Here is a 72,089-nt window from a genome sequence, read left to right on the forward strand (position 1 = left end):
AACAGTGGTCAGAGAAAGCTCTAAGGTCAACAGAGACCAGGCTGAAGACCTGGGAGTTGACTGGACAGAAAGCATAAAGGAATTACACAGGGCTCTAGTACCTTAAGAAGAGGAGGAAATAGGTAGAGCCCAAGAATGGCAGCACCTCAAAATGGCATGTGTGAGGAGTACAGAGCAGATATGTGGCCATGCTAGCTATGGAAATAAGGTACATACAGAAAGCTGGTGGTGGAATGCAGAAGTCTAGGAAGTCCTCAAAAGAAAGACAGAGTGCAGGAAAGAGTGTGAGGCAGGAAAGACAGACCAGGCTAGGAAGGAATACTGAGTGGCTAACAAAGAGTCTAAGAGAACAGTTGCAATAGCAGAGAACATAGCATAAGAGGCACTCTATCAGCTCTGGAAAGTAAGTCAGTATGTGGCACAAAGAAACTATATCAGGTTGCAAGGCGAAGACAGTAAGATTAAGAAGATATTCAGACACCCTTCATAAGAGATGCCTGCAACAACCTGCTCATCAGTCCACATGACATCTAAAGGACATAGGAGTACTTCCAGCAGCTTCCAAATGAAGAAAACCCCCACAGAAGCTGTACTTCCCCAAACACAGCCTACAATGAGAGAAAAGGAGGAGCCCACCACAGAAAAATTAAGAGCACTAAAGGAAATTAAATCAGTGAAAGCAGCAGGCTCAGATGAGGACACAGCAGATATGATAAATATGCTGGGTAAGATAGGGGAGAAATGGTTCCTGAGGGTACAGCAGTGTGGAGAGAAAGGCTATCCCAGATGACTGGAGAATAAGCATACTTGTGCCTGTGTACAAGAACAGAGAGGACATTCACAACTGTGGGCACTTCAGAGGTAACAAAACTCCTTAACATTGCATGAAAGTTATTGAAAGGGTGATAAACAAATATGTAGAGTAGTAGAAAGTAAGATGAGAGATGAGCAGCTCAGATTCAGATCAGGGTGCAGAAAACTGACCCAATATTTGCAGTGAGACAGACAGTTGAGAAGAAGCTGGAGATGAGAAGGAGTCCAACTGTGTATTCTTAGATTTGGAGAAAGCATATGACAAGCTCCCAATAAACCTGATTTGGAAAGTCCTGCAGTGGTTCAAAGCCCTAGAAAAAATGGTAGAATTACAACAGTCTATGTACAAGGGCCCAATGACTCAAGTATGAAAAGTGTTTGGTCTCACAGAGGGGTTCCCAGTGGGAGTGGGTGTGCACCAGGATTCAGCTGTGAGCCCACCGCTATTCATACTGGTGATGGGTACATGTTTTTTCCAAAAGGGGATAACTATAAATTTCTTGGCATTGAGCTTGAGCCCATGGCTCTGGCACCAAGCATCTGTTTCTGTAAGGCCCTTTTGTAGAATATCCACATCATTTGGGGATTCAATAATGGCTCCCAGTTTGCAGTCATCTGCAAACTGTGTTAGCCAGAGTCACTTAGTGTTGGCCTGTACTTCAGAGAAGTAGATGCTAAACAAGAGCGATCCCAGGACTGAACCCTGAGGTACTCCACTTGTCACTTGTCTGGAGCTGGATTTGGAGTCGGCTACTTTTACAGTGTGGGTTCTGTCAGTAAGCCAGTTGGCAACCTATCGAATGACGTATGGATTAGTGCCCAGCTTAGTAAGTTTATTTATGATTCCAGAGTGGGGGATGGTGTCAAAGGCCTTGGTGAGGTCCAGATAGGCTGTGTGAATCACCTTACCCTTGTCCACGTCTCTGGAGATTGATTCAAAGAAGTCAATCAGGTTCAGGAGACAAGATCGGCCCTTCCCGAACCCAAACTGCATGGGGTCTAGTGTTTGAAGGTTGCCAATGTCTTTGTTTATAAGTTCCATGATAATACATTCCATGGCCTTGCAGAGTAGGCTCATCAGACTGATGGGGCAGTAGTTCCCGGGATCCAAGGTGGATCTCCCCTTTTGGAGTGGGATAACTGTAACTGTGCACCACTCAGTGGGCACGAAGCCTGAGGTGAGGCTATAATTAAAAATGACACTTAGGTGAGATGCCAGTTCATTTTGTATTTCATGTAGTACACCGCCTGGGATGATGTCTGGTCCCATGGATGCTGTATTCTTAGCTTTGGAGAGTGCATTTTTATCTGTGTGGCTGTTATTACCATAGTTTGACAATCTTTCGGTATTGAGATGGGCCCTTTAGGGGGTGAGAGGGGGGTGAAGTTTGCACTGAATCGATCTATCAGGATATTGGCAATATCCTTGGGATCAGTATATTTAATGCCATTCTGTTGTAGCTCAGAGCAGATCTGAGCATTGCCATTTAGATTCTTGACATAGCTATAGAATGCCTTCTGGTTATCTTTGGAATCTTTGGCAATTTTATGTAGTGAACCCATATATATATATATATATATATATATATAGATATATATATATAGATATATAGATATATATATATATATATAGATATAGATGTATACAAACACATACATATATATATATATATATATATATATATATATATATATATATATATATGTATGTATGTATGTGCACGTCTATCATAATGCAGATAGTTTAAATGGCTTGATTTTTGGCAGGTGGCTCTCTCGCTCCTAAGAGAATATTGCAATGGCATCTAGGTAGGCTGCTGCATATTTAATGTAGGATATATGGATTTTATTAGCCTCCGGTATTTGCAGGTGTGGAAAATGCCTCTTTTTTCCTTAGCATCTTTGACTAGTGGGATTTGCCGATAGCCTTGGAGTAAGCCCAAAGTGAACAGAAACCTATTCTTTTTTAATTTTTCAAATAGTTCATCCACTACTAAGGGACACTCTGCAAGTTAATTCTACCATGTCACATAGCACAAGGAGTCGGACAGCCATGGATGCTAAGCCCGTATGGCAGGCATCTACTCAACCAAACATTCTAGTTATAGGTAACTCCATTGTAAGATGTACATATGTATATCCTACCAAGGAGAGTGACAGTTAGTTGCTTGTCTGGCAGCAAGATCCATCAGATCTCACATGCTCACAAATCCTTGAACAACAAGTACCAATATGACTCTGTCATAGTACATATGGGTGTCAATGACTTCAGATGTACCTCCATGACATATATGGAGAGAAACGTGATAGAACTCTATGAGCTTAGCACTGTGCAACATTCTACCTTCGCCATGGATGATGCTATAGTATGAGAAAAAATAATTTAACTCAATAATTGGATACATTTTTTCTGTCATTTGAAGGGGGTTCAGTATTTGTCAGCCTAAAAGGATATGATCTACATATCATGGTGATTCACCATGGATGGTCTGTATCTGTCCCCTCTAAAGTTTTGATTATTGACAAAGATATTGTCCGCTACCATAGAGCCTTTTTTAGGCAATGTAGACCTGATTAACTTACCAACATGATGAAGCAAGCAAAGGAAAATACAAAGATGTTGCTGATCAATGCTAGGAGCCTGAACAAGAAACTGCTGCAAGCCCTACTCACTGTGGAGGATGTAGAAATCTATGTAGTGACTAACACATGGTTTAAATAGCAGAATGCACCCCAGCTGTGCGTGGCTATAATGCTTTCCACACATTATGACTAGCTGCTGTGCAGGAGGGGAAAAAAAGTGAAGATGTCGCAATCTTCATTCAGAAGAGACTCATATAAAGGCCGGTAAAGCAGCATGATGTATTAGGGCTTCTTCATATCCAAAAGACCATCAGAAATGTCCCATGTCACATATCAGCTATCTATAGAACTCCCTCTATGACCCAAGAAAGCCACAGCACCTATCTACATGAACTGAAATCACTCAGTATTACTCACAATACCATTTTCCTTGGTGATCTAAACTATCCAATTATACACTGGGAAACTTACACCAGCACAGAGACTACTTGAATTAATCAATACAAATGTCCGGGAACAATTAGTCAGAGCACCCACTAGGGGAACAACATCTTGGGTCTTGTCCTTATTAATATGGGGGCATCATGCACCATCTCTTGCATAACTTTGTCACATGCTGGTCATTTCAGAAAGCAGTCTCCTTTGAAATAAAATTGAAAAGAGACCCTGCCCATTCAAGGTTCCTTTAGAAATTTCTCTAAGCTGAAGCACCTACTAATAAGCAATACATTGGAAAGCTTCAAATCTCTACCAAACACAGTAATTCTAGTGAATATGCAGAAACGTGCAATATCACACTATACCAGTATGTAGACAGCTGCATAGATACAGCTGTACCCTGTATGAGTAACAGCAAGGCAAACCCCAGAAAAAAACCCTTGATGCAATTTTTCCAACCTCTTATCACAATAATTCTGATCAAAGCCTAAAATAATAGAAAGACAAAGGCCCAAAAATAGAGGCAGATTTTAAATATAACTCTTACAAACTTAGAAAGTTGATAAAATAACATACTTTGTGTTAATGTACATTTTCTGAAGGATATGAAGTCTGAAAATCAACAAAATAATCAAGAAGGTACGGAATGCACTATGAGTGGAAGAAAAAATTTATTAAGAGCTTTTGTCTGTCAGTACAAAATGACTTCATCAGAATAACTTAAAATAATTGCAAGCACATTATATAGCCTCACTTTGCTGTTAACAGAGCATTCCAATTAATCAATCGAGTAATAAACTCCTAAAATTTAGAGACATTCACTATATGAATCCAAAGCATATAAAACCAGGGAAGTGTAATATGTTTTGAATAACAACATCTCAATGAAGCATCATGTCTACGAACAACACATTTTTTTTAAATAAAACCATATACTAAGTATTTACATTTAAAATTACAGTCCAGCAAAATTACAGATAGTAAATGAATAAAAGTCACAATTTCAGGGAAAAATACAAAATGCAAAAATTTTAGTACAAGAGTTTAGACAAATTATAGTAACTAGCCTAGAGAGAACGTATGAATAAAAAAGGTTATATAAATATGCAAAATCCTAGGAAGTACAAAAGGTAATGGGAGTAAGAAACTTGACATAGTAAGACAAGACCTATGTTGAGAAACTGGATCCATAGTAGTTGGAAAGTGCAATGATGGGGAGTTGTATCAAGTTATGCATGGGCAGATCCAAGTTTCCAGAAAGTGTGGTTTAAGTAGTTTTTTGAATTGTGTAATATTTGTAGTAGAGATAATGGGGGAAGGGAGGTTATTCCAGGCCTTAGCAATGGTATAAGAGTACAGAGATTTTCCTGCAGTGTTGTTAGCCCTAATGGTACTGAGGAGAGATGTAGTGGTAGAGTGTAGGGGGCGAGTGGTAGAGTAATGGGTGAGCAGATGTTGTAAGGCAGGAGTTTTCTCAGGGTTGGTCAGGATGTTAAATGCAGTGGTTAGCTGTCGGAAAGTGAGTAATTGGGGTGATTCTAGCCATTTAAGGTGTCTTGGTACTTGGTAGTGGTGGGTTCTGAAAGTAGAGTTATTGGTAAATTTAGTAATTTTGTTGTAACATGATTCCATTTTATCAAGATCAGCTTTTCTAATGTGGGTTAAAATTGGGGCTGCATATGTAAGAGTGGACAGAAGGTGAGTTTGAGCTAAGGTGATTCTTGACTTATCAGTGAGAAAGTGTTTGTACCTATAGAGAGTACCCATTTTCTTATGAACCTTTTGGACAGTTTGAGCTATGTGAACATTGAAGTAGAGATTGTTGTCTATTTCTACCCCAAGGAGTTTGGTGTGAGTTGAAGGAGTGATTAGTGTACCATTTTTGGATGAGATAGAGAAGGATGGGGAAATGGACTTGGATTTATTTGGAGTGAATAAAAGTAATTTGGTTTTGTTGGGGTTAAGGATGAGTTGAATATCATTGATCCATTTTTCAATAGCAGAGAAAGCTTGTTGAGCAAGTTGCTGTAGGGTAGAGAGAGATGGGGCTGCACAGATGAGTGTTGAGTCATCAGCGTACTGTATAAGAGTGCCTTGGTTTATGGCAATGTGCAGGTTGTTTGTAAAGATGGAAAAGAGAAGTGGACCCAGTATTGATCCTTGTGGTGTTCCAATGGAATTAGGAAGTAGGGGAGATGGGACATCTTGCCATTGGACAGCCTGTTGTCTTTCGCAGAGATAACGTTTGAACCAGAATATAGTAGAGGTAGCAAAGGATAAGGATATGAGGGCATCTAATAGCTTTGGGTGTGACAATATGTTGAATGCCTTGGAAAGGTCCAGGAAGGTAGCAGAAACAAAATTGTTATTGTTCTTATGGTAGTTAATTTGATTTGTGAATGAAATAAGTGCAGTAGTTGTACTGTGATGTGGACGAACGCCATGTTGGGTGTGGGAAAAAAGGTTGTGTGTGTTCAGGTATTGCATGACTTGAAAATTAATATACTTTTCAAGGAGCTTAGATAATGGAGGAAGTATGGCTATTGGGCAGTAGTTCGAGTAGTCATAGGAGTGGCCAACTTTATGTAGGAGAATGATGAAGGAAATCTTCCAGAGTTGAGGGACATATGCTTCCTGAATGGACCGGTTAATAAGGATTGAGACTGGATAGGCCAGTGAGTCAGCTGCCATTTTTAGAAAGGTAGCAGGTATACCATCTGCGGCTAAAATGGTAGGTTTTAAGTTAAGGAGTTTTTTAATTTTGGTTGTAGGAACAGGTGAGAGAATGAAGGGGGATAAGTCAATTGTTGTAGTAGTACTGTTTCTTGGTGATTTTGCATTTTTAGTTATGGTAGTGGAATTGTTTTTGGATAATTGGGTGGACAGGGTCTGTATTGAGTTTATGAAGTGTTGGTTAAATTGGGTGGTGATGCCATAATTATTGTTAATTGGAGATGTGGGGGTAGGAGTTATTGTTTTACCGGGTTTTAATAGGGAGTTAATAGAATGCCAGAATTTAGGAGGGTTTTTTGAATATTTTTTTGGAGATTTAAAAAGTAGTTTTGCTTATCTAGTTTGGTTTGTTTGTTTACTAGATTCCTTAGATGTCTATAGTTTTGCATGGCCTGGTTAGAACTATCTTTTTTCCATATCTTCCAGGCCTTGTTTCTAGCTTTAAGTAGGGCTCTAGTATCTCTATGTAGCCCTGGGGCATAATTTGCTTTGACTTTTGTTTTTCTAATGGGAGCAATAGAATTGAGAACATTGATAAACACATTGTTGAAATAGTCAACTGCTTTGTCTAGCTCTAGGGCTAGAAGGGGTTTCCAGTTGCATTTTTTTAAGATGTCATTTAGGTTGACCTTGTGTACATCCCTAATCTGTCTGTAAATGATAGGGTTTGAGTTAGTAGTATGTTTCCTTAGAAGGAAATTGGGGTGATGGTCACTTAGGCCATTTGGAAGGCATCCTATCTGGTAGATTTGTCTGGGGTTGTTCACTAGTGTCCAATCAATTATGGATTGTTTGTGAGATTTGTTATCTATTTGAGTGGGTTCATGAATAAGTTGAGTAAATCCATAAAGGTTGATCTGATTAGAGGGGTTAGAGGAGCTACATGCTTGCCAGTCTGTGTTCAGGTCCCCCAATATAAAAGTTTCTTGTGGCAGGTTATGGTTAAACCATCGAAGCATTTCTTCTATGGTGGAAATGTTTTTACTTGGAGGGTAAAGAATATTTATATTTTTTCACTGTTTAGGGCCAGGACAGATCCTATGGTCTCAACATTTTGAAATAAGGGTATAGGGTTAAGGAGGGGGTTAAGGTTAAATGTGTTCTTAAATAAAATAGCGACACCACTTCCTTTCCTACCAGATCTGTCTAATTTTAGAATATTATAACAGTGTGGGAGGATTTCTTCACTGGGGATGGTGGGTTTTAACCAGGTCTCAGTTATGGTTATTATGTCAGGAGAGTTTTGACTAATAAAGGCATGCAAGTCAGGGAGTTTGCTGGAGATACTTCTGGTGTTTATGTTTATGATGAGTAGATCAAATTTTCCTTTGCTAATAAATATATTGTGAAATGGACCTGGATTAGGATGTATATTACCTGAGGCCAGAAGTGTTGTTGTGATATGTAAAATGTGTTTAATTATATGTGATAGATTGTAGATAAATGTGATGTCTTACGAGTATGAGGAGGAGGTATTAGGGTTTTATATGTGTGTGGCAAAATGTTATCCTTAAGAAACTGCTACATAAACTAAAACCCTGCTCTACCTCAGCTGATAATCTTCCACCACACATTCTCACAATCGCCTACCCAATCAGTATCCTTATAAATAAGTCTTTATCTGAATCAGAAGTACCTACCATATGGAAACAATCTCACATCACCCTCATCCACAAAGGAGGCAACTCTTTTGATCTATCCAATTTCCGTCCTATATCCATCTTATCACCCATATCCAAAATTCTCAAAAGGGGTATCCATCAGCAGGTAATGCAATATCCATTGCAAAACAATCTTTTAACCAAAACCCAACATGGCTTCTGACCTATCCACAGCACAGCTACAGCCATGTTTTCTTTTACAGACACCATAAACAAGGCCAGAGATGCAGGATGCTATACAGCCGAAGTGTTCCTTGATTTCTCCAAGACCTTTGACACAGTGTCTCACCCCTTACTATTAAACACATTGTCTAACTTGGGCTTTTCACATAACACAGTAAAATGGTTTCAGAGCTACCTCAAGGATTGTAAACAATTAGTGAAATGGTCCAATGAACTCTCACCCTTTCTCCACAACCCTATTGGAGTCCCTCAAGGCTCCATTCTAGGACCCTTACTATTCAACATTTTCACAAACAACCTTCACACTGTCTGTCACACTGGCTCCCTCATTCAATACGCTGATGATTCCACCATAATCTGTATTGTTCAATCACTACCAGAACTACTTTCAAAAACTCAGAAGTCCTTTACTGCAGTCAAATCCTGGCTAAGAAATGCCCAACTCTTTCTTAATCCAAAGAAGACAAAACTAGTATTTCATCCCAAGAACCCCTCCTCTGTCACTGATCATTTTAACATCCTTGCATCTGACAACACTGTCATAGAAATAGTGCAGAAAGCCAAACTTCTAGGAGTTATCATTGATAGTAAACTTTCATTCGACCCCCATATACAGCAAAATATAAAGAAAACTTCCCTCCCTTCTTTATGATGCCCTATCCTAACTAACTTACAAACTTCTATCATAAGCAAGATGGAGCAGTGCTACAACAAAGTTGCAAAGTTTGCCACAAACTCTAAATATCACACACACCACTGTAAACCACTCCTAGAATTAAACTAGCTTGATCTCCCCAACCAAATTGCCTTTATTCAGTTATCCATCGTACACAACCTTATTTTCAAGCCTACTGCCTGCCCTGCACTAGCTAATCTAGTCACACCTTACACGCCACATTGATCCCTAAGATCAAAAGACAAAAATCTCTTAGTTATCTCAAAACCAACAAGAAAACCAGGTCACGCTCTGTATTCATACTCTGCCTCTTTATACTTTGGAATTCACTACCTCTAGCTACCAGGTCTATACCTGGCCTAACCCATTTCAAAGCCTCTTTAAAAAGTCATCTCAAAAAGACATGGCTCTGCTCCTGCATAAAGCCTGCCTGATGCTCAGAACTTCCTCTTCTTCCACACTAGCCTCATCCACCTCTTCTGTCACATTTCAATCCTTCACAGTCTGCAAGATCCTAAGTCTCTTCTAACACCTTCTCTGTTTCTATGCCATATCCTTAAGCTACTGCTCAGGCTGTATTGCTACTATTCTTAACTCTCTCACTGTCTTACTGCATCACTAATTTTCTGGCTATTATTTTCCTAACTGAAACTATCATTTTATTTATTTTTTCATGTAGTACAGCAGTCAGTGTCACAGACTGCGCAACCTACGTACAATTTTTGGACACTACATCATGTGTAGTGAGAGTGACTATTATTGTCAATAATGTTTAACTCTATAGAATAATCTAGATGTGTAGTATACATTGTAACATCTTGTAACATAGTTTGTTCTTTCAACTTATTTTGTATAGTATTTCTAGTGTGATCTGTACTGTATTGGATTTTACTGTATTTTTATTGTACTGTATATGGAGCTTTTCTCCCGGGCCTCTGCTGAAAATGGGTTCTGTAGACCCAGTTAGATCACCCCAGTAAACAAATGTCAAATAAATAACTAAATAAATAAATAATAAAATAAATTATAAGCCCTCTGTACTCAACCCTCATCAGACCACTAATAGAGTACAATGCTCCCTTTTTAATGTACCTCACCAGACACCTGAAACAGCTGGAGAGACCACAAAGGTTTCTCACTAAGATTCAGGGCCTACATGAAAAGACCTAAAGCCCTGTCACTGTACTCTGTATATTATAGGCTGCTGAGATGCAACTTGTGCCTGGTCTGTGGATCAGTCTGTGACCCTGCCCTAATGGAAATGCTGCAGTCTCTGACCCTGCCCTAATGGAAATGCTCTGCAGTCTCTGACCCTGCACTAATGGAAATGCTGTACATCCACAAATCAAATGGGACAAAAGTCACTCGCTCCAGGGATCTCAACCAAGCCTGTGCATTAACAGAACATACTGGAGAGACAGATATTATCTCCCAGCGATTGACGGTCCTCTGGAATAAACTCCCGATTCATGTAAAACAGAGCTCCTCAATGACCCTATTCAAGCACAACCTAGACAACTGGATGGCAGACTGCAAATTCACTTCGGGGGTGGCACCTATGTCCCTCATGGACAGGGGTAGTCAGTGCTGATCACAGACTTGCTATGCAAATAACGACCATCTAACCAAGCTCAATTAGGTAACATGGGTGTAACATGGCTAGGCTTGTAAAGGCCCTACAGCCATTAGCCTAGCAACCTCCTATGAACCATAGCACATAAAGCACCAAAAGTTATGGATTTAAGGTGGTGATTACCTACTAAGTGGTGCATGTGAATAGCTGAGAAAAGGGCAGAGGTGAGCTAAGGCAAGAGTAGGGACTGTAGTCTTTTAGATGCTGTGACCGTTAAATTCATTAGACTCCTGTGTTTCTCCACATGGGTAGTAAACTCCATTTTAGTGAAGTTAGATGACAAATTAATCAATTACCAAGAGCGTGTCTGGTACAAGGAACAGCAGAAAAGTTGGGTTCAACACTGCCTGTTATGGAAATGAGAGTTATTCTGAATTTTAGAGTAGACAGTAAGTAGTTTCTTTATCAGTACAGTTTGTCGTAGATTCGCTGTAATGTCAGTGGGTAACCAGCCAGTGTTTTGCAGAAAGAAATAAGAGGCTTCCCCTCCATTTGTTGAGACAAAACTCACTGAAGCTTCAGTTGGCTGAATCAGTTAATCCTTCAGCTAGGCTAAATGAAAAAGAAAAAGTATTTGGGTGGGGGCATTCCTGCACCAACCCCCCCCCCCAATTCTCTTTCTTGTATATAGTAACTCCATTCGTGCTTAGCCACAGAGGGGAGAAAAATGTTGAATCCCTGTCAGAGCAAAGCTGGAAACCACAACAGCAGCGATTTCTGTCCACATGTACAGAATCCAGTTACATTATTGTTAAATAAGAGCTCTAGTGCCATTACTTTTATGTGGCTTTTCTATGACTTTGCCCTTTGCCATAATTCTGTCAGTTTTACAGTTATTTCTGTATGATTTTCAGGGTCCATGTTCCATACCTTGTGCTGCTTTAACTTTGTCACAAAGGTCTTAGCACATTACATGTCATTATTCTTTTCATCACATTCTACTACCATCTCTACCTTTGCCACTTTGTCACCTAATTAATATCTTACCTCTTTTAACTAGTTTCTCTTCACTGTAAAAATGCTTCAACTGCTGACACTGCATCTTCAATCAAGTAATAAAAATGTTACTATTATCACTGCCTCTTGCATCACAGAGCCCCCCCCCCCCTTCCTCATGCATATCCCTACTAACCCACAGTAGTTAGCAAAGGCACCATCTGCCAACAAAGGAAGGCTCTGTCTCTAGCTTCTCATTCTGTCACCCTCCCTGTCTGTCTCCCCCACCCTAATGCTTTGAACGGAAGAAACATAGGGCCAGATTCAGGAAGGCTTACACGGAGTTCAAGAGTAGTGTAAGCCTCCCGATTCAGGTACAGCCCAAACCTCCATGTAAGAGACAGCTAACACGTCTCTTACACGGACTGGGCGTGGAAATGCTCAATACCTCATTTGCAGCTCAAAGATATGCAAATGAGGTATTTGAGCGATCCACGAAACTGAAACCAGTCCATGTAACGGACGTGTTAGCTGCAGAAATGTACTCAGCTGACAACTGAGTACATTTCTGCAAAATCTAAAATGGAGCTGTGTCAGCTCTAAATAAAGGGTGCATATGTTTCATTAAGCATGCCAATGGCCAAATATGTGGCCATTGGCATGAAAAAGTGTTGCAAAAATATGTTATATAACTTTTTTTTTTCGTGGGATTATGATGTGTAACTGCAGCGCACACCCGCGCAAACGGGGTGCGCTACCTAAAACTGAAAACCGAAGCTTATAAGCCCACAATTGTGGGATTTATGTATTACATGGAATGTCAATGGAGGGACTTGCAGATCAAAAACAATATGGCCTCCGTTTAGTGGTTGGCAAGGGGGGGAAGCTCCGTGTAAGACATGTAACTAAGCATTACTAGGCAATCCTATGTAAATGAGGGTTACAATACTGAATCACACTGCCACATAGGTAATGAGCACTTTCTGAGTAGTGTAAGAGTTAGAGAAGGGGAGGAACAGAGTAAGAGGTAGGTGACATCACAGGGGAAGGATAGAAACAAATGTACCAGATTGGAGGGCAATGTAAGGTGACAGATGACAGACAGACATCAGGGAGGGAGGTGTGTCCCAACAGAACACTAGGAAAGTCAAGAAATTGAAGGTTTACGCTATCCCTACACTCAAAGTTTCTTGATATACGTGCATGTGCGCGTGTGCGCGCATGTAAGGCAGGTTCAACATGTGGGAGCGTGTTGCAAACTGTTTACAACGGTTTGCGCGGGCGTGCACGTGTTTAAGGCAGTGTGCGCGCGTGTTAACATGAATCAGCCAAGTTCACACCGTGTAAGGATGTGTGCGCTCATTTAACACCGTGTAAGGATGTGTGCGCGCGTTTAAGTAACTGTGAGCATGCTTAAGTTGGTGTGCACATTGCTCCCCCTGAGGAAACAGAGAGGAAACAGGAAACAACCAAAATGCAGGGAAACTGCCAGAGGATACTGCTGGAGTTAATTGCTGGAAACAATTGGAAGCAGGCAATTACACAGGCAGACTAGAAGCCCAACCCAGCACTTAAAACACTGCAAAGAACAGTGCAGGCTGTTTCTCAGAAGAGATACTGCAAGAAAGTAAGCTATCAGAATTGAAAACTGAAAAAAGCTGAACTCAGAGCAGAAATGCTAGGGGCTGCCATAGCTGTTATAATCAGGCATAGGCGAATTGCTGAGGGTGGTGACAATGCAGATGCTGACAGACAACCCAGAGTGAGGAGAAGGAGAAGAGTATACAGGCCCAGGGTCACCTATCATGGGTTACATGAGCTGGAGATAGAGCGCTACAGAGTGGACAGAGACCTTCTGCAGCAGATTGTTGAGCTGTGCAGGCCACATCTCACACACAGAACCAACAGAGGGAACCCATCCCAGTGGAAACCAAGGTATGTGTTGGCCTAAGAATACTAGCAACAGGTACCTTCCAGAGACCAACTGATGATATGATGGGGATATCACAGGCATCAGCCTCCAGGGTACTGCACCAGTTCCTGGATGCCATGTCAGCACATGTCGGTGATCATATATATGTCCCTAATGACCGTGAGGTTGTGGCCAGCAATATGCGTCTCTTCCAGCAAATAGCGGGATACCCTGAGGTGCTGGGTGCAATAGACTGCACGCACGTATGCATCAAAGCACCAGCTGGTGAGCGGAGTAGAGCCTACATTAACCACAAGGGATACCCCTCCATCAACTGCCAGGTCGTGTGTGATGCCCAGGGCATAATAATGAATGTGTGTGCTGGCTGCCCTGGGAGCTACCACGATTCCCACATCTGGCATCTGACGCAGCTGTACCAATCATTTGCCAGTGGGGACTTCCCACACGGACACCTAGTGGGGGATGCAGGTTATGCACTTGAGCCGTGGCTGATGACACCCATCAGAAATGCACACACACCTGAACAGGAACGCCATAATGAGGCACACGCACAAACACGTAATGTCATAGAGCGTGTGTTTGGGCTGCTCAAGTCACGGTTCCGGTGTCTGGACACATCTGGTGGAGCCTTGCAGTACACACCAACTACATGTACCCAAATGGTCATGATATGTGCTATGCTACATAATATGATCCCGCGGAAACAGCTGCAGCAGGACCAGCACAGGGCTGGGCCTAACATCTCCCCACCACTGCCAGGGCCACCACAGGCAGAGGGTGACTCGGAGGAGGAACAACCTGACCTTGTCCCAGTAGGCAGAAGGAGGCGTGCCCAGTATGCCCTGGCCTTGGCAAAGAGGCAACGCATAGCACATACACTTGGTCAGTAGGAACACTGGGACTGATACCCGCTCTGACTCACTCATATAGTAACAGGGATGCCTAACATGACACAACCTGCTTCCAAACATGTACAGGGAGTGTAGTATGTGCATCCGACAGAGGCAGCCCTGCAGCACCACCTGAGGCATGAATGCCATGTGTTAAGTAATGTAATACCATGTACCATATGCACACCTGAGGACCCAACTAACATCCACCCTCACCAATCATAAACCACAAAACACAAACCTACCTCATACGCACCACAAGGGATAGGAACCTAGATGTAATGCTACCCAATGCCAGAAGTATAAATGCTGCAGTGTAAACGCACACAGTATAGAGAATGTAGATGTCAGTGCTGTAATAGAAAACAGGGTCAAAGCCCACATCAGCACCCTGACACTACCAGGTCACACCTCATACAGTGATGTACATGTGCAAAAACATGGAACAAGCTACAAAATGAGGGTGACTAGCAATAAATGGCATGGCTAACCACACACCCATGTTGGTACCACAACAAGAAGCAACATGGATTACCCATGGTCAAATACCAATGGCTAAAACTGACTACTACTATATAGCCTGCTGCAGACCACTGTCCTAATAGCAGGAACTGCCCCAGGCCTACTCTGGCAACGTGAGTGTCAAACAAATTATTACTGTCAACCCGGGTGCCCAGGTCCCTGATAACCTCTTCTGTGCTTAGAGGATTGCCACCTAGATGGGAACTAGGGGTAACCCTGTTGTTCCCAAAGGGTATGACTATGCATTGTTTAGTGTTTAACGTAAGGCCATTGCTCTGGCACCAGTTATCCGTGTCTATGAGACCCTTCTGAAGGATGTCTGTATCAGATGGGTTTCCAACTATGGTTCCCAGTTTGCAGTCATCTTCAAACTTTGTCAGCCGTAATCCTCCTGTGTTTGCTTGTACTTCTGAAAAGTAGATGCTGAACAAAAGTGGGCCCAGGACTGAGCCCTGTGGGACACCACTTGTGACAGTTTTGGAGTGTGACATGGCACCAGCAACTTTGACCCTGTGTGTTCTGTCACTTAGCCAGTTTGCAACCCATCCTGTGATGTATGGGTTCACATTTAAGCTGGTGATGTTTTCAATGATACCCGAGTAGGGTATTGTGTCGAAAGCCTTTGCCAGGTCAAGGTAGGCTGTGTGGACTGCCTTGCCCACGTCAATGGCCTGGGTGACTGTCTTGAAAAAGTCAACCAAGTTTAAAAGGCATGATCTGCCCGTGACAAAGCCAAACTGGGTTGGATCCAACGTCTGCAAGTCCCCTATGTCTTCATTTATTATTCCCATTATGATCCTCTCCATAGCTTAGCAGACCAGGCTTGTCAAGCTGATGGGATGGTAGTTTCGGGTTGGTGGAGGCACCTCCTTTGTGAAGTGGGTCCACCATTGCTGTATGCCACTCCTTGGGCACATATCCTGAGGTGAGGCTAAGATTAAAAAGCTGCCCTAACTGCGGGTTTAATTCCTCATTGAGTTCATGGAGCACACAACCGGGGACACCATCTGGTCCCATGGATAAAGTGTTTTTCGCCTTGGATAGAGCAGTTCTCACCCCAGCATTTGAGATGTTTGGGGGGCTACAATCCTCTGGTATAGATACCCCTCCAGTTGGGGGGGGGAATCCGCACTGAACCTGTCAGCCAGTATGTTGGCAATGTCTGTAGGTTCAGTGATATTTACATCATTCCAAACTAATTCTGAGCATATCTGGGAGTTCCTTCCCAGGTGTCAAACATAGGTAAAAAAGGCCTCATGATTGTCCCTTGAGTCCTGAGTGGGTTTACTCTCAAAATTTGCCTTGGATGATTGTATGGGGGAACCCAGTGTTTTACTCATAATGAGCAGGGGTGTCTTCCCTTCTACGGATTTCGCTCTATCTTGTAGTAGCTCCTTCCTTTTGTTGTAGAGCTTGTTTATGGCTGGGGTCCACCAGACTGGATGCTTGCCTCTGGTACAAAGAGTCTTTGTTTTGTTTGGGATTGCCTGATCCATGCAGTCCTGGAGGTGCTGGTAGAAGGCATTTGTAAGTGATACAGCGGCTTGGGTAATGGTGTCCGCTGGCTTGGGGGCCTTGAAAGAGACCACACCAGTCTTTAGAAGTGTGAAGTCGGCTTTTGAGAAGGTCTTCACTGTTTGTTTTTCTATCTGGGGTGGGGCTGGGATGTGGACTCCCACTGAGATTAGTTCATGATCTGATCTCACCAATGATGGGTATACTTCTGGTGTTGAACAGTGTGACCCCATGTTCGTGATGATGAGTTCTAGTATGTTGTCTCCACTTGTGGGGATGGTGACTAGTTGTTCCATGGCATTTGAGTGTATGAACTCTTGGAACCTTTGGGTTAGAGTGTTGTGGCTTGAGTAGTGATCCCAGTCTATATTTGGATAGTTGGAATCACCCAGTATGATGGTGTTCGGAGATACATTTATCCCCTCCAGTATTTTCAGGACAGCTGTGTGAGGTACCTGAGTTTGAGAGGGTGGCATGTAACATGCTACAAACTGCAGAGCAGTCTTGCCTACGGTTACTTGCACCTGGATGGTCTCCGATGCATTGTGTGTTGCCACCAACCTTGAGGTGAGGGTGTCCTTGATGAATATGGACACCCACCCTCCTTTCTTGGTGTTGTCCGGATTTTGGGGCCCGAACGCATGATATGAGGTAACACCCGATAGTGCCGGGGTGCTGTCAGAAGCCGTGAACCAGGTTGCAGGCACAGCACAGACATCAATGTTCTACATACTGAGAAGGGTGTCGAGTGTGTGCAGCTTGAGGTTGAGACTTCTGGCATTGAGCAGCATTACCCTTAGTGTTTTTCCTTTTCTGTGTTCTAGGGTGGTAGGTGTAGAATCTGATTCTTGCATAAAAAAGGCACAATGGGGGTGGCAAGAGCCTCAGCCAAAATCCGGAAGCCCAGGGGTGACAGGTGCAAGCCGTCCCTTGCAAATCAGTGTGGCCTGTCCAGCATGTCATCCCAGGCAGACAGACGTTGGACCCCCTTTGAATGACACCATAGCTTAAGCAAATTATTACAGCTGATCATCTTGTCTCTGTTTATGTGGCATCATACTTGGTGAAGGTAGGATACTGCTCAAGGTCAGGGTCATACCTGCCTGGCCTACATAATCAGAGAGATCCTCTATGTCTCTTTTCATGTAGTCCAGGGAGGTACATCTCAGGTCGTTCACACCAGCATGGATAATGACTGAGTCAGACTTGTACTTGCAGTTGAGTGACCTGAGTGCTTGCATTATGTGGTGGATTCCAGTGCCCGATAGGCAGCTTACTGTGACCTCCTCCATACTCGATCTGGTGAGCGGGACGTCAGTGTGTCTGACTATGGAGTCACCTAGGACAAGTGTGTCTGGCATTGTGTTTGGCCTTAAGGGCTGTGACTGTTTGGCACTCTGACTCTGTGGTCTATGTGTTGCATGTGCTGTGCCCTGTGGAGGCAGTTGTGTGGGTGTCTGCTGTGGTGGCCCCTGCTGTTTTGGTAGAATTCTGATCAGAGCCTCCGAGTATGTCTTTGTGTGTCTATGTGTATGATTTTAAGTTGTGATAGTGCTATGTGAGACTGGGTTTGTGGTGTGTGTGGTTACCTTCACCTTCTCTCTGGTCTTGCTAGTCCTATGTTGAGAGAGCTCAGCCTCCACTTTGGCTATATAGTTGCATCTCTCACATGTATGTGTGTTTTATGGGAGAAGGAGAGGGTTGTCAGTGTACATGAGGCAATTGTAACATTGCCTCAATATTCCCAGGTTCACCAGCTGAGCAGGAGAGGACACTAGCAACTGATCCCTAGACATGCTAGAAGGAATAGACAAAACAATGTTGGAATACAGGGAGATATCAAGCCCCCAAACCACATCATAGTGCTTGACTGACAATACCTACACATACACCATAGTTTCATAGTGTCATAGTTTACTACTAGGCTATCTGCCCTAGTGCATGTATAAGCCTAGCCATAGTGATGTGGCTATTGCCACCCCTTATAGTGGTAATAAGTGTACAGAATAGATTCGAATATTGTGCCTCTGACTTAGTAGTGACACATTATGACCCCCTTACGTATTTGAATAACATGACTGTGCCTCTGTCTAGTCTGTGCCTCTGTCTCATATGCAGTTGTCCAGATGTCTCTTGAAGAGAGTCAGTGAGGGACTCTGTCTAACATGAACTGGGATACTCTGCTAGAGTGTGAGATGCCTCTGAGTTATGACTCTGTCCCTCCAGCATGTCCTATACATGTATGTGCTGAGATTCAAATCTTCAGCTCTCATGGTTCTGGTGGATTTGGATTGCTTGCAGTGGAGCATGTCCACCAAATCCTGATTGAACATGGTCTTGTATGTCAGGCATAGGTCACCTGTAAGTATGCGGTATGACACTGAATAAAGCTGGATTTCCTCTATTCTGGAAGCATATGACATGTGTTGTAGACCCCTGATCTTCATGGTAAGGTACTTTTGGGGTCTCTCCACCTGTTGCAAGTGCTGGGTGAGGTACATACCAAATGGGGCTTTGTATTCAATCATGGGCCTGATAAGGGAGAAGTATAGTGGTACAATGACCTCCTATGATCTGGATGGAAAACCCTCCATGATAAGGTGGGCAAGATAAAAAGTCTTTCTAACCACTTTGGCAACATGGGTGTCAAACGAGATGTCACTATCTACATGTGTCCCCAAGTGTCTGATTTGTTTTCTGTGCTCAGTAGGTTGCTGTCTATGTATTGATCTGTGGGTACTTTGTTCCTCCCAAAGGGGATGACTACACATCAGTTGCATTCAGTTTCAGGCCATGAGTCTGGCACCAGCTATCCGTCTTTGTGACGGCATTCTGTAGGATGTGTGTGCCGGCTGATGTATTCACTATGGTGCCTAGGTTGCAGTCATCTGCAAACTTTGTCAGCCACAACCCTTCTATGTTTGCTTTCACATCTGAAAAGTAAATACCAATTAAGAGGGGTCCCAGGACACATCCTTGTGGGACACCACCTGTGACTGGCTTTGAATCTGACAAGGCACCTGCAATGTTGACTTTATGGGTTCTGTTTCTTAGCCATTTTGCAACCTATCCTGTGACATATGGTGTTATATGTCAGCTGTTGAGCTTGTCTATGATGCCTGAGTGAGGTATTGTGTCAAAGGCCTTAGCCAAGTGCAGGTAGGCTGTGTGGACTGTGTAGCCCTCATCAATGGCCCTACTGACAGTTTCATACTAGTCAACTAGGTGCAAAAGGCAGGATCTGCCCTGTACAAAGCTGAACTGGGTGGGATCAAGGGTCTGTAGGTCAGCAATGTCTCTGTGTAAGAGCTCCATAATGACTCTTCCCATAGCTTTGCAGACAAGGCTGGTTAAGCTTGTGTGGTGGTAGTTGCCATGGTCTGTGGAGGCATCTCCTTTGTGGAGTGGGACCACTGTTGCCGTATGCCAGTGTTCAGGTACATATCCTGTAGCAAGGCTAAGGTTAAATAGCATTTGTATATATGGGTCCAGCTCCTTCTGGAGTTCACATAGCATGCAACCGGGATACCATCAGGTCCCATTGATGCTGTGTACTTGTCTTTGCTGAGTGCGGCTCTCACATGGACATCCAAGATGACAGTGAGGTTACATACAGCTGTGATAACTATCTTCTTTTGGGGTTGAGGGAGGGGGTAAATTGCACTGAAGCTGTCTGCCGGAATGTTGCCAATATCTGTCAGGTCACTGGAATATATGTTGTTGTGTACCAACTCTGAGCATATCTGAGGGTTCCCAACCAGGTGTCTGACATAACTGAAGAAAGTAGTGTGGTTACCTTCATTGTCTTTGGTGATTTATGTCCCCAAGTTGACCTTGCATGTCTTTATGAGATAATGTAGCTTTCTACTAGTGCTGATCACAGCTGTCTTCCCTTTTGGAGATGTAGCTCTGTCTTGCATTAGTATCCCTCATCTGTTATACAGTTTGTTTATGGCTGGGGTCCACCAGACAGGCCACTTTCCCTTTGTGGAGAGGGTCTTGTTTTATTTGTGATTGCATGGTCCATGCTTTCTGACATCTAGCTAAGGGGAGGTCATTGTGGTTCTGCAGTTATCTTTCATCAGCATTAGAAATGACCACAACAGCCCCTGTGGGTGTACCTCAGCAGACACATCCAGCAACTGTAAAGTCCACAACAGTACCTCACCAGGAGTATGAAAGAGCTGGAACACATGTAATGTGTCGCCTGATTAAACAGAGTGCAGCTCCACACACTGCCATGCTGTCCACCCAGACGCAAGCTGTGCCTGATGTAGAAAGCCATGTCCAAGCTGGAATCAATGCACATGCTGCACCTTGTACAATCTGAATGGCAGGGAGCTATGCACATGAGGGACCTGAACCCCAGCACTGACATACATAGGACAAGCTGTACTGCATTATCCATAACACAGAAGCCACCCCACGCATGAGTAAACTACCAGTACAGGTTATCCATAGAGTCACTGCTCGTTGATTCCCCTCAACAGGAATCCTAATGAGTGGATGGGAGATGGTAGGTTTACCCTGGGTATCAATGTTATGTCACAGGTAGACAGAGGCACAGTATACTAAACAAGACATATGTCATGGCAAACTACACTTACAATGTGTTGATGGACAAACACACTCTCCGACTAGCATTACAAATGGCCTAGGGCACATCGGTAGTGTTTGCCAATGTACACCCATGTTGTGGAATACACTACTGATGTTGGATGAGGCTGTTGTAAGTAGTTCACATCTGAACATAATGCAACATGGTCAGATAGGTGCATAGGTTTATACTAGGCTATCTTCCCTAAGGCAGGTATAAGCCTAGCCCAGAGTTTGTTGGCGTACACCACCCCTTATATGGAAACAGTACTGTGCCCATTATTTTGTCGTGCTTCTCTCCAGCAGTGACACAGTGATGATCCCCAGGGTAAATGTATGACCTCCCATCCACAGGTCAAGATACCTCTTGAACAGAGCCAGCAAGGTGCTCTGCCTCACATGGACCGGGATTGTATTCCACAGCATAGGGAGTCTCCGAGTGATAACTCCATCCCTCCAACATGTCCAACGTACATCCATGCTAAGGTGTAAGTCACTTGCACTAGTGGTTCAGGTGGATCTGCCGATTCTGAGGTGGAGCATGTCCATTTATTCCTGTTTGGACATGCCCTTGCATGTCAGGCACATGTCACCTCTAAGCAGACGGTATGTGACTGAATAGAGTGGGAGTGTCTTCAATCTGGCAGCATATGACAGATGTTGGGGTTCCTTTATCCTCTTGGTGGGGGACATTCAGGGTCTCTCCAATTGCTGCAGATGTTGGGTGAGATACATCCAGAATAGGGCATTGTACTCAATCACCGGTCTGATAAGTGAAGAGTACAGGGGAACAATGACCCACTAAATCTGGATGTGAATCCCTTCCTGATCAGGTGGGCAATGTAGAAGGTCTTTCTAGCCACTTTAGCAACGTGAGTGTCAGAAGAACGGCGACTGTCAACCTGTGTCCCCAGGTCCATGATAACCTCCTCTGTGCTTAGAGGATTGCCACCTATATGGTAGCATGGGGTTACCTTGCTTTTCCCGAAGGGTATGTCTACACATGTTGTGCAATTTGACTTCAGGCCATGGCTGTGGCACCAGCTATCAGTTTCCGTGAGTCCCTTCTGAAGGATATCCATGTCTGATGCACTGTCCACTATGGCGCCCAGTGTGCAGTCATCTGCAAACTTTGTCAGCCAAAGTCCTCCCATGTTGGTCTGTACTTCTGAGAAGTACATGACAAACAATAGGGGGCCAAGGACTGAGCCCTGTGTGACACCACTTGTGACCATCCTGGAGTCTAACATAGTGCCAGCAACTCTAACCCTGTGGGTCCCATCCTTAAGCCAGTTTGCAACCCATCTTGTGACATATGGGTTTACATTTTAGTTGGTAGGGTTTTCTACAATACCTGAGTGGGGTATTGTGTTGAAAGTGTTTGCAAGGCCAAGGTAGGCTGTATGGACTGCCTTTCCCTCAACAATGGCCTAAGTGACCGTTTTGAAGATGTCAACCGAGTACAAAAGGCATGATCTGCCCTTGACCAAGCCAAACTGGGACGGGTGCAATGTCTGCATGTCCCCTATATCTTTGTTTATGAGCTCAATTATGATCCTCTCCATAGCTTTGCAGACTAGACTTGTTAAGCTTATGGGGCAGTAATTACCAGGGTCCGGAGAGGCACCGCCTTTGTGCATATGTGCACAACTGGACCCTAACCAGGCTGTTGTGCACACTATGGAAATGTAAAGCAGTGATAGGACTACAGCCCAGGATACTGACCACCACAGTGAAAGTACTGAACCACTACACTATACAGTACTACAGTGTTAGGTCAGTATGAACGGATGTTGACAATTGTGTGCAAAGTATCCCATGCAAAACCTGCAGGCACAGTATACTCCCTGTTGTGTTCACATAAAAAGCATTTGGACAGTAACTACACAACATGGCACAGAACACACAACTATAAACTGGAGGTATTTGTTGAAGGTCACACTCATCCACAAATGTGATGGGCTGCAGAGTTCAACACATGGAAAGCCCACACTGGGCATGCTCACACACTTAGATAAATGAGACATCTTTCACACAACATGCCATGGGAAGGCTGAACTGGGCATGCTCACACACTTAGTCCAAATGTTACTCCTAGCAACTATGAAAACACACCAGAGGATGCTCATTCCCCTTTCTAGACACTGATGATGTCAGCACCCTATAAGTATATCAGGGGAAAGGAAATCTCCCAGTAATGTGAATAGTGCACTGTGCTATTGTGTCCATCTCTAGTGTCATAACATAGTTAGGTAGGGGTTTGAATCCAGCAAGAGGCAAGTGTGTGTGAAAGAGGAGTAAGTGTGTATGAAAGGAACATCCCTTTTGGCAACTGGGAAAACACACCACAGGATGCTCATTCCACTTTCTAAACTCTGATGATGTCAGCACCCTATAAGTATATCAGGGGAAAGGAAACCTCCCAGTAATGCGAATAGCGCACTGTGCTAATGTGTCCATCTCTAGTGTCATAACATAGTTAGGTAGGGGTTTGAATCCAGCAAGAGGCAAGTGTGTATGAAGGAGGGATAAATGAGTGTGTATAATAAAAACATCCCTTTTGGCAACTGGGAAAACCAGGCAAGTGTGTATGAAGGAGGGATAAATGAGTGTGTATAATAGAAACATCCCTTTTGGCAACTGGGAAAACACACCACAGGATGCTCATTCCACTTTCTAAACTCTGATGATGTCAGCACCCTATAAGTATATCAGGGGAAAGAAAATCTCTCAGTAATGCAAATAGCGCGCTCCGCTAATGCGTCCGTCTTTAGTGTCACAACTTAAGTTAGGTAGGGGTTTGAATCCAGCAAGTGGTAAGTGTATGTGAAGGGGGGTAAGTGTGTATGAAAGGAACATCCCTTTTGGCAACTGGGAAAACACACCACAGGATGCTCATTCCACTTTCTAAACTCTGATGATGTCAGCACCCTATAAGTATATCAGGGGAAAGGAAATCTCTCAGTGATGCGAATAGCGCGCTGCGCTAATGCGTCCGTCTCTAGTGTCATAACATAGTTAGGTAGGGGTTTGAATTCAGCAAGTGGCAAGTGTGGGTGAAGGGGGCTAAGTGTGTGTGTGTATGAAAAGAACATCCGTTTTGGCAACTGGGAAAACACAGCACAGGATGCTCATTCCACTTTCTAAACTCTGATGATGTCAGCACCCTATAAGTATATCAGGGGAAAAAAAATCTCCCCGGAATGCAAATAGCGCGCTGTGCTAATGCGTCTGTCTCTAGTGTCATAACATAGTTAGGTAGGGGTTTGAATCCAGCAAGTGTGTGTGAAGGGGGGGTAAGTGTGTATGATTGAAATATCCCTTTTGGCAACTGGGAAAACACACTACAGGATGCACATACCCCTTTCTAAACGATATCACAATTATTTATGGCTTTTGATTACAGACATGCCACGTGTGTTTTGCCCACACAGAATGCCCATGTGCGGGTTGTCCCTCACAATAATGCATGACATTGATTAAACCAGTTATGGCAATGCACACATGATGTATGTGTGTGCCAAATACACATATGTACCTGTGACCTTCAATAGTTACCATGTGTGATGCCTGCCACATGTGAATACATGGTATTTGCACAGGGTAACATTATGACTGTGGTCTTCTGTGCAGGTGCTGCATGTGGGATGTGTATATACAGTGTGAGATGTAGATGCTATCAGCCTAGTAGTGAGGGATACACACCTGGTCTGGGGCATATAGTCTACCTGTTGTTGATGAACAGGTGCTGCATGTTTTCACCTGTTGTGGGAGTGGTAAGACGTTACTCCATAGCAATGCAGTGACCGCATGCTAAGAACCGTTCAGCTAGGGTGTTGTAGCTACAGTAATTCATTAACATTCAGTAATATGTCAGAATCCCTGGTGAGGGTCTGATGCCAACCAAGGTCAGGGTTCTACCAGCCTGTGTCACTTGCTCAGCGATCCCTTCCATGTTCCCTATCATGTATCCCAGTGAGGGACATCCCACATCAGCTGTGGTGGCATGGACAATGACTGAGTCACATGTGTCCATGCATCTGACTGACCTGTATGCTTGTGTTATGTGGTGGACCACAGTGCCCCATGAGCATATCACTGTGACCTACACCTTGTCCAGCCTGGTGAGCATGTTCTCACTGTACTGGACAATAAAAGTACCTAACACAACTGCGGCAGTAGTGTTGTATAGCTGTACAGACTGTGCTTGTTTGGCACACAGGATTTGTGTGCTATGTGTTATGCGTGCTGTGTGCAGGCCTAATGTATGCCTGTGTGCCAGCTGCAGAGATGTCTGCCAGTCATGCAAGATGCTATCCTTAGGCTCCACAACTGGCCCGGTGTGTTTCCATGCTTGTATTGCTGTCAGTGTAGGTCCACATCAGATTGGTATTGCTGTCACTGTAGTATTTCATGCCACCCAACAGGTTATGCCAGTACTGGGTTTAAAGTGCTTAGTTCACAGTTTGGCCATGTGTTTCCATCTCATACATGTGTTGTACATCCATGGGTAGGGGATAGGGTTGACTGTGTACATGTGGCAGCTGTGACATTACTACATGACACACATATTCCACAACTGTACCATAGAGGTGACTGACAACTGACCTTTGCACATGCTACCATAGTATTGAGATTGCATTGGTGATTAACAGCACATAGGGCCAATGGTGAACAAGATACATAGGTCCATAGGTTCATACAGGGATGTCTACCCAAGGCATGTATCCACCTAGCCAGAATGTGTGTGGCTTTCAACATGCATTGTAAATCTGTCTTGCTATGCCCTTTTCCAAGGTTAGTATACTGTGCCTCTGTCTCACAGTGACACATAAGTGATACCCAGGGTAACCCTACAATGTCACATCCAGTCATTAATATCACTCTTGAAGATAGTCACTGAGTCACTCTGCCTAACCTCTATTGGGATAAAATTCCAGAATGAAGGGAGCCTCTGAGTTATGAATGTGCCCTCCAGCATGTCCTATGTATATCACTCCTGAGGTTCAAGTCTTTCCAGCGTGTATCCTGATGGGATCTGGATATTCTGAGGTGCAGCATGGCCATTAAGTGAGGGTTTGACATGGCTTTATATGTCAGGCACAAATTGCCTATGAAGAGGCAGTATGCCACTGAGTAGAGCTGCTGTTTCTTTAACCAGTCAGTATGTGGCATCTGTTTGAGCCCTTTGATCCTCTTGTCGAGGTACGTATGTGGTCTTTCCAGTTGCTGCAGGTGTCTGGTAAGGTGCATGCCGACAGGTTCATCATAGTCAATTATGGGCATGATGAGGGATGAGTAAAGGGGCACAATGTCCTCCCCTGATCTACATGTGGATCCCATCATGATGATGTGGCCCATATAACATGTTTTCCTAACCACTTTGTCCATGTTGTTGTCAAATGGTAGAATGCTATCAACCTGTGTACCCCAAGGTCCATAATTCCTTCGTCTGCACTTAATGGATTAACACATATGTGGTACTTTGTGGTCACTTTGTGTTTGACAAAGGGGATGACTATATGCTTTTTGTCATTCACCTTGAGGCCATGGCTGTGGCACAAGTCGTGTGTTTGCAAGAGGCCCTTTTGGAAGATGCGTGTGTTAGCTGGAGAGTTGATTATGGCGTCCGGTTTGCAGTCACCTGCGACTTGCTCAGCCACAGTACTTCCATGTTGGCCTGTACCTATGATAAATATATAATGAACATGACAGCTCCCAGGGCTGAGCCTTGTGGGACACCACTTGTACCTGGTTGGAGGCTGACATGGCTCCAGCAATTCTAGCCATGTGTGTTCTGCCCTTGAGCCACTGTGCAATATCCATAGTGACATAGGGTTAATATGTACACTGGTGAGCTTCCCTAGAATGCACAAGTGGGGTATTGTATCAAAGGCTTATGCAAGGTCCAGGTAGGCTGTGTAGACCTCCTTCCCCTTGACAGTGGCCTTGGTGACTGTTTCAAAGAAATCAAACTGGTTTGAGAGGCAGGATCTGCCATTAACAAAGCCAAACTGTGTATGGTGACATGTCTGTAGGTCCACAATATCTAGATATGTGAGGTTCATGATGATCCTTGCCATAGCTTTGCAGACCAAGCTAGTCAGACATATGGGGCGAATAGTGTCCAGGATCCGTGAAGGCACCACCTGAATGTAGAGGGACCACTGTTGCTGTACGCCACTCTTTGGCCACATATCGTGTAGTAAGGCTGGGATTGAACAGTAGTGTTATGTCTGGGCGTAGCTCTTCTTGTGGTTCATGTAGGACACAGCCTGGGACACTGTCTGGTCCCACTGATGCAGTGTTTATTGCTTTGGGAAGGGCATCTCTTACCTGAGCATCTGTGATGTCGGGGGGGGCAGCACTCTGCTGCGAGACACATTTGCCCTTTTGGTGTGGTGGGGGGGAGAAGGCAGCAGTGAACCTGTCCACTAGGATGATGGCAATGTCTGTGTGTTTTGTATTTCGTGTGACATCTTGGATTACCTCTGAGCATATCTGGGTAGTACCACCCAGGTTCCTAACATAACTACAGAAAGCCTTGTGATTATCCTCAGTGGTTTGTGGAATCTTCTCTCAAAGATGGCCTTAGACAATCGTATGGGTGCCTGTAGTTGTCTTCCAATACTCATCAATGATGCCTTCACATTTTGGGAGTTTGTTGTATCATGTAGTGGCTTCATCCTTCTATTGTATAGTTTGTTTATGGCTGGTGTCCGGCACACAGGACGTCTGCCTTTGGAGGATTGGGTCATGCTTTCATATGTGGTTTCATGATCCATGCATTCCTGAATGTGTCCATAGAATGCGTTTATACAGGTATCTGCAGTCTGGTCCATATTTTCAACAGGCCTGGGGCCTTTGAAGGTTTCCACATCATTTATGAGGGGTGTGAACTTGCTTGACATGAGCTGTTGACTGATGTGCCGCCCTCCAGACTGAGCAAGGTGAGGGTCACAGTTAGCTACCTGTCGGGTGATAGAATGTGCCACATAACACAGGCACCCAGGTCACTCCACAGCAAGTACAACTATGAGGCAGTCATTGTCCATGCTGGTGCAAACAACCTGAGACGTACCTCCCTGGACCACATGGAAAGAGACACAGAGGAGCTCTTACAGCACCCTCTCAAACTCAGGACTCCCACACAGCCTTCATGCTCACACAGGAGAGTATAGATTTCTCTGCAAACACCATCATACTGGGTGACGTCAGCTACCCAAACATAGACTGTGAACATTACACAAGCCACAATACCCAAGCTCTAGGGTTCCCATAGATCAGACATTCTTTAGCTATGGAACAGGTAATCATCCTTCCCACAAGAGGGGCAGATATACTAGACCTGATCATCACAAACATGAGTACAAAATGCTCACCACTGGAAGTATATCCCTCATCAAACCATATACTAATCACACTGGAGTACTGGATCCCCCACATATGCAAACCTCAAACACATCGATGTTTGTGTGGGAAATGCCCCTATTAGCAACTGTGACAGTACAGTACAGGATGCAGATCCCCCTTTTGAAACACTGATGATGTCAGGACTCTATAACTATATTACCTGTATTAAAGTCCTCCAGTAATTCGTATAGCGCACTCTGCTAATGTGTCTTTCTCCAGTGTCATAACATCGTTAGGTAGGGGTTTGAATCCTGCAAAGGGAATGTATGTGTGTTAATATGAGTGGGGTTTATGTGCGTGCATTATGCTGGGAGGGATAAGTGCCTTTTGCCAACTGGGAGAACACACTACAGGGTGCACATCCCTCCTCCTACACACAGATGATGTCAGCACCCTCTAAGTACAGCATTAGAAAGGATTTCGTTAACTAATGCAAATAGCACACTCTGCTAATGTGTCTGCTTCTACTGTCATAACACAGTTAGATATGGGTTTGAATCTTGCAAATGGAAAGTATGTGTTTTACTGTGCGTGGGGTTAGTGTGTGTGCACAATGATGGGGGTGGGATGTGGCTTTTGCCAAATGGGGCTATGCACTGCAGGGTGCACATTACCCTTAACAAGCAGTGATGTTGACAGCACCCTATACGAACAAAACTACAAAAGAGAAGGTGGTGGTACCAATAACACATGTAAGGTAACACTTCTTCAAGTATTGTCCACAAAACGAAGTAGGATAATCGAACAATTCTTTTACTCTATACAAACAACATGACAACAGACAACTGCCAGTACTCAGTATAGTGTTACATGCTACTGTAACACGCACATGTACCAGAATATACCTAGATAGTGTTTTGAAGCCTGAATGTCGCAAGTGTGTGGATGTGGGATGTGTCTGTGTGTGCATTTCTGTATGGGAAACATGTTTGATGTGGCAATCAGGGTACCACAGTACCTGATGCACATTACACCTTTGAACTGATGAGGTTGCCTGCACCCTGTGAGTACAGGTAGAGAAGAGGAAGTTGGTAGTAAACAACATAGTGCACTTCTCAAATGTGTACCTGTCATGTATCAACAGCTACTCATGTAGGGTAATAAATAATGGGAATGGCAGGTGAGCATGTGCATGTGTGGGGGTAGCAGGGTGTGTATAAATGCATGTGTGACAAAACAGATACATATAGCTGAATCTACATAACAGCACATGATGCATTCCCATAGTCAATGTTAGCATGTGATGGTGTGCAGCTGGTACACTTTGGTAAGTAGTATGGGTGCAGATAACAATTGAGGACATTCATACAGTTACTGCAGCAGGACTGCTGGGATATACACACAATCATAGTGGAACAGTGAACAGTTACCAACATGTTACTACTTATACACATCTATGTAGTCACCCTGTGCATCAGCAACGTGTTTACCTTTTCCTGCACCAATGTTGTAGTATGCAGGAGGTGGCACAGTGTCATCATATGCACAGGGTGTGGGTTAGGTATGCCCAAGCCAGCCACTGGTAACACCAATTGACATGTGTGTGTAAGTGTGTTTGTGAGGGGCAGCAGTACAGGGTGGACCAGTGTTGGTGCAGTGTGTGTGTGTATGTGTTTGCCCTAGGTGTTAGGTTTCTGCATGTGTGTAAGCATGCACACAGTCCCACATAATGGCTGCCATGTACAGGGTTTTGTGGACAGCCACAGACTGCACCTGTCAGGTCATCCAGATCAGTGTCTGTGGGCACGGACACGGTACCTGTGCCTGGCAGGGGTGCTACGGGTCAGATCCGTACTAACCCAGACTGGGTACTGTCATCGGAAGCAGGGGTGTGTTGACTGGACACAGTTCCCTGTTGGGACTGTCCAGCTCCATGTGCACGTGGTCTCCTGGGGCATCTTGATGACAGCACAGACCCAGCATTGCTGGGGCTGGTGCTGGCACTTGAAGTGCGTGAGTGGGCCTGTTGTCGTCCGCGGCCACTGCCAGCTGGTGTTGTTGCTGGCATACGGCCACGTCGACGTCGCAAATGCTCACCATTGCCCTGGCCCATGGACATCTGGTTGTGGAGCAGCTGTTGTATGTCCCCACAACGTCTGTCAACGACATCTGTGAAGTTACGGATAGCATTCACAACGTTACGCATGCTGTCTGAGATGGCTGTGCGACATGCTCTCAGCTCCCTCAGACCCTGTCTGGTGTACCTTTCCATACGTGCCTGTGCCTGCATAACAGTTCAAAACATAGTGGAGGTTGACATACCTCCTTGGGCACGTCGGCCAGAGGCAGTACGGCCACGGATGCCCCCACGAGAACCCATGGGCGACTGTCTGTGTGGTACCATTGGAGGACCCTGCTCATGGCCTGCCTTGTGGGGATGCATGTACCACAGGTACCACATTACCCTGATCTATGCCCACTGCATACTGTCCATCACCTAGGGACAATGGTGACAAAGGCTGTAACGGCAGGATGACTGTGCGCATTGACGGGGTTGACAGCTGTGTACTGTAAATTGGCTGACCAATGGTGGACCCAGACACACCTTCCTGCACCATTACAGACATTTCATCATCATCAGTACCTGGGGCACAAGATTCAGGTTCCCTGCTGCAGGTCACCAGAGCAGCACCAGAACCTACGGGAGGAAAACAGGGAACACAGATTACAGTCTCAACACATATTTGACAGAGATGCACTTCAATACTAATGCACACATTCAGAAATGGACACATGCACTCATGGACACTAACACACATGCACACATGGGCACAGGCACACTCAGCACATGCACACCCCACAGTAAACACACACATCAGTACTGTGTTACACTACTCTTAATATTGTTAAACTGGGTATTGCAGGTATTATTAAACACACTCACCAGCATGTATACTACAGAGTTACACTACTCTTACTAGTATTATAAATTGTTTTTCAGGTAATGTTAAACACACTCACCAGCATGTATGGCCTGCCTCGTTGCTAGATGGGAGGGACCTGGAAGTATGAAGAGAGTAATGTCAGTGGGCACAACTGTGCCATTTGTTTTGCACATGATACAGTACAGTAGTACACTAGTTCCCTTATACACATCAGCTGCTCAATGTCTGTATCACACATGCACAATTACATATCATGATGACAGATACATACCACATGCACACCTTATGCGTGCATGAAGTAACAGTGTACAGAACAGTCATATGTACATACCAGGGGTTAACTCTAATCTCACCCTTACCTCTCTTCAAACGACAACTCAAACTGTACTTCCAAAACCATTGGCTTTGTTCTTGTAGCACTCCAGGCTAACGTCCCTCTCCCCACCCTCTCTTTACCTTTAACCCCTCATTGTGCATAAAAACTAGCTTCTACCCTGTTTCTTTACCTTGATGTCCTTCTATGCTCTGACCTACCTCTCCCATCCCTCCCACCTCCTCTTGACTGTCTTCCTTCTTTTCCTCACTTCCCTTCTTGACTCCTGCCTCTTCCCTATTATTTTATCTTTCATACTCCTTCTACTTCTCTACCCTTCTGAGCTTTAACTATTATCTATATGGCCTTTGCCTTATTGCATAATCGTTATGTTTTAGGTAGAATTGCTTTGAAACTGACAGTACATTGTGTATGACTTTAAACTGTTTGAGTTCCTTAAATGTATGTTGATTTAATGAACAAGCTGGTGTATATTTCTATTATGTTGGCTGTCTGTATTAACAACTTGTCTGTCTGCCTTTATTATGTTATGTGTGGAGCTTTTCTCCCCAGGCCTCTACTGAAAATGGACATATATATCCAGCTAGACTATCTTGGTCAACAAATGTAAAAGTAATAACAATAAATACATATGGCATCTTACCTGCACGCTCGGTGTCTTGCTGCTGTGTGGATCCAACCTCCATCATGATGCATGACTGTTGCTGTTGTTGTTCTGGGGCTGGATCCACAACACTTAGCAGTAGCCCTCCTGTCTGGTGAGGGGGATGTGGCCACCCCCACCTGTGGCAACCTGTTGCTCATGGATATCTGCAGCACGCTGGCGGACATTTCTAATCAAATCACTGCAGTGATGTCTCACCTGCTCATATGTCCTATCATGCATGCCAACATCATTTATCCTGCTAACTAGATTTTGCCACAGTGCAGACCTCTCCTGCTGATTCTGGGTGGTGCGTGAGAACAGGATGGCATAGTCACGCACCAGGCTTTGGTGGATCACTTCATCCTCTGCAGCAGAATATGCGGGTTCCTTTTGGAGCCATGTTCCCTGGAAAGGTACACAAACAGGTTATCAGCATAGTATCTCAGCAATACATGGTACACATTCTATACAGGGAGTATTAAATTGTACTTATTACTGCTTGGTTGTAACTTGATTAAAGTGTAGCTATCATTCTAAGTCATTTGAACTAAGCACTTGGCCTTCAGACCAGTTGTTTTACATTAGGGAGGTTTGTGGCAAGCACTGTGGTGGCAGGACACATATCTTTCATCTGTTGAAGTTGGGAACTGCTGATTGAGAGCCCAGTGTCCAAGTGTATTAGTTCTGGTATAGGCAGTTGGCCTTCAGGCCAGTTATTTAACATTAACAAGGTTTGTGGTCTGCACTCTTGTGTGACAATAGGCTGTACTCTGCCATTCATAGCTGGGGACATCTGGTTTCAGGTTTATAGTGCCTGCATATTTGAGCTGTATCTTACTGACATTGGTACACCTTGTTTGTTGTAGCAAACACTACATCCAGGCCTCCTGAATCTAGCTTTGTTTATATGCTTGTTATTTGTTAGCTTGTTATTTCACTGGTACGCTACTTCCACATAATACACAGCTTCTCAACACTTCTGTGACTCACTACTGATATCTGCATTGCTTACTGTACGTATTTCCATGTTACACATGACAGCAAGTGACTGCTTGTCATTGTTGCATTTACTTAATTGTGACACATTGCACTTAGGTTACCTGGCACTTGCTCACTGAAGCTATTATATCAGTCAGCAGTAGTAGGTAATATCAGTACACCCTCACTCCCCACTGGACCTTGTTTTCAATTATTACGGAATTCACAATAGTAGTCTAGCATGTCCAAAGGTCAGTTGTCAGTCTCCTCCCCAGTCCAGCTGGTGAGTGTGGTAATCCAGAGACAATGTTAGAACAGCTGCATGTACCTGTCAGGCACTACGGCCCGCCACATAACACAAACACTCAAGTAACCCCAAGGCAAGTACAGGTATGACTCAGTCAATGTCCATGCTGGTGTGAATGACCTGACACATACCTCCCTGGACTACATGACATGAGACAGTACGGAGCTCTCTGAGCACGTAGCCCAAGACAGTTTGACCCTGACCTTGAGTAGCATCTTACCCTCACCAAGAACGATGCCACAATATCAAGGCACGATGATCCCTTCCAACAATTGACTGACATACTGGTGTCATTCACAGGTGTGCCAATGCCTGTCATCTTGGGGTGGTATGCTTTGCTAGGGACAGCTTGCACCTGTCACCCCTGGCCTATTGGATTTTGGGAGGCTCTTGTTACACCCATAGTGCCTGTATTAGGCAAGGCTCATAAGGCAAACCCACATCCATTTGTATCACAAAGGATGAGGAAGTAAGAGTGATGCTACTCAACACCGGAAGTCTAGACCTCAGGATACACGCACTCAAAACCCTACTTAGCATTATGGACATCGATATCTGTGCAGTAACATAAACCTGTTTCAGGTTTCACAGGAGCACACCAGCACTACCAAGTTATAGCTGTTACCATTCTTGTCGGCCCCAACACTTGAACAAGGGAGGGGGAGTATCAATATTCAACGCAGATTCCCACACCTCCAAACTGATGGCAAAGTACAACATAGGTGTTAGGCCATTGAGTACAGAAGACGTAATTGGGGACCTGGGGAAGAAACATGATAGCAGTCTGTCATTTGTCAACCACATGGCCAACGTGGATTGAAAGACATGTTATATAGCCCAGCTAATCATGAGGGATTCACATGTATGACAGGGGAGGTCATTGTGCCTCTTTACTCATCCATCATCAGGCCTATAATTGCGTACAATGCACCTTTTGGGATGTACCTAACCAGACACCTACAGCAACTGGTACAGGACAACAGTACCTCATCAAGAGGATGAAATGTCTCAAACAGATGTCAGATGCTGCCCAGTTAAAGGAAATCCAGCTGGACTCAGTGGCATACTGCCTGTTCAGAGGCAATCTGTGCATGCCATATACAGCCATGTCCTACCCAGCAGTAATGAACATGCTGCACCTCAGGAAATCAGAGTCCCATACAGCCACATGCTCAGGAGACCTGAACCTCAGCACTGACATAAATGGACATGCTGGAGGGGCATATTCCTAACCAAGAGGCTCCCTTCACTCTGTAATGAACTCACACTACAGGTTAGGCAGAGTCCCTCATTGACTCTCTTCCATAGGAATCTGGATGAGTGGATGGAGATCATAGTTGTACCCCAGGTATCACTTCTATGTCACTGTTAGACAGAGGCACAGTATACTAACGTCAGACAAGGGCATAGCAGCATAACTTGTAATTGGGTGGCGAAAGACAAACACATTCTACTAGGCTTATCAATGCCCTAGGGCAAATAGCCTAGTATGAACCTATGAACCTGTGTGTACTGCTATAGTACTTCTGCCATATGTTGCATGTATGTGTGTTGTAGGGGATGCACAGGTAATGGCCAGATATTTCTGCACAGGCGACACGTCTGAAACACTCTGGGTGTTCATCCCTACATACTGGATGTGTGTTGCCATCCAACCCTGTGCTGTGGACACACATTACTCAGCCTGGATATACATATCCCAACAACACCACAAGCACAGTACACTACCTTGCTATGTATGCATGTAATTACACAGTTATTCACTAGTTATGACTGTGATGCTATCCATGCAGCCCATTGGGCCAGTGGACGCCACAACACACACTGCCGGCCCCTTTGCATATGCTTACCACAGACATCTCACATACTGCATGTACTGTGCACACACATATCTAACCCAGAACATCTGCGCACCACTTATTAATCCTGTCCAGTGGACTACAGATACAGGCATATTGTATAACAATAACAGGAGGCTACTGCAGCACAGGGCAGATTCACATGAAGGCAAGGCATCTGTGGTCATCAGTGTTAAGATGCTTCACATTCACCAAATGCACAGATATTGGCAACATTGTTGCAGACAGTTTAGGTGCAGGTACCCCCCCCCATTCTCCTACACATGCGGTATTAGTTATCACAGATGACTGTAACCTTCCTATCCTCTCACATGTCCAGGTGAGGGCCACCCTCAACATTGCAGAACACATAGCATCACTGTTATGAAATGGTATCCCTGGATGTGTGCTACGTTCACCCCTGGAGGACATAGCACCACATGACAGTCTGATATTAATCCCTGGCCATACTACAGGATATGTACCTGAACAGTGCCATACATACACAGTGGTCCCACACCAATGAGGAGTAACCTCTACTGACCCTGGTAACTACTGCATCATATGCACAACTGGCCTTGTGTTCTAAGCTATGGAAGTTTTAAGTATGGGCAACATGTACAGCTATATTACATATGTATATATTTCAGGACTATGTACACACAAACTATCTCATGGACATACCTATAGATAGTGAACTATGATACATTTGGAGGTGTCACAGTAAACACAGTATTAACCTGCTACTTTGCATTACCTGTGTTTGTGGCAGCTGTTGCTGTGTCAGTGGTGCTGCTTGCTGCTTGCTGTTTGCTGCTGCTGCTGCTGGTTTTGCTGCTGGCTGTCTGTATATTTTTGTATTTCTCTCTCTGTCTCTCTCTCTTTCTCATTAGGTTTGTGCAATGACTGTATTGCATGTGTGGAGTGTGGGTACTGAATGCTTTTGTAGGTTTCTGCATAGGTCCATGTGATGGCCTCTGCACCAATTGTAAGGCAGCATTGGCTAATTGCATACAACCAGTTGTGTACTGATTGCATGTCTCACTGTGATTTCAGGACAGTGCTATAAAAAGGTATGTGAGATAGGCGTTGCCCTTTCAGATTGTAAGGGCGTGGACCATGCTGGTATGCTGTTGGAAAATGTTCTGTGAGTGTGAAGGTTAGTACATCTCTCATGCTTCATGCTGTGTTGTGAATTCAGGTTGCTGCATTTCTCCCACCTGTTCCCTGTAGTGAGTGTGTATGCATACTGACGCCTACGACTATATTTCATATGTATTGCTATATATATACATATGTGTACATATACATACTTTCATATATGTACATTAGCTGACAATATTGGGTACAAGCTAACAATTTGCAGGGCTGTTTCTGTTAACACACACTAGTATGGGAATCCAGTAATTGGGACAGTGAAAGTCTGTCTGACATGCTTTGGGTAGTACACATACTATATTGCCTTTATCTTCATTCCTACTATTACATGTTCCACTTATTTAGCACTATATTCCTGTATGAGAGTCATATCTTGCTGGTAGGTCATACAGACTAGTGTTACAATGGTCTTGTGGTAGGGCCTACTAGCATGCTTGTATTTTGCTTTCAAATTGAGTACAGGGTCTATCAATCAAAGTGCTGGAGGCACCTTCCAGCAGTAAAGGGGTTAGTAGGTCTCACAGGAGTCAGGCTGTGTTGCAGATTCTGGCTGCTGCATTTATTTTCACTGTTTCCTGTAGTGAGTGTGTATGGATACTGACACCTACAACTATATTTCATATGTATTAATGTATATTTATATGTATGTATGTGTACATATACATACCTTCATATATGTACATTACCTTACATTATTATGTACAAGCTGACAATTAGCAGGGCTGTTTCTGTTAACACTGAACTAGTGTGGGAATCCAGTAATTCCGCCATTAAAACTCTACCTGAAATGCTTTGGGTAGTGCACCTCCTATATTGCTTTTATATTGATTCTTACTATTACATGTTATATTTATTTTAGCACTAGGTTTTCATATGGTAGTTATGGCTTAGTGGTAGGTCATACAGACTAATGTTACCAAGGTCCTGGGTTTGAGACTGGCAGTGGGAGTTTATTTTTCTTTCAAAACCTTCAAAATGAGTACAGGACCTGTCAATCAAAGTGCTGAAGCCACCTTTAAGCAGTTAAAAGGGTTAGTGGGTCTCACCTTTAAGCAGTTAAAAGGGTTAGTGGGTCTCACAGGGGTCAGGCTGTGTTGCAGATTCTGGCTGCTGCATTTATCTTCACTGTTTCCTGTAGTGAGTGTGTATGGATACTGACACCTACGACTATATTTCATATGTATTACTATATATTTATATATATGTATGTGTACATATACATACCTTCTTATGTGTACATTACCTTACATTATTATGTACAAGCTAACAATTAGCAGGGCTGTTTCTGTTAACACTGAACTAGTGTGGGAATCCAGTAATTCCGCCATTAAAACTCTACCTGAAATGCTTTGGGTAGTACACCTCTTATATTGCCTTTATATTGATTCCTACTATTACATGTTATATTTATTTTAGCAGTATGTTCTTGTATGACAGTCATGGCTTAGTGGTAGGTCATACAGACTAATGTTACTAAGGTCCTGGGTTTGAGACTGGCAGTGGGAGTTTATTTTTCTTTCAAAACCTTCAAAATGAGTACAGGACCTGTCAATCAAAGTGCTGAAGCCACCTTTAAGCAGTTAAAAGGGTTAGTGGCACAGCTAGTTGCACACAGTTTGAGCCTGCTAAACCAGTGCTTAGCTACGGGCAAGCAATTTGCAGCTTTTTAAACACTACTCAGCTACAAGCACTCTGTCTCACTGCAGCTTAGCTATCAATACATTTCTAAATATTTTTATTATTGTGTTACTTCAAAATATATGCTCAATTTCATTCCATTTTACAAAAGGGTATACTTTTACATTTGTACAATACTGTCAGGGGCCTTTTTACTGCTTATTTACAAAAAAAAAAGGCTGTTGTGTGAGCTCGAACCCTGCCTGCCTACTCTTAAGCTGGCAACTCTACCACTAAGCTATTTCTTCTTGGCTTGCTTTGCATATTTAGTTCTCATATCCTTCTCTACTGCCTGCTAACTGCAATTGCGCTAGTAGCACACCGGCACACACGAGCGCACACAATAGCACACATTTACGGGGTTTAAAAAAAATAAAACAGTTTTTATTTTCATTTTATAGCCTCTGTTCACTTTGTACACTGATGGTCTGTGGTGGAATGTGTTGTGTAGTGTGTTTATTTACATTTTCATGGCCTCTCTCGTGGCTGTTTACTTTCAGCCATTCTACACTGCCGGGGGCGTGTCCGCATGCAGGGCTTAGCCTACGGACACGCCCCCTACTCTCTTACACGGACCGTGTAAGAGTTACAGTGTGATTCAGCATGCCTCATGCACTTAATGCATATGCATGACATGCTTACATCACACCGTTTAACTGCAGCCTCTGTGTAAGAGTTATAACTCTTACACGGAGGCTTCCTGTATCTGGCCCATAAAGTACTCTGACACTCCTTTGATCATTCCACATCTAGTTTGGCAACTTTCCTTATTGTGTATCTGTTTTGTCAATGGTAATATGTTTACCTTTGTATTTATCTGTATTGTTTTCTTGTCTCAGCCGACATAAGTGAAAAGAAAAAAAAAAATAAAAATAAATACAGTAATGTTACCCAATAAAGAAAATAAAACTATAGAAAGCAAACCAGCTGCCACAACAGGTACTAACGAAAATGTATGGCTTGCCAAGACATGCAAAATGTAAACTAGTTCTGCTCATTTTTCCCAGAAAACAGGGTGTGTCTGGTAGGAACAGCTGCTCCATTTAAAATCAAGACAAAGCGTATGAGGTAAATTACCTTTAAGATTCACTACGCAGGCTTCTGTAGCTTTTTATTTTATTTTATATTTTTACTTTGTTAACTAATACTATTGGATCAGAGGGATCCTATTTATAACAACCCTAAAGAAAACTGCATATATTCAAGAACCATCAACTCTTTCATAATAAACTGTGCTGGGAGACATAACCCATTGCAAGGTTAACGATGACAGTCACCTCTGCACTCCCTCTTTCTTTCTTATCATTATGTTCCTTGGCTCATTTCTCTCTCTCTCTCTCTCATACCCACATGCAAATCACAGGTCAACCACACACACACACACACACACACACACACACACACACACACACACACACACACACACACACACACACACGTTGTTGTTATTATTAAAGTAAAACTCCTACAAATTAAGAGACGAGTTCACCATAAATAACTGTTTTGCTTAATGGAAATGAGACTATACAAACCTATGAAATTTAAAACATTAAGAAGTCAGACACTAGACAAAACTAAAAAGAACTCCAAAAGTCGCAAAACACATTTTTTTTTTTGCGGGGGGGGGGGGGCACCCTTGCATCCCCACTTGTGGGCAAACCCCCAACCCCAAACTGAATCCATTCAGCAATTCCAAGACTACAACCAAACTCAGAGAGGGAGAAAGTGAGAAAAATGCAGCACTTAATTTCTCATTTTACTCAGTCAAACAGTTGTGACATGACACTTGTAATCTTTTATGTCTGATGTTCTGAGTGTCGGTCAATGATCTAGTGACAAATGGAAGGGCTGCTCACAGGGGTAAGGGAGAATTTTGAAAAAAATGTATCATATGAGGTAACTTCTCTGTATGCATACTCAAATGAGTTTATAAAAGAAAGGGCACCTGACAACCCATTTTTTCTAAGGAACTATATCTTTAGAATTCAAACTTTTTTAGAGGAAGTATTTTGCTGTCAATTTGTAACTGAGTTTTTTAAGGCAATATCAGTCTCCAACTTGTTGACCTTATTTACATTTTTACAATCAAGCAATGCCCCGATAAGTTTTCAAATGTGACAGAGAACAATAATCATCTTGAAAGGAGTCAGTTAGAAAGCTGAATGCTGTAAGACTGAAAGCCAAGTCTCCTGGTTGTACTTGTACTATGTCATCTACAGTGCTAGCAATGGTTTCAAAATGTACTTCTGTTTACTAATAAGGACAATGTTATCTCAAACCATTTTGTTGCATTCCAGTAATTGAGAAAACAAAAAGCTGCTTACCAGTAACTGCTCCAATAAAAGTAAACAAGAAAAGCAAGGGAAGAAAATGAAGTACCTAGAAGAAAAACAAAATGCTGTTAATGATGTTTATTGTAAAAACCCGGTCTTCTTTAAAACGTTCTGACAATCTGCTGCATTCAAACACTGCACTCGATGCAGAACTGCTATAACCTCTTACCCAAACCTAAGGTGAGGCTGGTAGCAGTGGGGAGAAGGCTGTTTCTGACCTGTGCAGAATACTTTCTGTTTGTTTGCTGGTTTGCTTGTTAATTTAATTTATTTTTATTTGGTAACTACAAGAGTCACAGTGGCCAAAACCTATATGCTAAGCAGTAGCCTGGGGGAAGTAACATAAACAAAAATCAATAATTCTGGTTTGAGATGTATTATACAGTCACAGCTATTTCCAGCATACAAAAGTATAGAGCAATTTAGACAGGATCATTAGTATCTACAAAATTTACTAGATAGAAGCATTCATTTAATAACAAACAACATTAAGCAGCATTCGTTGCAGTTTCAGTAAATAAAGTATGCAGAAATGTACACAGTATTATCATTACATACACAATTTGCTGGACAGGAGCACTCATTCAGGAGCAAATAGCAGCAGTCTCAGTAGCTTAACAGGCAGTGCACTTGCTTTTAGTGATGAAGGCTTTGGGTTCTATTCCCACACTAGATAGATTAATTTACCATTACAGACACTACAGTACAGCATAAGGGAGGTGCTGCACTTCTGAATGTGACATTCTTTGGGGATGTTAAAACCAAGGTGGTAGCTTAGGTACATGTAAAAGATCCCACAGTATTTATCAAAAAGAGTATGGGAAGTTCCCCGATGCCCTTACCAAATTTCCCCTAGTTAATATGAATAACACTTCAGGTTTCCCCTGAAAAGAGACCATTGGCTGACTGGGACTAACCCAGTTGGCAAAGGGCAAATAAAAAAAAAATAAAATAAAAATGATGTTAAGCAACATATAAGCACTGAGTAATCAAAGGAATGAATTAAGTTTAAACAACACCTTACTGATACATGCTATATCTAAACCTGCCCCTGCCCCTAACCCTAATCCTACACATTAACTTAAGAAAACCCCTTTCCCTATCAGTACCACTAGACAAGACACATGGATGCACACACATGCAACTTCTTTCACGGGCAGCACTACATTTATCCGTAACTTAACTATTACTCTAACCATAACCTGCAAATCCTCACACACACTCCAACCCCAATCCCACTTACCATGAACAAATGTATTCAAATTTTCTGCCTTCTACAATTAGCTAAAAGGTCGGCCACTATGCCAAAGAAAAAGTTATATAAAACAGAGAGCTTGAAGTTCCATTTTTCTACTAAGATCTTCATTTAACTTTGATTCCTGAGGAAACTACTTACTCAGCTGAGCATAGAGAAAGGTGGTTCTAAATTTGAAAGAATCTGTTGAAAAATGAAGTATTTCTACTTTGTCTAGATTTAATAATTCTAAAGAATTCAGTCATTCTGGGCTCAGAGAAGCATGGGTCCATCCAAACCAGGATACCTGCATTGTAGCACTTGTCCTTGTGGATAGCTTTACTATTGACTCTCGCCGAGTTAGTGCCCCATAACCTGTGCAAGCTATCCATTTCTGCAGGTTTGTCAGACAGGTTGTTCACCTAGCCCCGCACCATCCCTTACAAACATCTAGGCTATAAAGCTCTTCAGGGACTGAGATTGGTGGCCCCACTTCACCATTAACTTTCACTTTTTAGAGAAGCTCAATTTCTGCCACTAGTCAAAATGACTTAACAATACTGGTTTATATGCTGATCTGCATGAAGAAGATGCCTTGGTATCACCTGTAGGGGAGGGCAGCCCCCTGAACTCCCTTTTTGCAGGACTAAGCAGTTTTTGCATACCTGTTTTGGGTGGTGCCCTTCCAAATAATATTGTATTGTATTAATTGTTGAAGTTTTGGGGGCTATTTTGTGATCCCTTAATGTGAAATCCATCAGAAAAAAAGGCATTTTAAACAAGTAAAAGCATACTGCCAAGAAAGGGACAACCTAGTTTCTTCCAATTATTCATTTTATCCAAAATATTCTTGTATTAGGATGCTCAGTTACTTAGAGCCAGGAGAAACTATGAGCTAGGCACTTCCCTGGGTATTTAGTGGAGAGGCATAGTTGGGGGTGGGGGGGTAAAGGGAATAAGTTCCTCTCACTATGTGAATTTCAGTGGATAAATAAACAATGTGTGACACTTAACACTACCACAAGCACACTTTGAACTGTGCAATAATTTACAAGAAAATGGATTTATTTTGCAATTCAGCTATCTCTGTAATATAAAGGAAGAAACCATGACTGTATCCCAGGAGATCCACTGTTCACTAAGTCTGGTACTTGGAGGTGCTGGATGTAAACTGATGAGACTGAGTTGGGGGGAGTAAGTAATTGAAAATTTCACTGCAGCAACAGTATATGGTAGAAGGCTCACTACTGCATTCTCACGCACTGTGTCTAAGAAGTGTGAGCCTGCCAAAACTGTACATGCAGCTGAAAGGTTTCAAACATTACAGTGCATCTGATGGCTGACATTGGGAAGAATGTAGGAGAAGAGAAAACATCCCCTAACCTCCTGATGGATGGCAACTGCAATCCAAGCTCTTGTATCTGCCTTCTGGTATCATTTGATGCTAGAAGTAAGGAGGAGAAAACGCGCTTACAGGAGACAGGGCTTGATGGCTTTGGAGGTGGGAAGAACACTGGACAAAATATCATCAAAACATTATCCCACTGTTTAGATGCAACAACATGCAACTATCAGCAAACCAACTGAATGTAAAGACTTTGTCTGCTTGTACTCCAGACTTCATGCATCCAAGTGCATGCAACAAAAGTATCCCTGACAAAAATAAGTATTCCAGGGATAAAGGGAATACTTAACATAATCACCTGAAGAACAGAAAAAGTTTATAGATATTTGTGACTAATATATCTGGGAAGATGGATACAGTAATTTGCATGTTTGACACCCAAACAGATATCTTCTCAAAGCCTCCCTTAAGAAGCTCATAAAAGCCAAAGGCTGCAAAAATCTTGTAATATGGCTGTAGCTTATCTTCTATTTTTTAAAGTTTAACCACAACTTGATTATGGCAGGCCTCCCACCACATTTTTTGTCAGAGCCCTATGGGAAGGCTGTATTCATTTGGGCAAAAATGTTTCTAGCTGCACAATGACTTCAAAAAAGATTCTAGTTTATAATAGTAAGAATCTTCTTCCATGCATAACATCATAGTATCAGCAAGTTGAACTGGACACAGCAGAAGACCATCCCTCAAAGCTTCCTCAGATGCTTGGTGAAATATGTTAATTAACTCTTCTTTAAAAAGCTTTAATAAAAATCTAGGGCTACTCTACATTCTTCAGTGACCTACCCAATTATGAAAGAGAAGACAGCCTTCTTTATATGTGTTTTGCTTAATAAGGAGGTTCAAATGTGCCTTATGCCGTTACTGGAGCTAGGAAGGTTAATCTCATTTAGAAATCTCATTGTGGGGTTATCCTTATTAGACATTAAAGCTCTGCATATTTCCTAGAAGTAATCAAAGCAGCATACTTTAAATTCAGTCCATTATGCTCCATGTGCGTATTGTCAACTAGTCTAGTTTTCATTATTTTAGCTATTTATTTAGAAATGATGTATCTTCCACACAGTAAAGCATAGTTATATGTTCTTCTTTCTATTGAGTATCTCAGAAAATAATGAAATTGTGTTCTTTATAGCCGGTTTAAGACTCAGTGGCATTTCTTTATACTTGCATAAAAATGTATGAATCCTTGTTTCAAGATTCTGATTTGTATCCACACTTTTCTCTATGATCTGACTTCTAGAGCATATTTTATATATGCCATCTCCTCCCATGGCTTCTCACCATTCAAACTCCCTTTATGTGTCCAGTACATTAATTTCACTGTCCTTAGTATATGAGGAAGACAGTAGACTTGTGTGTGTGTGTGTGTGTGTGTGTGTGTGTGTGTGTGTGTGTGTGTGTGTGTGTGTGTGTGTGTGTGTGTGTGTAGAGGTCAGGTGGGTGGAGGCCATCTTTCAGGCAGCCATGGTGGTGTCTGCATCCTTGATGGCAGGTAAGCAATGACAGTATATGTATATAGTCTTAACCCTGTCCCAAGTGGCTGACATGACTACCTGCATCATCACAGAGGCATCTGATAGCCTCTCCATTTATATGTGCATTTTTCCACACACATAGAGGGCTACTGTCACAGGGTTTGGATTGCCAAGCCCAAATGCAATGGCTCTGTCACTACTGGTATGAGAGTAGATTGGCTCAGCAAGGACCACCATCTCCATCCCCATGAAGGCCGAACATAAGATGCTCACTCCTGCTCTCTGCTGCCTGGCTGCTCCAGCACAATAACCATTATTTTAACTTGGGTTTTCTGGGTTATAGTCAAGGCTTTATCTTTCTAGCCATAGAGGCAAGCCAAAGTATTTCCCCACTTTAAATGAGATAGTGAAATTCTTAAGTTTCCATTAAACATCTGCCACCTAACCTAAGATAAGGTAGATATGCTGGGCAAGGTCACTTAGAAAAAGTGGAGATGAATCTTCTAATTTTCAAGAATGATTTTTGTTTTAATTAGTAAGGGATCAAAATTCTCACAGAAATGTAAGGAATTTAACTAAAAACAGATGGAATTTTAGAAAAATAGAACCATGGTCCAAGATAGGTTTCAACCAATACCAATGGGAAACTGTGTGAGGGATGGTCTGACAGCTCAGCAAATCTAGCTAACCAGCTGACTACTGGTCAGCAGTGATATATAGGCATAGTCCTAGTCTGCTGGATTAGATGCTCACCATTTACCAGTAAATATCCAGCTGTGCATCAATCCAGCAAAATCTTCACCTATGGAAGTCTACCAGTAACAGGGTTGATTATAGAAATAAATCTATCTACTAATCAGAATAAAGATGTCCTTTGCCTGCTACATATCAGATGTTTCCAATTCTTAAAAGGAATAGTCTATCTTATGTTAGCCTGCAGAAATTTCCAATTGTGAGCATCTCTTTCAGTGTTTGTACTTTCCATGACTAGTTACTCCCCTAAGCCATCTTTGACATACTCAACCAACTATCATCTCAGACATCTAGGAACATGTATATCCCCCATGTTTTAAGAACTTGGCATAGGTAGAAATATTCCACCCTGCTAATAATCTGGAGAGCTGTAGTATATTCCTCTTCATTTGCTTTATCAATGTATTTGCCCCCAGGTACTAGGCTGGTAGCAAAATAAATAAATAAATAATAAAATAAAAAAACAAACAAACAAAAAAAAACAACATGATGGTTCCAAAAAATTATCTAACTTTAATAAATTAATATTCAAAAGAAATGTATTAATGGGGACAAGGTTTAAATTCACTTTCTTCAAATGAAATAGGTTACTCAGCGCTGGCAATCTGGAATGGATATTTTTTTTCTGAAATATAACATGTCACTAACCTTTGCTTCTTATCTGCTATGCCCAAGCCATGTAGATCCTTTTCTGCTTAAGGCATGCAAACCAGAGTTTAGCTTTAAACAAGATTCCTTGCAGAGAACAAGTAAGAAGCTAGAATGCTGGAGATGTGTGCTTCTCTGAAGTGGCAAGCTTAGTTTGGAAGTACACTACACTCTTTACAAGCCTGAGACTCTATAATCTTTCTTCTGGAGCATTTTTATATATGCCATTTCCTGCCATGTCTTCTAATCACTGAACCTCTCTCTGTGTCCAGCATATTAATTTCACTGTTCTTAGTATTCCTACTGAGGAAGACAGTGGACTATGTGTATGTAATGTTGCCACCCATCCTGTAATCAGCGGGACACTTGTGGGTTGAGCAACCTCATTCCATTGTCCATTGATGGAAGCAGTGGGACTTGAAAAGTCCTGCTTTTCGATCAAACTGAATCACTGTGGAAAAGCCGCAATTACATCTGGATTTTCCACAGCAGTTCAGGTACCTCACCAACCCAGACCTGCATGCAAAGCTATTCCCTGTTAGGTCTGTGTGTTGTAAATTGTGCAGCAATTGGCTGCAATTTATGAAGGGGGTGGGGATCAGGGCAGGAAAAGCCCTAAAATGATCGCAGCTGTAGAGCGGTTTGGTATTATCGCTTCTACAGCCACTAACAAAGTAAAGACTGAGAGTTGTCTGTTTTTTTCTCTACCTACCAGCCTAGCCTAGGCAGCCGTCTATATATCCACCACTGCTTCAGGTGTTTTAAAATAAAACCAGATTTTGCCTAAAATAGAAAAAAAAAAAGAATACAATATGGTAAAGTTAAATAAGAAACAGATTCCAAAACATAAAAGCATCCCTAATTTCCTTTCATTTCTTCACCAAACCTTTAAAATATATGCAAATTTATTTGTGGGGGGAGTGGCCATAAAATACTAGTATAATAGGCCCATAATTGAGTACAATGCCCCTTTTGGGATGTACCTTACCAGACACCTGCAGCAACTGGAAAGACCCTAAAAGTATCTCACCAAGAGGATCAAAGGGCTCAAGCAGATGCCATATGCTGCCCGGTTAAAGAAACTCCAGCTCTACTCAGTGGCATACCGCCTGTTCAGAGGCAATCTGTGCCTGACATATAAAGCCATGTCCAACCCGGAATTAATGGACATGCTGCACCTCAGAAAATCCAAATCCCATTGAGCTACGCGCTCGAGAGACTTGATCCTCAGCACTGAAATAAATAGGACATGCTGGAGAGACAGATTCATAACCCAGAGGCTCCCTTCACTCTGGAATAAAATCCCAGTCCATGTTAGGCAGTGTCTCTCATTGACTCTCTTCAAGAGGTATCTTGATGAGTGGATGGGAGATCGTAGGTTTACCCCGGGTATCACTTCTGTGTCACTGTTAGACAGAGGCACAGTATACTAACCTCGAGAAAGGGCATAGCAAAATTAATTTAAAATGGGTGGCGAAAGCCGAACACACTCTGGCTAGGCTTATAAATGCCCTAGGGCAGATAGCCTAGTATGAACCTATGAACCTATGAACAATTACCAACAAGTGACACTTCTCAAATTGTGTAGGGAGAATGATGGCTGTCTGCCTTCACTCTCATTATTACTGTTCACTACAACTTCCTGGAAAAACTTGCTGCACTAGCTACTACCCTCTTCATCTTTACAGTCTGGACAGACTGCTTTTGCTTTCCATACAGAATGCTATATAAAAATGACGAACAAGGCTGCAGAATCCAGCCATCTAGACAGTCGGCCATCTCGCCAGCCATCACTCTCACTCTCACTCTTTGTTTTAGCTCAAAATGTTTTTTTCACGTTTAAATTAGCTGTGACCTTCAGACTGCACAGGCTGCAAGCAGTGAGTCATTCATTCACTGACATTCTGGATTTGTGGATCATTTGAAAACTCATTCTAAGAAGTTTACAAGGACTATAATGGCATGTTTGACTGAGGGTGAGATCCAGGGGAAGACACTTAACATGTCTGTTTTATATGGCTTTGCTGTCTCCAACAGCAGTATATATCCCTTAAGACCAGAGTTTTTATTATGGAGAAGGGGTAGTTTCTGAATATAGATACTCTAGAAATGTAACAATATATATTTACAAAGTCAGTGTCTGCACATACCAACTGGATTGTCCTTTGGAATTTTGTTATGCAGGAAATGGCAATATAGCTGAGGTGTGTTTGAGTGAGATGCTACCTCCCTAGCATGCAGACCCATTGGTCATCATCCCTTGCATGTCACACATTACCTAGCAGTTTGTAGAAGACTGCAACTCCTTCACCATTCCTGTGATGATGTCATTGTAGAGGGTGTGACCAGTGTCATATTGGCCACACTCCCATATCCCATTTGTGTGTGTGTGTGTGTGTGTGTGTGTGTGTGTGTGTGTGTGTGTGTGTGTGTGTGTGTGTGTGTGTATGCTGGGTGGGTGGGGGCCATCTTATTTCAGGCAGCCATGGTGGTGCATGTATCCTTGCTGGCAAGTCAGCAATGACAACATATGAGTAGAGCCTTAACCCTGTACTTAGGGAATAGGTTCATAGATTAGGGGCTGATATGAGCACATACACCATCACAGAGGTATCTGATAGCCTCTCCATCTATATGTGCATTCTTCCACACACATAGAGGGCTACTGTCACATGCTTGGGATTGCCAAGCCCACATGCAATGGCCCTATGGCTACTGGTATCACGCAAGCCTCCACTTGCATGCATGTAGGTTGGCTTGACAAGGACCGCCATCTCCCTTCCCTCTTGAAAGCTGAACATGCATAAGATGCTTATTCCTGTCCTCTGCTGCCTGGCTGGTCCAATGCCACCATGGCTGCCTGAAAGATAGCCCCCTACTCAACCTCCACGTGCACACACATACACACACAGTTCACTATCTTCAGTGACGAATCATAGGTTCATAGGTAAGTACTAGGCTATCTGCCCATGGGCATTTATAAGCCTAGCCACAGAGTCATGGCTTTCGCCTCCCCATTAGATTAGTAACCTGGGCCTCTGTCAACAGGGCTCCTGAAGTGATCCCAGGGTAGAACTTATGATTACTCATCCACTCATCAAGATTTCTCTTGAAGAGGGTCAGAGAGGAGCTCTGTCGAATATGAATTGGGATTCTATTCCAGAGTGAGGGGAGTCACTGGGACAGGAATCTATCCCTCCAGCATGTCCTGTTTATTGTTGTACATAGGTTCAAGTCACTAGAACGAGTGGTTCTGAGGGATCTCGTTTTTTTGAGGTGAAGCATGTCCATTAGTTCAGGGTTTGACATGGCCTTATAGGTCAGGCATAGGTCACCTCTGAGCAGACGGTAAGCGACTGAGAAGAGCTGGAGCTTTTTTAGTCGTGCTTCATAGGGTAATTGTTTAAGGCCCTTAATCCTCTTAGTGAGATGCTTCTGTGGTCTTTCTAGTTGTTGCAGGTGTCTAGTGAGGTACATCCCAAATGGGGCATTGTACTCTATTATGGGCCTTATGAGTGAGGAGTAAAGGGGCACAATCACCTCCTTGGATCTGGATGAGAAACCCTTTGTGATCAGGTGTGCCACACAGAAGGATTTCCTGACCATTTTGGCTATGTGGTTATCAAAGGAGAGCATGCTATCTACTTGGGCACCTGGGTCCCTAATTACTTCTTCTGTACTTAGTGGATTCCCATCTATGTGGTAGTTTGTAGGTACTTTGTTTTTCCCAAATGGGATTACTATGCATTTTTTGGCATTTAGCTTGAGGCCATGACTTTGACACCAAGTGTTTGTCTCTGTGAGACCCTTTTGCAGGATGTCTGTGTCAGCTGGAGAGTCAATTATTGCACCCAATTTACAGTCATCTGCGAACTTGGTTAGCCACAGTCCCTCTGCCTTTGCCTGTACTTCGGAGAAATATATACCGAACAGGAGGGGTCCCAGGACTGAGCCCTGTGGGACTCCGCTTGTGACTGGTTTAGAGTCAGACATGGCGCCTGACACTCTTACCGTGTGGGTTCTGTCTGAGAGCCAATTGGCAACCCATCTCGTGACATGGGGGTTGATATTTAAGCTGGTGAGTTTGTCTATGATTCCTGAGTGTGGGATGGTGTTGAATGGCTTAGCGAGGTCCAGATATGCTGTGTGGACCACCTTCCCTTCATCTATGGCCTTGGTGACTGGTTCGAAGAAGTCAACCAAGTTCAGGAGGCAAGATCTGCCTTTAACAAAGCTGAACTGGATGGGGTCCAGTGTCTGGAGGTTCCCAATGTCCCTGTTAATGAGCTCCATGATAATGCGTTCCATGGCTTTGCAGACCAAGCTAGTCAAGGTTATAGGGCGATAGTTCCCAGGGTCAGTTGTGGCACCACCTTTGTGGAGTGGTACGACTGTTGCTGTACGCCATTCTTTGGGTACATAGCCTGTAGAGAGGCTGAGTTTGAACAGTGATTTGAGATGGGAGGTTAGTTCATTTTGAAGCTCGTGTAAGACACAACCTGGGATAGCATCTGATCCCATTGATGCTGTGTTTTTGGCCTTTGCAAGGGCTGTCTTTACTTGTGTGTCTGAGATATCTGGAGTGCCACATTCTTCTGGGATGGGTGCTAGCCCCTTTGGTGGAGAGGGGGGGGGGTGAAGTTTGCACTGAGTCAGCCAGGATGTTGGCAATGTCAGTTGGTTCAGTGTATTTATGGCCATTATGCACTAGCTCGGAGCATATCTGAGAGTTTGCCCCTATACTCTTGACAAAGTTAAAGAAGGCCTTGTTGTTATCCTTAGAGTCACTGGCTATTTTTCTTTCGAAGTTGGCCTTGGATGATTTAATGAGGGAGCGCAGTTTTTTACTGATGTTAATCAGAGATGCCTTCTTATTTTGGAATTTTGTTCTATCTTGCAGGAATTTCCTCCTTCTGTTGTAAAGTTTATTTATGGCTGGGGTCCACCAGACTGGCTTCCTCTTTTTTGAGGAGTTGGTCTTGGTTTTACTTGGGATGGCTCGGTCCATGCATTCTTGAAGGTGTTCATAGAATGCACTTGCAAAGGATTCTGCCGATGCGTCATCATGTTCCATTTGATTGGGAGCTTTACAAGCCATTCTCATATGTGTGGTAGGGGAACTATGCAACCCAGCCCGTCTTTTCATCAGTCAAGTTTATACCTCATGTTAATATGAATGCTCAATTCTTTACCAGTGAGATTACAACTATATAATCTGTATTCTCTTTTTCACAAAGAAAGGAGCTGGAAGGCTATACCATGATGAGCTGAGAATACTGAATCTTGAAGAAAAACTAGTTAAGAGTTACAATTCTCTGAGCTCCAGACAGGGTTATAACACCTGGAAAGGAAAAAATGTGGTCATAAAGAATCATACTGCTCCAAACTGCTGAGCTAGGACTGGAGGCACCTACTCTTAAAGAGAGCAGTTTGGCCACAGCCATAGTCAGAAGACAAAACTATTCAGTGGTTCAAAAAACTCAACTACTCCAAGAAGAAAATGGCAGTCTCAGACCCTTCATTGCCTTAGCCACGCAGGCAAACAATCTTTCCATTTATTCAATAGTACAAATGATGAAAAGCACTTCTTCCAGAAGATATCAGCTCCAAGGAGTAAAGGGTTCCTTCACAACTTTGAATAGTCTTACTGAAATAGGAAACTAGAGGAGAAGAAATTGTACATTTAGTAATGAGAAGCCATCCATAAAGATCTAATAACAAGATTCTCCATACTCATTAGGGAACCTACCCTCTAACAAGGGGGATGTGAGATTGGCCTATCACTTGTAAACGTAGATCACAAGGACCTCCTGAGGAGAGGCAGAGCCACTACTATGGGAAATCAGACCATGCACCCATGTATGAAACTCAGCGTCACTAGTCCAACAGATGCAGCAGCACACTGGCAAACCTGTCAAGCAGGAAGTTCAAGGTCCCCAAAGGGGAAAGGGCTCCATACAGGGACAAAAAAATTCTCCAAGAAGAGATGAGCTTGACCTCAGCTCTGCATTTCACTGGGAACTGACACCAGGAAACAGACCAGAAACCACAGCAAGAGACAACAACCCAACAACAACTCTCGAAAAGAAACTGGACACCTGGAGCAGAATGACTTTGGTGGTACAAGGTTCCGGTCTTTCCATTTGGAAAACACATCCATTTGAAACCCTAGCAAAAAGATTCACTCTCCAGAACCCTGAGAAACAGCTGGTGAAGTTCTGTAAAAATAGGACATTGGCCATTCACTATAGATATCTCTGCTGTTTCCCAGAATAAGGGAAGCATCCCTAGTTAGGTCCATGGAGGGTTTCCAAAACCATAAATAGATTGTAGAGTGACACAGTATTTCTTTCATCCAGAAAGTGGAGACTGAATTCAAGACATAAGCCTTAAACTTCGTAAACAGATGTGGAGTTAGAGGGTTAGAAACACACCAAACCAGGAAAGGGAACATAATACCACAACTCCCTGTACTCTTCTGATGCATCAGGAAATGGAGAGGACAGTGATTTCAAAACAAATAGAAAGGATTGCTCTCTGCAGTGATCCACCCTACAGAACAGTTCTGACCCAGACACTGGCACCATCTCACCAGAAGTAACTAGACAAGTCGCTCTGAGTAAATGGCTGGCAAGATTTCCTTCAAATAAATGAGAACTGGGGCAAGAGCCAAGCTGTAAGGCAAAGCATCCACCAACCAAATGAAGAAAAAAAATATGTATGCATAAGTATATTTGTATGTAAAACAGAAACCACACTGTAAAGAGGAAGAGCTACATATTCCCTTGTCATAATCTGTAAACATATTACAAATAATCTGCAAAACCAACAGGGAGATCTCAGCAAAACAGACTCCATTGCCAGAAGAGCCACAGTCCAGTGTTGAGGTCATCATCAACCTCCTTTTTTACCATTTTCTACATGAAGACAGGGTGTCATGTCAACTGTCACCATCTCTTTTGCTTCAATACCACTTTCATACTTTCTTCGACACTCATGCCTGACTGTTGCAGGTCTAGTCTCACACAGTCCACCCACTTCTTTTCTGGATGCCCTCGTTTCCTTTTACCATCTTCCTATCTGTCCCAAATCTTCTTTACTAGACTGTCTTCTGCTTTTCTGCACATGTGCCCAAACTACCGAAATCTGTTTTCTTTGACCTTGTTTGTAACTGGAGCTACTTTAAGTTTCTGCACGGAATACGACCCATCTGAGGCACTTCATCTCCATCACTTCTAGCTTCCTCAGTTACTCTGCCTTTACTCCCCAGGTTTCTGTACTATACAGTAGTAATGATTGAACCATTGCTTTACTCAACTTACTTTTCAGCTTCTTTGGCATTCTTCTGTCATACACTATAGCTGACACTCTATGCCAGTTGGCTGCAGCCCCTCTGATTCTATTGCCACATCTTCTGCATACAGCAGCTTTGCTGATCTGTCCCCTACAACCTGTTTGCCAATGTAGTCCATTGCCATTACGAACAGCAGTAGGCTCAGAGATGAACCCTGATGCACACCGACTTCCACTGGAAAGCCCTCTGTGAGACCTAACACTGTTCATACTTGAGTCTTTGGGGTCCTTCTGCACTAATTCCACCAAAGTTTCTGGGACTCTGAACCACCACAGGACTGCCAAAATCAGCTTTCCTAGAACCTTTTTATATGCTTTCTCCAAGTCTAGGAATGCCCATTTGGACTCTTTCCTCATCCTTAGCTTCTTCACAGCTATCTGTCTTACTTCAAACATAGGATCAGTTATGCTGATTCCTAATCTGAATCGGAACTGCTCATCTCCCATCTTATTTTCTACTACTCTGCATATTCATTTATCAGTCACCCACTCCAGGACTTTCATGTAGTGTGATAGCAGTTTGATACTGCTATACTGCCCACAATTGTGAATGCCCTCTTTGTTCTTTTACATTGGCACTAGTATGCTTATTCTCCAGTCATCTGGGTTGTACCTTTCTCTCCCATACTGCTATGTGTACCCTATGTACCCTCAGGAACCATTCTCCCCTATCTCACCAAACATCTTGATCATATCTGCTTGCAACCTCTTCTGAGCCTGCTGCTTCTCCTAACTTCATTTTTTCTTGATGATGTTCTTATTTCTTCTAGGGTGCTTTCCTCCTCCTCTTTCAATGTAAGCTGTGTCTGGGGCAGTACAGCTTCTGCTGGGTTTCTTCATTCAGAAGCTGCTGAAAGTACTCCTTCCATCTGCCTTTCATGTACTGTGAACTGGTGATCAGGTTGCTGTTAGCATCCCTTACGAAGGGTATTTCACTCTCTTCTTTATCTTTCTGTCTTTGTCTTGTAATCTGATAGAGTTCCTTCATGCCATCTACAGACTCACTTTCAAGAAGCTGATATAGTGCCTCTGATGCCTCTTTCTGTGCTATTGCAACTCCTCTCTTGTTCTCTGTTAGCCAACCAGTATTCCTTCCTAGCCTGGTCTGTCTTTTTATCTCACATTTTCCTCCACTCCTTCTTTCTTTTGTTGACTTCCCCTACTTCTGCATTTCACCACCCATCTTTCCTTCCTTATGTACCTTATTTCCGTACCTATTTCAGGTACATATCTGTTCTGCAGTTGTCATGCATGCTGTTTTGAGGCACTGCCATTCTTCTTTAACTTCACCCGTTTCCTCATTTTCCTAAGATGCCAGAGCTAGGGTTGCCACCTTTTCAAATGCCCAAAATGGGACAGTTGTGGTACAAACATCAGATTTTGCAGGCCAAAACATACCCACAGCCTGTACAAGGGACAGAACTTCACATTTTTGCCTAAATAAAAGCTTATTCTTGTAGCATTTTTAGTTGCTTATTCTGTTTCTTGTAACATTTAGGTGTTTCAGATACAGAATAACTGTTTTACACAACTATTACATAAAATATAGGAAATAATTTTGCCCTAATATCTCAGGACATTTGCCATATTTACAATTTTTTTGCAGGACAAAGCTGCCCAAAGAGGGACTGTCCCTCGCAAAGTGGGACAGGTGGTAACCCTAGCTAGAGCCCTGAATATTTCCTTGAACTCCTGTGCTTTCTTCTTTAGTCAACTTCCAAGTGTCCAGTATTGTCTCTGTTGACCTTAGAGCCTTATCTGATCACTGCTTGCACCCGATTGTGGAAACCAGTGGTTTATGCTGTGGGCCAGCTACTTCAGTGGGGATGACTTTGTAATCACTGATTCTATCTCGGTGTCCTTTTCTTACTAAGAGGAAGTCTAACTGAGTTGCATGTTGGTCACTTTTGTATGTGATCTTGTGGCTATCTGTCTTGGTGAACCATGTATTGACCACTATCAAGTCCCAGACAGAAGTCATTTTTTACTCCTGTTGCCCCACCCATGTAGACTCAGTCAATCCTCCTATCCTGTTCTGTCCATGGCCATCTGGAATTTCTCTTATTTTACAAATTTGTTTAGTGTGCTGAGATCTAGAATCAGTCTCCAGTCCCCTTTCTTTTTTGGCACCAAAAAGAACCTTGAGTAAAAACCGGATCCTATCTGGTCTGGGGGACCATTTGGATGACTCTCTTTTGAAGCAGCTTTTGGATTTCGTATGCTGCTGCCTCCCATTGATTGGGTGGAACATTGGGTAGGTTTCTGGGTGAGATGGGACAGAGAAGGAAGGGAATGCGGTAGCCTCTGGATTTTATCCTTTGTACCCAGGAATCGGTGGTTATGGTTTGCCAGGTAGAAGGGTACAAGGAAAAATGACCCCCTGTCACTTCCAGAGGTGAGCAGTCTGGCAGCACTTCAGGAGCGCTGGTAGGGTTGCCCAGAGAAGGAATCTCTGGAACTCTGGTTCGCGGACCTCCCCTGCCCTGAAAGGGGCATCTTCCATTAGAGTTTCCCCCTCTGCCTCTTGGGGAGAACTCAGCACATGCATCATGGAAAGAACCCTGTGATTTTCTTGTGCCACATCTTCCAGCTCCTCTGATTTCTGGAGTTGAATCGTTGAGGAGTGGAGTGTTGGACACCAACAGCAGACAGAGTCTTACCATCTTGTTCGAACCTTGCCAGCGTATCCTTGACTTTAGGGCTGAACAATGAAGCGGCCTCAATTGGGGCATTCATAAAAGAAGCCTTAAAGGAGTCTGCAAAATCACAAAGACGCATCCAAGCATGATGTCTGGTGACTATGCCTGCACCTGCTGCTCTAGCCACTCCTTCTGTTGCGTGTTAAATGAGGTACGTGGAAGAAAAGAAATGGATTCTAGGGTGGCTATCTGAGAATCTACATTGTCACACAGCACACCTTGTCAGAAACAACTCCTGCCAAGGTTTCAGAGAGTTGGTTGATAAGATCCCTCTGGAGCCTCATAAAGTGTGCCAAGTAGTTCAAAGACCTGACAGCAAAGGTGGATGAAGAAAACACATGCTTCCCTAGTCTGTCTATTGCCTAGGACTCCTTTATGGGTGGATGGACAGTCTGGCTCTCTTCTGCCAAATCTTTTTTAGTTGCAGCCACCACCATGGCATCTACTGGAAGACCTTTGGACCAATGTGGGTGATCAGCAGGGGGAGATAGAATCTTGTCAGGCCTCCGAGGTACAGCTTCCAAGGTGTCAGGGGCCTTCCATGCACACTGGACGATGAACTGGACAAGCTCATCAGCCGGTGGAGTAACCCAGGAGGTAGGGGGCCGGGCATGAAAAGCCTGCAGAAATACAGATTCCTCTGAGGAAGGGTTGGAGGACTTCCAATCACCCCTCTGTCTTAATATCTTGAGGATATCACCGAAGGACACCTCATTAGAGGGCAACCGTGGGGATCCTTCCCCATCATCAAAGTACATATCTTTGGTCAAGGACTCCTCAGTGGAGTCCATGTGTTTCCTCTTGCATGTAGCCTTGCCAGGGGCTTCCTCAGTGGGGGGTTCTGGGGAAGATTGCAAGGAGGGGGTCTCCTGAGGAGGAGAAATCTGAGGCCTTTGTACCCAGAGTCCGAAAGTCGTGGCTTGTGATGTTGCGGCACAGAGGTAGACAAGGGCTCCGACAGAGTGGTTTTGCCAACGGAGGCAAGAGCCCTCTCCATGGCCTGGAAGGCCGGGCCATCCAGTGAGGGGTGGGAGCCTGGAACTGAGCACAACAACCTCAGAACCAGGGTCACAACCCACTCCGACGAGCCAACCCCCAGAGCAGGAGTCTCAAGAGGACTGTGTCTCATGAGGGGAGGAGGATTTCTGGAAGGTGCCATAGAAAAGATTGGTGAGGAACCAAGAATACCTACCCCCACGGCACAGCCACTCGCCTGAGAAGGACCCGGTACCCAGTGCACCAAAGGCCACAAGGACGACTCCGGCTCCAAAGTGACGTCCATTACTGGCATCAAAGGAAGGGAGGTTGCTACTGGAGGAAAGGGCTTCGATCCTTCCGTGGAAGTCAAAGGAGGAGTGTAAGTTGGAGTTTGTGGAGAAATACAGTCACCTATAGGAGGGAACGCAGCTTTAGAAGGTTGAGAGAGACCTCTGGCTACAAGCAACTGGTCAACAAGTCCCAACACATCCTGTTCTGAGAGGCTCCTGGTCGACCTCATAGAGAGACCTGATGGGGACTCTGGCCTGTCTAGAAAAGGGCTATATTGGCTTCCCACAAATGGATCCATGGAAAGAGAGTACTTAGTCCTTGCTAGTTCCTGTGGTGCAGAGGCTGGAACCGAGAGGGTCTGCACCAAGGGTAATGGTGTCGAAGTTATCTGCGCTGATAAAGGCAGCGCCATAGAAGTCAAGGGTGTCTGTACCATAAAAGTTGAAGTGACAAAAGTCAGCACCAAAGTATATGGTGCTGTCGAAGGAGGTGTCTGCACCGGTAATGACAGTGCCGAAATAGACTGCATCAAACCGCATGTCGGTGCCGATGGTGTCTGCACCATAGAGGCAGTATCCCGGAGGTTGGCAGCATTGGTAATGATGGAGCCGAAAGAGTCTGCACCAATGGTGCCAGAGGAGACTGCCGATAAAGGCTGCAACAAAGTTGCTGGAGCTGTAAAGGTCTGCACCAGGAACTCTGGTGCCAGTGGCAATAATAAAGACATATCCAGAGTGAGAATCAACTGGGGCTGTGCTGAGGTTGGAGTCAAAAGGGTCACAGGTGGCAGCGCCGGGTTTGAAATCTTTATCTTTTTTTGAGTCAACTCCTTGCGATCTCCAGAGGGAGAAGAAGTGAGCGACCTCAAGGAGGAAGAGGAAGACTGCTTCTTACGGGGTTTAGCAGGAGGGGATGAACCCTCTGACCCAAAAATAGCCTCACTGAAAGGAGATTTAAGGAGACCTTTTAAGATTAACTTGTTCTTCCTTTTGTTCAAAGTCCTCATTGAAAAATTCGACAAATCCCACACAGGGGTTCCATTGAAAGATGTGCCACATTCAAGCAATAAACACATAAGTCATGTCCTTTGGAAAGCGTAACTTACAAATGCATTACATACATTGCTTGAAACAAATACTACCTTTCCTATCTGACATATTGAAAGGAGGAGAGATACTATGCTACCAACAGTAGAGGGAAATGAATTACCCAGAAGGGTGGAAAAGAAGAAGTGGAAGAGGAAGAGTTACCAATGATGGTAATGGAGAATTACCTCAAAGGTAAGAAAAGGGTAAGAAAAGGAAAATACTAATGGGAGAGAGTCTTAAAAGTTGCAATAGGATAGGAGGATACAGATAATAATTATTTGAAAACTTTTTAAACACTAACAATAGGAGGAAATTTCAAAATTGTTCACTTAGCTGAGAGAGAATGGTTTGACACGGCTGTACAGCAATGTGGCAAACGAGATCTGAGGTAACAGGGAGCAGATCATTGTGGGTAGGATCTTGGCTGAAGAGTTTTTGGCTGATGCAAGCTTGGTATGAGGCCAGCTCGGTTCCGAGGACAGAACCGATAACCCATCAGTAAGGAACGAACGTAGATTAACGACATCAGATTTACTATTATACATCAGAGGATCATAGGAAATTACTAAGCTATTAGCCCTAAGGCACTTATAAGCCTAGCAAAGAGTTTAGCCCATGTATAGACAAATCAGCACCCGATGCCCCTGTCCAGCAGGGACTCGGATGGAATCCCAGGGATGTACTTTCTATTTCCCATCCAGTTATCCGGGTTGCGCTTAAAAAGGGGTAAAGACATACTCTGCTTGACGTGGAGAGAGAGTCTAATCCACAGATGGGGGAGTCTCTGGGACACATATCTGCCCCGCCAACAAGCCCTATTGATGTCACAGACCAGATTGAGGTCGCGTGTGTGTGTTATTTGAGTGGAGCTTGACTTGCGGATATGCAACAGTCCCATCAATACGGGTTCCGAGATCACCTTGTATGCTAAACAGAGATCACCCCTAAGGAGTCTGTATAAAACAGAGTAGAGGAATAGGGCTTTTAGCCTATCTGTGTATGAAAGACTTTTGAGGCCCTGGATTCTCCTGGTGAGGAACCTCTGTGGTCTTTCCAGCTGCTGCATGTGCTTTGTGAGGTACATGTCGAATGGGGCATTGTACTCAATAATGGGCCTTATAAGGGAAGAATACAGGGATGTTATGACCTCCTTGTTCCTGGATGAAATACCCTTACTTATGAGGTGGGCCATGTAGAAAGCTTTCCATACAATGGAAGCAACATGGTGGTCAAAAGTCAGGTAGCTGTCAATCTGGATACCCAAATCCCTCATGAATGACTGTGTGCTTAGGACATTGTTATTAATGTGATAATTTGTGGGGATGTCACTCTCCCCAAAGGGGATGATGATGCATATTTTGGTATTCTGCTTGAGGCCATGTTTCTGGCACCAGTCATGTGTTTGGGTGAGACCCTCTTGGAGGATGTCCACGTCACTAGGGGAATTGATGACAGCGCCCAGCTTGCAGTCATCTGCAAACTTGGTCAGCCATAGCCCACTGGTTTTGGATTGCACCTCAGAAAAGTATATCCGAAATAAAAGAGGCCCCAAGACTGAACCCTGAGGTACGCCACTCAATACGGATTTACTGCTTGAGGTAGCTTCCCTTATTTTGACTAGCTGGGTTCTATCAGTGAGCCAGTTAGCTACCTATCTGCTAACATACAGATTGATGCCTGGTTGAGAGAGTTTATCTATTATGCCCGAGTGGGGAATAGTGTCGAAGGCTTTGGCCAGGTCAAAGTAGACGGTGTGCACTGTCTTCCCTTCATCCATGGCTTTAGTGACTGTCTCAAAAAAGTCAACCAAATTTAACAGACATGACCTCCCTTTGATGAAGCCAAACTGTGTGGGATCGAGTGTTTGGAGGTTGCCAATGTCCTTGCTAATGAGGTCCATGATAATCCATTCCATGGCCTTGCAGATCAGGCTAGTTAGGCTAATGGGTCTATACTTTTCTGGATCGGTGGACGCTCTACCTTTGTGTAAAGAGATGACAGTGGCTGTCCTCTGCTCAGCTGGGACAAAGCCAGTACTTAGGCTTTGGTTGAATAGGGTGCCTAATGGTGCTTCAAGTTCCTGCCTGAGTTCATGTAGGATGCAGCCTGGGATGTTATTGGGTCCCATGAAGGCTGTAGTTCTTGTGTTTGAGAGAGCAGTGATGACCTGATCCCAAGATATAAGGAGAAGGGGGCAGATATTGGGAATGTCCTGATTTACTGATGGGAGGGACAGAGGGGTGAAATTTTCATTAGATCTGTCAGCCAGCAGGTTTGCTACATCTACGGCATTTGTATATATGGCATCCTTGACCACCAGTTCTGAACAGATCTGGGTGCTACCTTTGAGATTACTGACATGTGAAAAAGGCCTTATGATTGTCTCTTGTAGATGCGGCCAATTTGGACTTGAAAATTTCTTTGGAGAATTTCACCAGAGCTCTTATTTGCTTGTTTAGGCTAAATAAAGATTGCTTTCATTTGGGAACCTGCTCCTTCTTGGTCCTGGACAGCATTTTTTTCTTTTATTATAAAGTTTATTTATTGCAGATGTCCACCAGACCGGTTTGCTCTTCCTGGCGGAGGATGATTTAGTCCTGTCAGGTATTCCTGATTTCATGCATCTATATAAATGTTCGTATAGTCATTTGGTATAGTTTTGGATACTGGTGCCGGTTCCTAGATAATGTTACAGTTATTTAAAAAAGGTTTTTTGAATTCTTTTGAGGTGTTGGGCTACTTAATGTCATTAGGGAATGGGTTCCATGTGGAGGGGAGCTAGTTTGTAGAATGAATCTTCTGCTTCAGTGAAAGTGAGGGGAGTTATGCTTGAGGAAACTGTTAAAACTGCAGAGTGTTAGGGTGCTGTTATGAAAATGCAACAGGTTAGGAAGTGGCAGACGGTAGCGTTCATGGAGAAGATCAAATGTTAGTGCATATCAAGGAGCAGAGAGGCTCTGTTTCTAACAGAAAGTCAGTTAGTTGGTAATGCAGTGGTGTTCATTATAATGTCTGAGGTTAATAAATCTCAAGACTTTATTGTAGTTCTTTTTGTAGAAGGTCAATATTCTGAGAAAAATTGAAAGCCATAGCAGGGAGAGAATATTCTAATCTAGGATGAAAAACATTTAGTGCACTGGCATGTCTGACTTCAATAGTTAGAAAATGTAAAATTTTATAAACAACCTTAACTTGACCTCCTGTTAACCCAAACGTCTAGCTCACATAGATTGCTTGTTTAGACAAGCTAAAAATTTAGAAACTACAACCTCTTGTTTTCTGTCTCTAGATTTAACTAATCACATCTCTTTCCTCATTAAGTGTCAGTGCAGTCTGTGGAGCTGCTAGCTTCCCGGCTAAATACCTGACTCTGTTGTAACATGTAGGTTGAACTTTTTGTTCTTATTACAGGCTATAACTGGTTTCAGTCTCATACAGTAACACCTGCACACACACACGCACAGACACACACACACACACACACACACACACACACACACACACACACACACACACACACACACACACACACACACACACACACACACAAACAGTATCTGTCTCTGAGGTGTAGTTCTCATATTAAGCACCTGAGCTGCACACTGGCATTTTCAGGTCTCTTTGTTTGGCAAGTAAGAAAAAAAATGATGTACTTCACTTTCTAGGTGCAAGTGGATATTTAAGCACTTCATCTAACATCTGTAACTTAACAAGTCTTCTCAATGAAGGGCTCATGCTAGCTTGAAAGCTCGAGTAACTGCAAAACCTATGTTATCAAATAAAAGGTATTACATGATGTCTGTGTATTTGTGTTTTTGTCGGTAGACTAACATGGCATTTCTCAATTTTTTTCTTCTTAATGATGTTGATTAAAAATGCAGTTGAAGTTACTGTGAAATGGTGGTCTGATGGAAAACAGAAAACACTGGTAAGGAATAAAGTGAGTCTTATTTTGCTTCAAAGAAAAAGTAATTTGCTTGTAAGCTAAATGCTCAAAGCTGAGAGAATAGGTTCAAATCAACACAGTAAAATGCTTAAGATAAATCATATATGATAATACAAAGAAAGAGCAAGACATACAGAGTGGTATTCATAGTCATGTTTACATATAAATTCTATCTGAGATGCTCACGAATATGAGCAGCAAAGGTGAGATTTATAGAGGCCACTTATGCTAGCATGCTATGGCCACAAATAAGCATAAACAAATACAAAAATAATGAGATGTAAATGAGAAATGTATAAAATGGCCTATGCTAATGAAGCCTTCCGCATATTTCCAGTTCATAGGCATGATTTCACATTTCCTGTTATCCACAAACTCATTACAAAAAAGTCACTCGTTCTATCTATTTTGCAATCTGCCATGATGCTGTCACTTACTGCTAGCCCTGCTGTTTTTTAGGGTGAGCTGCTTGCCCTGGCCAAAACAAAACCACTTACACCCAGTGATGCTCACCAGCCAAAAAGACAGATATAGGAAGAGAATAACTTGTTATAATTTTGACTATCAAGAGATACCTGGTAGGTTCAGAGTGGAGAGGGATATTGTAAGGATCTTAGTGAGTATGTATATCCCCCACAGGGGCACTGGGAGGATGCATGGCCTTACTATATCTCTGTGGATACAATAGTATGTATAGTTCTCATTATACTTGCATTGGGAATCTTCTGGGGGACTGGAGACATGCTGGGTATCTCACAGGCTTCTCCCTTGAGGATACAGAAGCAGTTCCTGGATGTCCTCTTGGCACATGTGGATCAGTACGTTTATTTCATGGTGTCACCTCAGGACTGAGTCAGCACTATGTGTCCCTTTTATGGAGTGGCACATTTCCCTGAGGTACATGGTGTAACAAATTGCATCCATGTTGCAATTAGCCCCTTCTGGTGTACAGGGGGGGGGCTGGCACTGCAACAGACAGGGCTACGATTCCATCAACTGCCAGGCAATATGTGCATCACTGATGTCACTACCCAGCATCCTGGCTGTGCACACGATCCCCATACCTGTTACACTAGCTCACTCTACTGCCTCTTCCTGCATGGCAGGATGAACAGTGGTCAGATTGTTGGTAAGTGATAAAATATTTCTTTTTCTTGTTTATTTAGCAGTTATTCATGGAAAAATGTACTGCTAATAGTAAACCACTTTTTCTTTGTTATGTCCCCCCACCCATTTCTTTGTCTTTTTTTCTTTCATGTAATGCTTGATATCTACTGGCGCCATAAGTCATCACAACAGTGGTGAGAAATCCATGTGGAGATGCAGAAGAGAACTACAACACAGCCCTCTCCCAAACCTATATTGTCATTGAGAGGGTCTTTGGCATCTTGAAGAGTCATTTTACGTGCCTGCATGAGTCTGGGAGTGCCCTTCAATATGACTGAACTACTGCATGCAGGATGCTTACTGCATGTTACATTCTGCACAACATGATCATGCATCAGTCTGGTGGTGAAGTAACCTGTGCTGTCATTGCAGGTCCCAGTTCCAGTCCTGCTATGATTAAAGGTGACCAGTTGGCAACAAATGTAAGGGACCCCATGGGGCAAGTTTGTGCATGGTTTACGGCTCCACAGGTAAAGAGGCGGTGTCTAATCCAAAAGTATGGTCCATGACATTTAGGTTAGTGCTTCTTTTCTTGTAAAAACACAAGGAGTATAACTGATACATGCAGTGATACCTGTGGGCTATGCTGTGTGGCGCATAGTCAACTGTCACAGTTCATCAGACATTTCTTCTCATCTTTAAAGAATTAATGCTTAGTGCTGCATGGTCTACTATCACTGCATTACACATTCATTATCATCTTTAAATATTTTTTTCAGAATAGGTTCTCATATTATTGTTTGCAAAAGTCATGCCTCATAAGGCATCATCTAAGACATAATCACATTTTAACTGTTTTGCACAATACAATCTAGTGAGTTGGTGTACCTAAAATGTGACCTGAAGTGGTACAATTAGTAAAAAGTGTTACTTCAGTAACACCTTGTGACTGAATGAAAATATATCATAATATTTCTTCAGTTTGAACTATATTGCCTACTGAGTTACTGAACATCAGATTATTTCATTTGGTCATACAGAATACTTTTTGGCTTCTGAGACAGAAACATCATTTGTGCAATGGTAAGGGTAAAGTGGCAGCAGAGTTTGTTTACATGGCAGGATACTCGCATCTTTATAGTGTTTCCCTGAATACTCTGAATTCTTGTGTATTACTACTTTTAAGCTGAAGGTAAATCCCTGCAATCTTACGTTATGACATACAGTTTTCTTACCACAGTTCCACGAGGTTTTAAGCAGTACCATTAGAGGAATGAAATGTATACAGTTGAAAGGTGTCCTAAGTTTGCCCCTCCTTTTATTTATTTATTTTTTACTTTATGAAATAATTATTCACCTTTGAGTTAAACACTGACGTATATGTATGAAGGTCAAATTGTAAGTAACAGACATGTATCACAACAGGTCATATACATCTCCAAAAATAGGCTAGGCAATGCTGCATATGATTTTGAAGAGAGGCTCTCATGAGAGCTGGGTGGTGAGTTGGTCCGATGTCATGACCTACTTGATGCAGGTGATCCTGCAGACACTGATATGACAGTGCTGCAGGACGGGGACTGGAACATGAATGACAGGTTCTGCTAGGTGTACATGGATGCTAACTGTGGCCTGCAAGAAATATGGTCTTGTTCTCCCCTACTAATTACAGTACTTTCTTAAGAAGTATTTGTAGTCTCATGTGATCTCTGGCAGGCGACAAGTGCAGTAATTCATATCAGAAAAAAACATTTTCATGTCTACTGTGCTTATCCATCTTTGAATAAAGCATTTTAAAAAAGACCAACCTGTATCTGAAAGGAGGGGATGATATAATCAAAGGAAAACCTGATACTTTAATTTGGCATACTACAGTCAAGAAACTTGTGGCAGTAAGAAGACACTTCTGGTTGCTCAGATTTAAGTAAATGATTCCTATAAGCTTGCAGTTTGTCCTGACCCTTAACTCTTAAGGGACAGGTGGAATTCTACCAATCTGGTCATTTACTATCTGTGGTAATTCAAGATGCTGGCTTCAGGACTGCAGAGGAGGTATTCTTCATCTGGAGTTAAAAGGATAAGTGTTGGAGCCCCACCCCCTGTACTGGTAAGGTAATTGTATTCTGACTCATCTTGACATGTCCTACCATCTAATTTGCCCTCTTCTTGTTCTGTGTTTGTGATGTTCCTTCTGCCAACTATGTTAATTTCCATAACAACTTGACTCCAGGCCTTTTCTCTTTCACCTTGTTTGGGCCTCCTTTCCCAAAATTACATTTGCCATATGTCCTAAGGACTTCCATGAGGGTGTAGTCCTCCTCATGGCTGAAGTCTTTTCTCTGCTTTGATACCTGGCTTTGTACTATTATTACATGTTAAAAAATGCCATAGCCATACACAAGAAACAGACAAAGCGCGCCTACCATATTCAGAACAAAACAGTCACGTGACACAAACTGCATAATTATATACACGTGCAGAGGCTCAGTCCAACCAAGTAAGGTTGTGTAGCAGTAATGTCAGTGCAACCAAGGATACATTCACAATAGTAAGGCAAGTAGGTTTGTTAATAGCATGCCCATCCTTCCACAGCCCCTACCCCTTTCTTGTATTTATAATACTGTCATTTTTCATTCAGCAGTGACAGTCAGAAATCTCCCACTGAAGACACATGTATGTTGAGCCAACAAAACGTCCTTGCTACTTCATGACTTCACATTTAAATCACTGCTTTTCTATCATGTGTGCACAATCACTAAGTGATGTTGTGTCTTTCGGCTTTTCCCGGTTAGGGGTCGCCACAGTGGAACTCCGGTCCGCTAATGATTGGCAGTAGATTTTTACGTGCCACGTTGCCAGCCCTGATGCACAACCTTCAACAAAGGTACGCCCATTCATGCATGTCTCCACGCAGAAGACGCTCTACCTGAGAATCAAACCAGACAATGTCTTACTGTGAGGCGACAACTCTACCACAGCACCACTACCACAGTCTTACAATCGCTAAGTGATACCACACTAAATTAGTTTCTCAGTGATCAGTAATTGTTTCTACTGCTGCCATAATAAATTTCCATTTACAAATGACAATTTTACAGTTTTCATTTAAGCCCTTGTAATATGCCTATCATATCAGTAAAGCAAGCATTTCTTTAAACACTGTATCTAAAATTTTGAAATGTTGCAATATTTCTGTTATTTTGCTTACTTTAAAAAGTCTGCAGTTTCCTAAGCTATGTGTCACCTAACTCAAGTAATCACAAGTTAATATGGTGCTGTTCAATTTATTCACATAATTACAGGGTTATTTACACATCTGGGTGCAAATTATGCCTTTTTTGGATTATCTCTATGAATCACAGTAATGAATGTATAAGGCAACTTATCCACATAACCAGTCCTTGGGTAGCTGTGAACACAATAGAGATAGGGATGGAGTCTTCAGAAGTCCCAAGCAATCCCCACAATGCCATTTGGATGCTTAAATAACCTCAGTTATTCTCTAAGCTGGCAATGTATATAGAAAGGCAGAATGGAGTCATATGCATTTGAGTTTGCATGACCATGAAGTATAATCCCTGCTAATCTAACATCATCTGACACACCTAGTCACCTCAAAACACTCACTATTTAATAAAAGTTGGTATGTACACACCCACAGAAATATTTATTTCTGCAAAAAAGTGCCCCTCAATAAAAAGGCATTAATACTGATGTTATACTGCATGAGCAATGTATAAAGAAATGATTCCTTCCTGACATTTAGGTGTAATACTCCAAAAAATGCAGCAACAGCAAGGCACAGCAGCAGGTGTAGGTAATTATCTTAAAATATAATGATTTCATTAATGACTTTCATCTGCCCTATAAACAAAATGTGAATGCATTCTTTAAAAAAACATGTGTCAAACCATATTTGGTCAAACATTACATGCCAATAATAACAGTACCAGGTCTAATGCCCCTGCTGGGTAACTGGGTTTGCTCTGCTCATACTGTCTTCATTCTGGTACTTACACTTTGAATGATGGCAGCAACTGTGAAGGCATGAGGCCATGCTCGAAGCTGACCTGACAAGGAAATCTAACTTTTGATGGCAGGAGTTGGGTGAGCACTAGTCATCCCTGACAGAGATCACCAGCTCTAGCCCCAGAGCAGTCACAGATACAGTGACCTACAGAAGCATAGGCCTGACCAGCTTGCTGAGTTGGGTGATCAGCTTTTGGCAAGAAGGCCAGAGTTTTACAGTAAGTATTTTTTTGGTTATAACACGGGTTTACAAATAAAACTGTAAGAAGGCTGCATAATTGAAGGTATTTGGTAGTAAAATATGTGTACCTGCAAATATATATCTATAATGTTATGATGATAATGCAAAAGAAAGCATAAACATATCCACCCACAGAAATGCATCTGTACATAAATGGGAAATCTTTATGTGATATAAATTTGTGTAAAAATGCAAATATGTATGTACTATTAAAGTATATATATATATATATATATATATATATATATATGTCTGTAAGTTAACAGATGTATATCTGCATGAGTACATTTACGTCTATTTTTCATGTATATTAATAAATAGATATTTGCATTGCACATAATGTCACTTACAGTAGGTATTACCTTAGTTATTAGTTGAAGTACGTGAAAACCATTTTTCTAAAGAAAGGATTTTCTTTGTGTAGTCCAGAAAATATTTATTAGAAAATTTGTATAAAACAGTCATTTTTTCCACAGTATTTACCTCATATTTATATAAAATGGATGAACTCAATCAGGTACCACACCCTAGGCAAAGTTAGGGGGGAGTGTGAACTAAATGACCGATACATAGTTTACTGAGAAATGATCAGTTTTATTACTTCTGTATACATTTAAAAAAAAAAAATCTCCATATATACTTACAGCAGAAAATTATCAAAGCATGTTACTGCTCTTGTGTATATGTACTTCATCTATTTATTTATTTATTTTTTAATGAGGGTTGAATTAAGTTTAATTGCTACGTTTATGTTTGTGTATAGCTTCTACTTCTGCCAAAAGAAAATTATCAGACTGTTACATGAAACTACAACACAGGTATGCAAACCAAAACAGTTGAAAGTAGAACCTGGACTGAAAGTGTATGGTAATGTTCTAGATACTCCCCATACAGACACGCTGCACACATACATAAAATGTAGCAGTTTGAAGGAAAATGTACTCCTACTATATGTACTTGAATTATAGGAAACAGCACAGTTTGAGAATACATTTTAAAGAATTAGATATACTAAGCAAGTACAACAGTAATTAAAATGCCCCCCAGAGTACTGGAAGTCATATTAGAAATGTTAAGGGAAAAAAGGGTGATACAGGTAAAAAAAAAACAACAATGGTCCTATGTATTCTGTATTTAGCTATAGATGAAATAGAGTATAACCATGGACAGGAACGTTAGGGAATTAAAAGATTGGTTGCGGATGCTGGTAAGTATGAATAAAGTAATGAATGCTGTTTTTTGTTTTTAGCTGATTTCATTATTTTATATAACTGTAAGATTATAAAGAATGGTAAAAGAAGGACTAAAGTGCATTCAGTACACTATTGCAAACAAATCAAAAAGAAACGTTAAGTAATAAATGCAGTACTCTGTCTTTAAATTATTTCACTGTTATATGTAACTGCAATAGTATTTACAGAGAATGGTAACAGAAAGGCTAAAGTGCTTTTATTACAGTATTGCAACCAAATCCATATTAAGCAGGAACTTCAAATGTATTACCATTTCTTATGTTACTCTCAGTAGGCTGCACATGTAAACACCATCAATACTTGATAGCAATTGCTCCCATGTATGCATAAGTATTTCCCATTCAACTACTTTTAGTTCAATAAAGATTTAATAAAAATAAAATTGATACATAATAATAACTCAAATGATGTGTAATTATGTGTGAATTTATTATATATATTTCTTCTTTGTCTCTATCTTTTTTCTTATTTTAATTGTACATTCTTTTGTCCTTTATTTTTTTTCTCTCTCCCATTTCTGTTTTTTTTTTTTTTTTTACAGATCCAAATTTCTCAAGAGCAACCCAGATGTATGCCTCCCAGATTAGAGAACGTTCACTCTCTGCTTGTCCAGAAATGTCTTCTGAGGGTTAGAGCTGTGGCACCAGTCCCATAGGCAGCCTGGCATGTGGCAGCCTGGCAGGCTTCACTGAACGTGGGTTTCAGGACTTGGTTGAGGATGTGATGGAGTAAACCATCGACAGACGCTTTCAGTCAAATGAGGCTTCTCTGCAGTGAGTAGAAGACTCGCTGCCCCTGAAACACAGACCAGCATACCACCACAGGCACCTGCCCCTTAACCCTGGGGTCATCCACTACAACACCACCTGGAAGTGGAAACATTTGAGCCCTTGGGACATTTTTGGGCTACACTCCTCATTACCCTCTTCCTTCCTTTATCCTCTCTCCTGTAACCTCTTTCTTACTTCTCACCTGAACTACCCTATTATATAAAAATATTTTAAATAATAGGGGGAGTCTATTCCTCCAACAAAAACATAGTACCCCTTCTCTCCCACCTCCTGCAGCACAACCGTCCTGATGTTTTCTTTCTGTGCTCCCCTCTTTGTTATTAAGCCTTCCTTTTTTCAATCTTTCCTATATGCCCTTTCCATTTTTTAACAAGGAGTCTGCATAAGGATATCCCTATATAAAACATATCAAACCCAGTTTTTACTTAAATATTAATACATGCTAGAGAGTCCATGGCTTGCCTTAAGTCTTTCAAGGGTGACTGCACATAGCCATGTTTATCTACAGTATCCAAGTATATATGAAGCCAGATGAAGCCTAAGGTTTTCCTGCAGTCCATTAACATATACTTAACACTTATCTTCAGGTATTTTCCACTTTTGTTGTAAGTAGGCATGTTTATCAAAATTTCTTTACATTCTCTTAGTCATCGTGAATAACCTGCTCTTAGTGTTTGCATATAGGTGTAGTGGTGCTTTTTGTTCATAATGACTAAGCAAGTGCAAAACTGGGGAATATACAAACCACCCAAAGTGTATTGGCCAGGATTATAAATTCAGACAGGTATAGTTATACAGAATCCTTTGATATGAAATTCATACAGGAACAACCACCCAAAGCAAGATAAGATGGTATACCCATTAACAGGTCATTGAAACTGACTGAGCAAAGATTAGCTTCATTTTAAAGTGCAATAGTTACTTACTGAAACATTTTTGTTTTACAGTTAGTCATACTCCTCATACTAAAGATGTAAGTGATTTTGCAAAAAGTGAAGATTATATTGTGTTTTATTTTTTAGTTTTACTGCTTAGTTTTTCTTTATAACCAATCCACAAGATGATGTAATTGTGGGTATTGGGTAATGATTTACATACAAAACATTTTGGGTAAGGTCTTTTTCTGAAAAGATTTCAAGCCTGATTAAAAACTAAAGCTCTGCTGGTGATGAAGTAAACCTATATTTTCTTTTCTATGAGTGACAAAGCTGCTTTCTGTTTTACCTGCTCATATTTTATTTTCTGTTTTAAGAAATCTGCTTAGCCTGGTGTTTCTGTTCTGTGTGAGAGGCAGACACTTAAATTAGCTAGGCTGCACATTTCACATGTATTTTTTCTTTTTCTAATAAGATTTTATTTCATTTAAATGACATGAATTCAAATACAGTTTAAAATACATTTAAATGAGAGAAATATATATACAAAAACAACAACAAAAAAGAAAAAGTACATACATTGTCCATAACAAAATCTAAGATGAATAGCAATGCTAATACTTTTCTAGTAAATTTGAGTTTTTTCTAAGCAATTTTCTTATGCGTAAGATTAATAGTTCTATAATTAAAAGTTTCTAATTCTTTGTTACACACATTTATTGCTAGACTAGTAACTTCCATAAAAGAGAGGCAGTTTTTGCTTCTTCAGTTCAAAGTAATGACCTTTCTAGCAATGGCTAAGATAGACCATAAGAGAGGCACTTGTGTTTTAGGAATCACTTCTGGAATTGGAACACTAAACCGAATTAATGAATTTATTATATCATATTTGTCTGACCATAAAGCCTTGATCACCTGGTTTTCATTGGTTAAATTGTTTGAGTGATACTTAAATATACAGCAATTTTCTGGGCCTTTGTCTTTTTTTGAAAAGGTTTCAAGCCTACATAAACTAAAGTATTGTTATGATTCCCTGCTAGTTTTTCCCAACCACCCTCCCTTTCATTGATCTGCTTTTTAAACCTGGTGATTTCAAACTGCCCATCCCTACTGTAAAATGAGCTTAATAAGCTCCTACTTTTCTACACTGCTGTTGATATCATGAATTACTTATTTGCCTTTCCTTGTGCTTATATCGAAAACTGCATTTTGCCTCTCATTATCTGTTCTAATGATTTACTT

Source organism: Protopterus annectens, chromosome 10.part0 (genome assembly GCF_019279795.1).
Source record: "Protopterus annectens isolate FY-2018-M chromosome 10.part0, PAN1.0, whole genome shotgun sequence".
Classification (NCBI taxonomy): domain Eukaryota; kingdom Metazoa; phylum Chordata; order Ceratodontiformes; family Protopteridae; genus Protopterus; species Protopterus annectens.